This window comes from Vitis riparia, unplaced genomic scaffold (genome assembly GCF_004353265.1).
Source record: "Vitis riparia cultivar Riparia Gloire de Montpellier isolate 1030 unplaced genomic scaffold, EGFV_Vit.rip_1.0 scaffold622_pilon_pilon, whole genome shotgun sequence".
Taxonomy (NCBI): Eukaryota; Viridiplantae; Streptophyta; class Magnoliopsida; order Vitales; family Vitaceae; genus Vitis; species Vitis riparia.
The window spans coordinates 5,465-77,553 of record NW_023269714.1 but is presented as its reverse complement, the minus strand read 5'-3'; the positions used below and the strand labels follow the sequence as shown (position 1 = coordinate 77,553).

General features: G+C 37.1%; 1 protein-coding gene across 1 annotated transcript; it reads left to right on the top strand.

Moving 5' to 3' along the window:
• Positions 1-29,049: 29,049 nt before the first annotated feature.
• On the top strand, positions 29,050-49,719 carry LOC117910142. Its single transcript, XM_034824197.1, has 2 exons — positions 29,050-29,133; positions 49,126-49,719. The coding sequence occupies exons 1-2, from the start codon at positions 29,050-29,052 to the stop codon at positions 49,717-49,719; spliced, it is 678 nt and encodes a 225-aa protein (XP_034680088.1).
• The last annotated feature ends 22,370 nt before the right edge of the window (positions 49,720-72,089 follow it).

Below are 72,089 nucleotides of genomic sequence, written 5' to 3'. Positions count from 1 at the left end.
TTCCCTTTAATGGGTTCAAATACTAAATCCCTCTCACTGATGCAACTTGCAATGGCTCGTGCCTCTCACCTAGCATTTTCCATTCAAGGTGATCTTTAACCTTGGATTTCCCTTAAAAAACTCGCAAGAGATAACTAATGGATGTCTCCTTAGAGTCCAAAAGCTTACCAAGTGTTGGCCATTCTAGAAAATCCTACCTTTAAACCACCTCCCAAAGGCTCTCAAGAGATAAACTGGTGCATCTCAATGAATGGAGATCACTTGCCTTATCAAGTGTTGGCCCAGGTGAGTTAAAGGCGTTTTAAGTTAACTAAGAAGATAAAAACCATTAATAGGTCATACTTTCTCTTCATTAAAAACTAAAACAACAAAACTTCCAATTTATGCATGAAGAAACTTACCCGGCTTTCTTCACTCCAAGAGACGAAGAGCCTAGCCACTCATCCTCTGAGGAAAAATCCTCAGAGTTTGGTTGGCTAGAAATAAAAAGAACGAGAAAACAAAAATATGAAGGAAAAACAGAGCAAGTGCTTTGTAAAATATATTTCTTACTATTACAAAAGGTTGTCTCCAAGAACAAGCTCCCGAGATCTCTGATTGATGTCCTGTGTAAAGGAAATTACAAACTATATATAAGGGGTTATTCACCCTTTGTTCTTACTTAAAGACTAAGGAATCCTATAATAGGTGGATTACAAGGAGAGTTTGGGGATTTAGACATCAAATATCTAAAGCAAAATATCTCAAAATGTCGGTCACACATATCGGGAAGCTTCAGGAGAACACCGCGGCACTGTGCAAAATGGCTGCGAAACTCTCCGGGTGAGCGCTATCAGAGGATCCAGATATGTCTGAACGAGGAAGTTGAAACACCTCCTCTCCCATCCGGCGTCAGGTGTCGGATGTGAAATATCCGATCAGAGGATCCGGACATGTCTGACCGGACAGAATTCCGGGAGTGAGATATCCGCGCGTCACAAGGGGGACAGTCTGCGTGTACAAGGTGTAGGGACCCTTCCCCTTGATGACACGAAGCTCACATTGCTATCCGGCGCAACTCCATCCGGATTCCCCAAAAGGACACGCGCCGCAATGCTATCCGACGCAACTCCATCCAGATTCCCCAAGAGGACACGCTCCGCAATGCTATCCGGACTCCCTCAGGGAGAAGCACACGGCATTCACAATCATCACACCCCAGACGATAGCATATCCTATCCGGATATGTTGTCCGGATCATTGACTAACGTGAGCAAGCCTTGCTATAGTCCATGTTCCGCCGCCCTTCAATGGTGTGTCCGGACGCCTTGTCCGGACATCTTTGCCATGGATTCCAAAGAACTCTCCTCAATCTCGGATTGCTTTGGTGATCAAAAAGCTATCAAAACACCAAAACTTAACACAATTTGATTAGAATTGATTGCAAGGGTCCTTAATATGTTAATTGGGTTAAAAGGTGATAACTACTACTCAAAAGTGTTTAAAAGAGTTAATTACAAGCTATGAAATAGCACTTTTTGAGTAGTAATCACCTCTTCAAAGAGACGAGAGATATCAGAGATGTCTCTAAGATATTCGATTGTATCCGGGATAGTATTAGGATATATATTACACGGAGATATCTTAGGATATATAAAGAGAGATATTTTCAACCTCTTAATTAGATATCCTAAATATCTTAAAAGATCTTCAACTGATTACAAGGAGAGAATTGATAATTTACACCAAATATCTTAAGGTAAAAAAATCTAAAAGAGTCGGTGTAAAATATCTAACTATTATATTTTCACATTAGAGAAAAGTGGTGCGAAAAATTTCGCATCGGAGAAAGTCAGTGCGGAAATTTTCACATTGGGAAAGTGTTATGTGAAAATTTTCGCATTGGGAAATGTTAGTACAAAAATTTTCGCATCAGGGAATGTCAATGAGAAAATTTTCGCATCAGGAAATGTCAATGCGAAATTCCTCTTCAGCTTTGTGCAGTTGTCTTCAAACGGCCATAACTTCTTCTTTTCAGCTCCAAATTGCACACCGTTTGAAGGGTTGGACTCCTGACTTCCCGAGCTTCGAAATGATATATAGAATATAAAAAATGGACTTCAGAAAGTGCTCCAAATTTTCCTTGTAACTGCTATTCTTTGAATTTCACATAGCATGTGAAGATTTCGCATCACCATGCAAAATTGCTTCATGATGGATTTCTCTCTCTGATCCTCTTCCTTGCATCTCTTGATTGGCTTGGAAGCTCATTCCTAAGGGTTGCACAAAGTTCTCTCCCTCATTCTTGGCTTGCTTCAATGATAAAAAATCTACTAAAAACACCAAAACTAGCCAAAAATTGATTAAAAGCATTTGCAAGGGTCCTTAACGTGCCAATTGAGTTAAAAGGTATGAATTACTACTCAAAAGTGTTTAAAAGAGTTTAGAACAAGCTATAAAAGAGCACTTTTTGAGTAGTAATTACTCCCCCCAACTGACATATTGCTAGTCCCTTAGCAATGAAGGAGAGAAAAAAAAACAAAACAAAAATTAAGATAGTAATATAATTTACAAAATCATGCTGATCACTTCCAAAAAATCATAAGTGGCATGATTGCAAAACATACTCTCACGTGGAACATTAAAGAAGCAAAACTCATTCTTCAACAAGAGGGTATCAAAAATCTTACCTGATCATAATTCATAAAGAGTAAGCATTATGCAAATTTAAGTCATGATAGGATTTCCACATTCCTAGGCTCAATCAGTACTCTTCCACAAAAATCTAAGTGTTATTTATTAGCTTCCAAATATAGTACTTTGAACTAATCTCTTCCCCCCAACCTACTTCTTTCACAGACTTCAACAAACTGACCACTTTCAATAGGCTAAGAACGCACCTCTTTTATTTCACATTTTTTTTCTTGTAGGAGTGCAATGCTAAAGGTATTATTTTCTAAAGTGTCCATGTAATGAGGGTCATTCGATCACTCCCAACCAATCAAGGTTTAGGGCATCAAGCTTTAAGGATCTTTCGACCACTAACTCCTCGGATTTTACCCTGGACTTTTGAAATTGGAATTCAATACCTAAGCACCTACAATATGTTAAACTCCACCTATTCACACTTGTAACGAGCAGTGAGGTCGGTGACTCCCAACCAATAAAGGCTTAGGGCGCTAGGTTTAAAATATTTTCACCATATACCCCTCGGACATTGCTTAGGTTTCCAAGTAAGTAAAACACTTTGTTATTTTTCTCTTTTTCTCTCTTCTTTTTTTTCAAAGGCTCATTGGCCTTTTATAAGGTGTCCCAACACTATTAAAATGAGGTCAAAGGTACCAAGTCTAAATTTTCCTAAGTTCAAGAGGTGAGATAGTTTGTCATCTTATAATTGGAATCTAAAGTGCACAGTGTGTGGTAAGATTAAAGTGGAAGAAATAAGGTTGAAATCAATAGGAGTTTCAATAATTCATCAACCTCAATAAGCATAATACGACTCTACTATTCAAATAAAAAGGCAAGAATTCAATTTCTCTCATTTCATTTTGAGAATTTTTCCTTAATAACCATGGAGAATAGAGTAAAACTTTTAAAATTAGGAAAAATTTTAAAAATTTTAAAAATTAAGCGAAAAGTACTAAATTAACAAGATAACTTAGCATTATTAACAACTTCCTTCCGTTACTCTCCCCCCAACCAAGATCAACATTGTCCTCAATGTGTCAAGAACGATTATAAATAAAGGGAGGAAGTGGTACCTCCTAAGTGACATGGATTCTAAGTCGTATAGGAGAAACCACATGATTCAAAAAAAACAAAAGATTAATGAGTAAAGGAGATAGAAAAGAAAATGCCAAGTATAAACAAAAATCATATGTATATATTACTCTGAGAAAGTACAATGAAATGATCATGTAATACATCCAATCCCAGAATATATAATATCAACTAATATACTAAGTAAATAAAATATAAAGAAATGATCAAGGAGCGGGGTTCTCTGGTGGACATGATGGCTCTGGGGCTGTCTCGTGAGTGGCCTGAGGTGGGACATCAGCTGTGATGGTCTTCGCAGGTGGAATCATCTCCTCAGCTGGAGCTCTCGGCTCTAATGGCCCAGGAATATCAGTCTGAGGTGGTGCAAGACCCAAATGTTGCTGTATCTGACGAAGGATAGCAGTATACTAGTCAAGAATAATAGAATGCCAATCCTGCTGATCTCGAATGTCTCTCATCTTCCTAAATAGAGCGTCGTGCATGGCATTAAGTGTTCTAAATAATAATACCATGCCACGAAACTCTGAGCTAGAAATGGTGATAAAGTCCTGTGATGGAGGAGGTATAGTTGGTGAAACAGGCGGTGTAGCTGGAGGATCAGTAGAGGCGGCCTGAGGCATAGATTGTGCAGTAGGGGTGGATGGAATAGACTCTGTGGGATGCTCGTCCTACTGTGCCTGGTCAGGCTGTACTGGTACTGGAGGTACTGGCACTGGAGGTACTACTTCATGTGCTAATTCAGCTGAATTCCTCTCTACTAGTTGTGTCCATTGGTCGAGAGTGAAATGTTCTCGACAATGGTGGCGGCGCTCGAGATGGGGCTCAGTAGGGTAGCCCATATGCTCCAATATATGGCAGAGAAGCCTCGGAAATAGTAATGGAATCGTGTCAGCTCGTTGTAGCTTCTTCCTATGCACTTTCTCCTCGAAGTATAGGAGAGCGGCCATGATCAGATGGTGTGGACCAAAATAGAAACCCATAAATATCCTGTATAATGCATCCAAAATAGGTCCTCGCCTATGCACTGAATTCTGGAGAAGGAAAATGTTGGACCTCAATAATACATCTACTAGAAGCTCCTTACGTAGCAAGCATGTATCTCCAAAAGTCCCTCGTGATAGAATGCGAACCATGTTTATCTGAGATGTGGAGGTTCACTGTCTGAACTGCTCTGGATCCTCTAGCTGAAATGGAATATGGAGAGCCTCAACAATATGCCTAGCCTCTAAGATACCCTGACATCCGTCTATGCTGAAACGAATGGCTATGGAACCCTGGACGCCCTGAGTAGTCATGGACTGATAGAAATCCATCGCTACACTAGGGTAGAAAAACTCTCTGAGAGTCATCATACGCTCGAGATGGTACCTCTGGAGCAATCCAAACCAATCCCGAAGGTCTAGCTGCTGTCGCATAGCCTCCATGTTGAAGTAGAGCTCAGAGTGAAATGGCTTGGCTCTACAATCTAAATTGCCCGGAATGGGTGGCGCAGTAACCATTGGCCTTTTGATGATGGCTTCAGGAGCAATGCCTGGAGGTCTCTGAATATCTTATGGGGCTTAAGAATTGGTTGGAGCTTGACTAGATGTCTCTCTAGGGCCCGAGGTCCTGGCTCTTTTTGGTGGAACAAGGCGTACTGATGGCTCTGGGGGCGGAGAAATTGGCAGTCTCCGTGTCGAATACCAGTGCTGAGGAGGGTTAGAAGGCACTCTACTCTTAGAAGATGGCACGGTCAGGGCCTGAGAGGCCTAAGATGGATCCTAAGGGGCAGAGGCGTTTGGTCGAGCCTCTCGAGATGCGGACGGGTCTATATGGCCCCCTCTGGTGCACACCATAGCTGATATGAACGAGAGACGGATTGCTCTTCTTCTCCTTGGTGGCCGCGGGGCGTGGATTGGTGAGGATTTTGCTTCACAAGGCGATAGTGAACTCTTCACAACAGAGGACGCTTGTGTCAAATGGTGACCTGGAGGCCTCTAAATAGGAAATTCAAATGATTTTTGGCTTCCCTCTTGGCCGTTAAGTGACCGTTGGCATTTCGCACGTGTTTCGCATGGCTAGTGGCTGATGCGAAATTTTTTGCATTGACGTTTGGATGATGCGAAATGGTGATTGTTGATGTGAAAATTTTTGCATTGAGAGTTGGCGATGCGAAGCTGATGCAAAATTTTCCGCATTGAGTTCGCATTGAGAATGGGCAATGCGAAGCTGATGCGAAATTTTTCGCATTGAGTTCGCACTAAGAATGGGCGATGCGAAATTTTTCGCATTGAGTTCGCACTGAGAATGGCTAATGCGAATTTTTTAGCATTGAGTTCGCACTTAGAATGACCGATGCAAAATTTTTCGCATTAGCTTTTTGTCTTGCGAAGTGCTCTGTTTTCCTCTGTTTTTTACTTCCCCTGTTTTGATCATAAAAAATTTAATCTAAGTCATAATAAAATAAAATTAAAGCTAGAAATTCTAACTTAAAAACATATACCAAATCTATAAAACTTGAATTATAAGAATTTAAAACAAAACAACAAGCAAAAAAAAAAAAAATGGACTTAGTGTCTTCCGACATACTAAGCCCATCTAACCATTTTTTCTTCAGGCTTGATGTGGTTCAAGGAGGTTGATTTCCTCATTGTCTTTAGAAAATGGCTCAACTACTCCATTTGAATAAACTTCATGGATAGTAAACGAACCTATCCATCTTAATTTCAATTTTCCCGGGAAAATATGGAGCTTAAAGTCATAGAGCAAGTCTCTTTGTCTCTTTTAGAATTGTTTACGGGAGATTAACTGATCATGCCACCTTTTCAATCTTTGTTCTACAATGTTTGAATTGATATAGGCATCATTTCTCAATTCCCCCATCTCATTAAGGTCTAGAAATCTCTTCATGCCGGCTCTGTTCATGTTCATGTTGAGTGTCTTGATTGCCCACCAAGCTTTGTATTGCACTTCAACTAGGAGATGGCACGCTTTGCCATAGACTGGGCGATATGGAGACATTCCAAGAATGGTCTTGTAAGCTGTCCTGTAAGCCCATAGTGAATCATGAAGCCTAACAGACCAATCTCTTCTGCTCGTATTCACCACTTTCATCAATATGTTCTTTATCTCCCGGTTGGCTAACTCGACTTGCCCAGAAGTCTGAGGGTGGTATGGTGCAGCTACCTTATGCTTCACCCCATACTTGGCTAAGAAAATTTCAAACGGGTTGTTACAAAAATGAGTACCCCCATCACTCATTATGGCTTTGGGTACTCCAAATTTGGAGAAGATGTTCTCTTTGAGAAGCTTGAGAACAACTATATGGTCATTTCGCTTGCACGGGATTGCTTCAACCCATTTAGAAACATAATCCACTCCCACCAAGATGTAAGAATAGCCGAAGGACATAGGAAAAGGTCCTATGAAGTCAATGCCCCATACATAAAAAAGATCAACTATTAAAATGGGATTCAAAGGCATCATGTTCTTACGTGTTAATTTCCCAAGCCTCTGGCATCTATCACAGCTTCTACACATGGTGAGGGCGTCTTTGAAGAGTGATGGCCAGCAAAAACCCGATTGCAACACTTTCATAGCTGTCTTATGAGAAGCAAAGTGGCCTCCATATGGGCTTTCGCGGCAATGACTGAGGATCCCCTATTGCTCTTGCTCAGGGACACACTTCCGGATTATTTGATCCGCATAATATTTGAATAGGAATGGCTCTTCCCAACAGTAAGCATGAATTTTTGCGAAGAAGTGCTTCTTATCTTGTGCTTTCCACTCACTTGGAACTTCTCTGGTAACTAAATAGTTAGCAATATGAGCATACCAAGGAGCGACTTCTATCAACATGAGTGACTCCTTTGGAAAATTGATTCATGCCCAATTGGTGTCTCAGCTGATTCGTGTCCAGCTAGTGCTCCTTGATTGAGGGAGTAATCAACAAAATTTATAACCTATTACACCATATACTAGGGTAGCAAAGACAAAGCTACTATAGCATAGTGGCTCTAGGATCGTTCACTGGGATGGGTTTTCACTTCATAAATGATATTAATTCAAAGCTGAATTGATGCCTTTTCATTTCAAGGCTAGCTTTAAAAGAAAACATAAAGATGTTTGAATGAAAAAGGTTTGGTTTTAAACTAACCAAAAATAGTAACTGATTTTACTTAGAAAAGTGTTTCTTGGAGTTTCAGATCACTAGGCTCAGATTCCTCATACAAAAAGGAGAGTTCCGGTCACTTGTTTCTTTTCCTCGCATTAGAGAATTAACATATAGTTCCTTCTCCAACCGGTGTTGTACAGATGCTTCCCATTAATGGGTTCAAACACTAAATCCCTCTCACTGATGCACCTTGCAATGGCTCATACCTCTCACCTAGCACTTGCCATTCGAGGTGATCTTTAACCTTCGATTACCCGTCAAAAGCTCGCAAGAGATAACTAATGGATGTCTCCTTGGAGTCCAAAATCTTACCAAGTGTTGGCTATTCTAGAAAATCCTACCTTCAAGTCACCTCCCAGAGGCTCGCAAGAGGTAAACTAGTGCATCTCCATGGACGGAGATCACTTGCCTTACCAAGTGTTGGCCCAGGTGAGTTAAAGGCGTTTTAAGTTAACTAAAAAGAAAAAAACCATTAACGGGTCACACTTTCTCTTCATTAAAAACTAAAACAACAAAACTTCCAATTTATGCATGTGGAAACTTACCCGGCTTTTCTCACTCCAAGATACGAAGAGCCTATCCTCTCATCCTCTGAGGAAAAATCCTTAGAGTTTGATTGGCTAGAAAGAAAAAGAATGAGAAAACAAAAATATATATGAAAAGCAGAGCAAGTGCTCTGTATTTTACTTCCTTGCAAATTTGTACAAAGAATCCTTCTTTCTCCGTCTTCATTCTGAACCACAGTAATCCCTGACTTCTTTGGTACCACTTGAGTAGGACTCACCCAAGAGCTATCAGATATAGGGTAAATGATACCTGCTTGAAGTAGCTTCAGCACCTCAGCTCGCACAACCTCTTGTAAATGAGGATTCAATCTTCTTTGAAGTTGACGAATTGGCTTAGCTTCCTCCTCCATATATATATGATGCATGCAAACTAAAGGACTAATGCCTTTCAAATCAGATATTTGCCATCCTATTGCTTTCTTACACCTCTTGAGAACTTCCAATAAACACTTCTCTTGATGACTGGTTAGAGATGAAGATATTACGACAGGACATTGATTATTTTCTTCAAGGTATGTATATTTCAGCTCCACGGGTAGAGGCTTCAAATTGAGTTTTGGGGTCTCTTTTTCAGCAGCTGCTCCTTCTTCTTCATTGAATAAAGGTAGAATCTCTTCTATCTCCTCCAACTTTGTAGAGTAGCAAGCACATTAGGGGGTTCAGACAAACCTTCCTCACAATCCGCAAGGCTTTCATTCAGCTTGTCTTGCATATTCTGATTACAGTGCTCCTCTACTAGAGTGTCAATAATGCACATCTCTTCTGGACCCTCTTCTTCTTCTGGAGTGATTTGCTTTTTAGACATATAAAAAATGTTGAGATCAAGTGTCATGTTGCCAAAAGTGAGTTGCATGAGCCCATTCCTATAGTTGATAATTGCATTTGAGGTAGCAAGGAATGGCCTTCCTAAGATGATAGGAACTAAATTAGCTTCCTTTACAGTAGGATCCGTATCAAGAACAATAAAATCCACCGGATAGTAGAAATTATCAACTTGAACCAAGACATCCTCAATTACTCCTCTGGGAATTTTTACTGATCTATCTGCTAGAGATAGAGTGATTGCTGTTGGCTTCAACTCACCAAGTCCCAATTGCTTGTAGACAGTATATGGAAGCAAATTTACACTTGCTCCCAAGTCTAATAAAGCTTTCTCCACTACCTTTCCTCCAATCATGATGGAAATGGTAGGACTTCCCGGATCTTTGTACTTCAAAGGAGACTTACACTGTAAGATTGCACTTACTTGCTCAGTCAAGAAGGCTTTCTTATTTACAGTCAACCCTCTTTTGATAGTACATAAGTCCTTTAGGAATTTTGCATATGTTGGAACTTGTTTAATCATATCCAACAGTGGGATATTGACTTTAACTTGTCTCAATACTTCAAGAATTTCAGATGCATTTCTAATCCCCTTTTTCCCATGCAATGCTTGAGGAAAAGGTGGAGAAGTTGATTTCTTCAGCATTTCTTCCTTCAGAAGTTCCTTATCTGGATTTGCATTCATTGTTGAATCATAGTCCTCTTTCTTTTCACTGATCTCTCCCTTTTTATCTTCCATTTCCTCCCCTTTCAATGTCTTTCTTCTTCCTCAACATGTGGCTTAAGTGTTGGCTTCTCAATTTTTTTACCACTCCTTAGAGTGATCAAGGCTTTGACATCTTTCATCTGTGATGATTCTCCCTCATGGCTTTCCACTTCATGGACACCCTTGGGGTTTTGGTGGGTTGAGAAGGAAATCTTCCCTTTTCTTGCACTGTGTTCAAATTTGTGAGCCTTGATATTGAGTATTGGAGATTATCTATCTTTTGGGTTATATCATTTTGCATTCCATCCATCCTTTTGTTCAGAGTACTCACTACTCTGTCAATTCTTTGATTAAGTTGAGCATTGATGGCTTTTTGGTCTCCAACAAAATCTCCCACTACCTTGCTGAGATTCATATTGCTTGTTCAAGACTTGAAGATTGTTGAGATGGTTGATCTGGCTGTTGGTACTGAGGTGCTCTAGGCTTCCATGAAAAATTTGGATGATTCCTCCAGCTTGAGTTGTAAGTATTTCCATAGGGCGCATTGTTATTGGGCTTGAATTGTCCAACAACATTTGCTTGATCTCCAAACATTTCCCTTTTAGCTGAAATTGTAGGGCATTCCTCCACCAAATGTTCATATGATTGACAATTAGGACAAAGCTTCACTTGCACTGGTGCTTCATAACAGCTTGCACTTCATGCATCTTTTTCAGTTCCAGCTCCTCCAATCTTCTTGTCACAGCTGCAAACTTTGCTTTCACATCATCATCTTCTTTCAAGGTATACATCCCAGCCTTAGCATTGAAAGCACTCAGTTGAGACTTCATCTTTCCCACTTCTCCTTTGATCGGTTCATCCCATCCCCTTGAAACTTCAGCTACATGATTCAAGAAATCCATAGCTTCCTCAGGATTTTTGCTCATGAAATCTCCTCCACACATTGTCTCCAGGAGTTGCTTCATTGAGGACGACATCCCATCATAAAAATAGCTCACCAAAAGCCAAGTATCAAAACCATGGTGAGGACAAGCATTTATAGCTTCCATATATCTTTCCCAACACTCATAAAATTTCTCATTCTCTTTAGCTGAGAAGTTTGAAATTTGCCTTTTCAAGCCATTTGTTCTATGAGTGGGAAAAAATTTCTTAAGGAATTCAGCTTGTAAGTCAGTCCAAGTACGGATACTCCTCGGCCTTAAAGAATTAAGCCAAATTTTGGCTTTATCCTTTAAAGTAAAAGGAAATAACTTAAGCCTCATCAAATCAATTGAAGCTCCTCCCTCTTGGAATGTATTACAAACATCTTCAAATTCCTTGATATGTGCGTAGGGATTCTCACTTTCCATCCCATGGAAAGTTGGTAGAAGTGGAACAATATATGGTCTGATCACTAGCTGCTCTATAGGAGGCACTATACATGACGGTGCACTCATACGAGGTGGATGCATGCGGTCCCTCATTGATCTAAATTCATTGAGATTGTCTTGACGACCTTGGTGACTATGCTGATCTTCAGGTGTAGCTTCCATGATATCCAAGCTCAATTCCAATTCCTTATTATGAGGTATATCACGTTTAACAAGCCTTCCTCCACTGTCTCGTATCCACTTTGGCATACACAACTAGTATCTATCTGTAACTAAAATGAAAACAAAGGACAACAAAAGAAAACAGGGCTACAAAAACAAAATAAAACTAAGCTAAATTTAAAAGCTGAATTTAGATTATGAATAAGTAAAAAGAAAAAAATGAGAATTAATAAAGCGAAAGAAACGTTACCAAACTTGTGATGAAAATCACAAGTACACTGAAATAGTATCACTATAAACTTGACACCTTCCCCGGCAACGACGCCATTTGATTCATGCCCAATTGGTGTATCAGCTGATTCATGTCCAGCTGGTGCTCCTTGATGGAGGGAGTAATCAACAAAATTTATAACCTATTACACCATGAACTAGGGTAGCAAAGAAAAAGCTACTATAGCATAGTGGCTCTAGGATCGTTCACTGGGAAGGGTTTTCAAACTGAAAATGATACCAATTCAAAGTGAATTGGTGCTGTTTCATTTCAAGGTTAGCTTAAGAAATAAAACACAAACTTTGGTTGAAAAAGGTTTAGATTTAGACTAACGGCACAGCAAGTAATGGAAATTACTTATGAAGAAAAACATTCCTTGGAGATTTAGGTTCACAGGGAGGTTCCTCATGCAAAAACATAGCTCCGGCCAGTTGGTTCATTTCCTCGCATTAGAGAATTAACATAAAGTCAATTCTCTAACCGGTGTTGTACAAATGCACCCCTCAATTGGATTTCAGCTCTAATTCTCTCTCACTGATGCAACTTGCAATGGTTCGAGCCTCTCACCTAGCCTTTACCATTCAAGGTGATCTTTAACCTTGGACTTCCTTTCTCAAGCTCGCAAGAGATAACTAATGGATGTCTCCTTAGAGTCCAAAAGCTTACCAAGTGTTGGCAATTCTAGAAAATCCTACCTATAAGCCACCTCCCAGAGGCTCGCAAGGGGTAAACTAGTGCATCTCCATGAATAGAGATCACTTGCCTTACCAAGTGTTGGCCCAGATGACTCCAAGGTGTTTTAAGTTAGCTAAAAATATAGAAACCATTAACGGGACACACTTTCTCTTCATTCATAGCTGAAACCACAAAGCTACAAATCCTTGCACTTGGAACCTTTCCCAGCAACCTTAACTCCAAGGAACTAAAGGTTTAGTTACTCATTCTCTGGGGAAACCTCCTCAGAGAGTGCATAACTTAGTAAATGAAAAATACAATCAAAGTGAGAAGGTAAGGTAGAGCTCAAGCTCTGTATTTTACTTTCTTTCCAACTTTTACAAAAGGTTCCACACCCCCGAGAACAGGCTCTCCGGGCTCTATTTATATGAATATTACATTAATAGCTATTACATGGATATTTAGCCTTTTTCCTAACTTAAAAGCTAAGGAATCCTATAATTGGTGGCTTACAAGGAGAGTTTGGGGATTTAAACAACAAAAATCTAAAGAAAAATATCTCAAAGTGTCGGTTACAAATATCAGGAAGCACTAAGGACCATTTCGCAGGTGAAAACGTGGTCTGCGAAATTTCGCAGATGCACAAAAAGGGCTGCGAAATTACTTCGCAGCAAACGGCTGATTTCGCACCGCTGCGAAGTGGTCTTTCAGCTTGCAGTGATCGGCTTCCAACTTGTCGTGAAACTTCAGGGGAATTCCACAGCACTGTGCAAAAAGGCTGCGAAATCATTTCGCAACAAAAGGGTGATTTCGCAACGCTGTGCAAAATTCTTCCTTCGGCTTGGAGTGATTGGCTTCCAATGGCTGTAACTCCTTCATTTCAACTCCAAATTGCACACTGTTTGAAGTATTGGATTGTTGACTTCCTAAGCTTTAAAATGACATATAACATGCGTAAATTAGACTTCAGGAAATGCTCCAAAAGTGGCTAACATGACTATCATCAAGAATGCTTCATGACAGATTTCTCTTTGCTTCCCCTCCTTGCATTCCGGCTTTGCTTATGGAAAAGGGCTTCAAAGCTTTGGTTCTTCATGCTTCTGAGCTTTCCATTGCTTTGCCATGGATTCCAAATAACTCTCCTCAATCTCATATTGCTTTGGTGATCAAAAAGCTATCAAAACACCAAAACTTAACACAATTTTATTAGAATTGATTGCAAGGGTCCTTAACATGTTAATTGGGTTAAAATGCAATAACTACTACTCAAAAGTGTTTAAAAGGATTAATTACAAGCTATCAAATAGCCCTTTTTGAGTAGTAATAAAAAATCATCATTTATTGGCAAACTGTGGGAATTATGTGCTATGGCTAGCCTCGACAGATGGTCGGCTACCACATTTTCCACTCCCTTCTTGTCTTTAATCTGAATATTGAATTCTTGAAGCAAGAGAATCCATCTGATCAGCCTCGCTTTTGCATCTTGTTTAGTCAACAAATATTTCAAGGCCGAATGGTCAGTGAAAACCACAATGAAAGACCCTACCAAGTAAGCGCGAAATTTGTCTAAGGCAAAAACTATAGCCAACAATTCTTTCTTCGTGGTTGTGTAGTTTCTTTGTGCTTCATTCAATGTTTTGCTTGCATAATAGATCACATAGGGCTTTCCATCTTCTCTTTGCCCAAGAACAGCTCCTATAGCAAAGTCACTGGCATCACACATCACTTCAAATGGTAATTGCCAGTTGGGAGCTCTCACTATTAGAGCGGTTGTCAGCAATAACTTCAATTCTTCAAAACTCCGTTGACATCGATCATCCCATACAAATTTACCATCCTTCACCAATAGCTCACAAAGAGGTCTTGCAAGTTTAGAGAAATCTTTGATGAACCTCCTATAGAACCCAGCATGGCCAAGGAATTGCCTTACTCCTTTGGCAGTTGTTGGCGATGGCAACTTGACAATCAGTTCAACTTTTGCTTTGTCCACCTCAATGCCTTGCTTGGAGATAATATGCCCAAGGACAATCCCTTGGGGTAGCATGAAATGGCATTTCTCCCAGTTGAGCACCAAGTCTTTCTCAATGCATCGGTTCAGCACAGCTTCCAAATTGACTAAGCATTCGTCAAATGCACTTCCATATACGGTGATATCATCCATAAAGACTTCCATAATACGTTCTACCATATCACTGAAAATGCTTAACATGCATCTTTGGAATGTTGCTGGTGCATTGCATAAGCTGAAAGGCATTCGTCTGTATGCATAAGTTCCGAATGGATAAGTGAAAGTGGTCTTCTCCTAATCTTCAACAACAATTTCAATTTGAAAATACCTAGAATAGCCATCCAAGAAATAGTAGAATGAATGGCCTGAGACCCTCTCAAGCACTTGATCAATAAACGGCAATGAGAAGTGGTCCTTCCTTGTTACAACATTCAACTTTCTATAATCAATACAGACCCTCTAACTTGAAGTGAGGCGTGTAGAAACTACCTCTCCCTTATAATTTTGCATCACTGTGATCCCAGATTTCTTTGGCACGACTTGCGTAGGACTCACCCATGGGCTATCTAATATGGGGTAGATAATACCGGCCTGAAGTAGCTTAAGCACCTCAGCTCACACCACCTCTTGCATGTGAGGATTCAATCTTCGTTGGGGTTGACGAACTGGCTTAGCTTCTTCTTGCATGTATATATGATGAGTACAGACTAAAGGGCTGATCCCTTTCAAATCAGAAATTTTCCACCCTATCACCTTCTTATATCTCCTAAGGATTTCAATTAGAGAACCCTCCTGAGTAGTGGTAAGAGATGAAGAAATAACAACAGGGCTCTGCTTGTTCTCCTCCAGGTATGCATACTTCAACTCTGTAGGTAGTGGCTTTAGAATAAGCTTTGGGGGCTCCTCCTTAACGACTTCTTGTGTCTCCTCCTCATTGAATAAAGGGAGAATTTCTTCCCTCATCTTCAAATGAGGCAGAGTAGCAAGCAGATCTAAGGGTTTAGGTAACCCTTCATCAAGATCCCCAAAATTCTTGTTCAAGTCTTTTAGCATCTTTTGATCACAATGCTCCTCCACTAAGTTATCAATCAGACATACCTCTTCTAGTCTTTCTTCTTCTCCCGGATGGAATTGTTTATTGCACATATAAAAGATGTTGAGTTCCAACGTCATGTTGCCAAATCTAAGCTGCATGACTCCATTCCTACAATTGATGATAGCATTTGAAGTAGCTAGGAATGGTCTTCTAAGTATGATAGGAATATAGTTAGTTCTTTTGGCGATCGGATCTGTATCAAGAACAACAAAGTCCACTGGGTAGTAGAACTTGTCAACTTGAACTAGGACATCTTCAATCATATCTCTTGGAATTTTCACAGATCTATCTGCTAGAGATAGAGTGATTGATGTTGGATTTAACTCTCCCCATCCCAATTGCTTATAACAGAGTAGGGTAGCAAATTCACACTTGCTCCCAAGTCCAACAAAGCTTTCTTCACACATGTCTCTCCAATCATCACTGATATGGTAGGACAGCCCGGATCTTTGTATTTCACTGGGGACTTGCACTGTATAATGGAACTTACTTGCTCAGTTAAGAAGGCTTTCTTACTCACATTCAACCCTCTTTTGATAGTGCACAAATCCTTCAGGAATTTTGCATAAGTTGGAACTTGTTTGATCATGTCTAGCAAAGGGATATTAACTTTCACTTGCCTCAACACTTTAAGAATTTTTGGTGCGTTGTTGATTCCCCTCTTGCCATGCAAAGCTTTTGGGAAAGGTGGAGGCATGTACTTCTTTATCACTTCTTCTTGATTGATGGTCCTCTCCGGTTTTTCATTCACCTTAGCTTCAAGGTCCTCCTTCTTTGTACTGTTTCCTTTCTTTTTTCCTTTGTTTTCCTCTCTCTTCTTTTTCTCTGCTTCAGTCTCTGGTTCTTGCTCTGGCTCTTGCTCTGGCTTGGGTGTAGGCAGATCAACCTCTTTACCACTCCTTAGAGTGATCACTACTTTGACTTCCCTCATCTGAGAAGATTCTCCCTCCTGAACCTCCACTTCATGGATAGCCTTTGGATTCTGATGAGGTTGAGAAGGAAATTTTCCTTTCTCTTGCACTGTGTTGAGATTAGTAAGCCTTGAGATCTGGTACTGGAGATTATCTATCTTCTGAGATAGATCATTGTGCTTCCCATCCATCATTCTGTCTCTATTGGCCAGTTCTTGCATGATATGAGCATTTTCTTGCCTGATCTGAGCATTTACTTGCATGAATTGATCATTGATGGATTTCTAGTCTGCAACAAAGTCTCCCATGACCTTGTTAAGATTCAGAATGGCTTGTTCAAGTTTTGAAGCTTGTGGGGGTGCTTGGCCAGGTTGCGTGTACTGAGGTGCTCTTGGCTTCCAAGAGAAATTCGGATGGTTCCTCCAATTTGAATTGTAGGTGTTGCTATACGGAGCGTTATTATTGGGCTTGAATTGTCCAATAAAATTTGCTTGATCCCCAAACATTTCTCTCATAGCTGGCATCATAGGACACTCATCCACTAAGTGCTCAAAAGATTGACAAATTGAACACGGCTTAGCTTGGATTGGTGTGTCTGAAATAGCTTGCACTTCAAGTTCCTCCATTATTCTTCTTGCCATAGCTGCATAATTTGCTTTCGTATCAGTTCCTTCATTCAATGTATACATCCCAGCCTTAGCATTTGAAGCATTTGGTTGAGAATTCATTCTTCCCACTTCTCTGGCATTGGGCTCATCCCATCCTCTTGAAACTTCAGCTACATAACTCAAGAAATCCATGGCTTCCTCTGGATTCTTACTCATGAAGTCTCCTCCGCACATTGTTTCTAAGAGTTACTTCATTGAGGAAGACATACCATCATAAAAATAGCTCACCAATAGCCATGTATCAAAGCCATGGTGAGGACAAGCGTTGATAGCTTCCATGGATCTTTCCCAACATTCATAGAATTTCTCATTCTCCTTAGCTGAGAAGTTTGAGATTTGCCTTTTCAAGTCGTTTGTCCTGTGAGTCGGGAAAAATTTCTTGAGAAATTCAACTTGCAAATCAGTCCAAGATCGGATACTCCTTAGCCTTAAAGAATTAAGCCAGACTTTGGCCTTATCCTTTAAAGTGAAAGGAAATAGCTTAAACCTCATCAAGTCGATTAAAACTCCTTCCTCTTGAAAAGTGTTGCAAACTTCTTCAAATTCCTTGATATGCTGGTAGGGATTCTCATGGCCCATACCATGAAAAATAGGTAGAATTGGCACAATATGTGGTTGGATCACTAGTTGCTCTGTAGGTGGCACTATACATGACGATGCACTCATACGAGGTGGATGCATGAGGTCTCTCGTGGATCGGTATGTGTTGAGATTTTCAGTTGGAGCATGTTAACTATGCTGATCTTCAAGTATAGCTTCCATGACTTCCACTTCCAATTCCAACTCTATTTCGTGAGGATTTTTTATTTTCACAAGTCTTCCCTCACTGTCTCATATCCAATATGGCATACACAACTAGCAATATCTGAAACAAAAATAAAAACAAAGAAAACACAAGAAAAACAATTCTAGAAAGAAAGAAAATTATGGTTAAATAAAAACTAATTCAAAAGATAAACAAAAAAAAAAAAAAACAGAGATAAATAAAAAGAAATAAAAATAAAGAGTTAGTAAAAGAAAAGAAAATTCACCAAACTTGTGATGAAGATCACAAGTATTCTAAAAAGATAACATCACTGTGAAGTGGCACCATCCCCGGCAGCGGCGCCATTTGATTTCGTGCCCAACTGGTGTCTTCTAATTCAGTCCTCAAACGGGAGTAATCAACAAAATTTATAACCTATTTCACCATGGACTAGGATAGCCTCAGCTAACATAGCATAGTGGCTCTAGGATCGTTCATTGAGATAGGTTTTCATTTCACACCTGATATTAGTTTAAAGAATTGGATTGGTGCTTTTTCTTTTCTAAGTTAGCTTTAAAAGAAAACATAATCTTTGATTTGGAAAAGGTTGGTTGTAAACTAACCAAAAATAGTAACTGAGTTTTAATTACAAAGAAAAGGGTCTCTTGGATTTTCAGGTTACTAAGTTCAGGCCCCTTATACAAAAGTGGAGATTCTGGATCTTTCCTCGCATTGGGGATTTAACCTATAGTTATCCTCCCAACCGGTATGTTACAGTTGCTTCTCATTAATGGTTTCAACGCTAATTCCCTCTCACTGATGCATCTTGCAATGGCTCGTGCCTCTCACCTAGCATTTGCCATTCAAGGTGATCCTTAACCTTGGATTACCCTTCACAAGCTCGCAAGAAATAACTAATGGATGTCTCCTTAGAGTCCAAAAGCTTACTAAGTGTTGGCTATTCTAGAAAATCCTACCTTTAAACCACCTACCAGAGGCTCGTAAGAGATAAACTAGTGTAACTCAATGGACAGAGTCCACTTGCCTTACCAAGTGTTGGCCCAGGTGATTTTAAGGCGTTTTAAGTTAACTAAAAATATAAAAACCATTAATGGGTCACAACTTCCTCTTCATTAAAAACTGAAACAAGGAAAACTCCTGCCTTTGTATCCGGGTCCCTTACCTAGCTTCCTTCAATCCAAGAAACAAAAAGTCTAGCCACTCATCCTCTGAGAAAACATCTTCAGAGGTTGTTTGGCTAGAATGAAAAATACAATCAAAACGAGAAGGTAAGGTAGAGCAACGCTCTGTATATATATTTCTTACTATAAACATGTACAAGTGATCCCCTCTCTAATGTCTTCCCCTCTTCAGAGAGATGAGAGATATCAGAGATGTCTCTAAGATATTCGATTGTATCCGGGATAGTATCAGGGATAGATATTACATGAAGAAATCTTAGGATATATACAGAGAGATATTTTCAACCTCCTAATTAGATATCCTAAATATCTTAAAAGATCTTCAACTGATTACAAGGAGAGAATTGATAATTTACACCAAATATCTTAAGGTAAAAAAATCTAAAAGAGTCGGTGTAAAATATTTAACTATTACATTTTCGCATTGGAGAAAGGTGGTGTGAAAAATTTAGCATTGGAGAAAGTTAGTGTGAAAATTTTCACATTGGGAAATGTCAGTGCAAAAATTTTCGCATCAGGAAATGTCAATGAGAAAATTTTCGCATCAGGAAATGTCAATGCGAAATTCCTCTTTAGCTTTGCACAATTGTCTTCAAACGGTCATAACTTCTTCGTTTCAGCTCCAAATATCACACCGTTTGAAGAGTTGGACTCCTTACTTCCCAAGCTTCAAAATGATATACAGTATGTAAAAAATGGACTCTAGGAAGTGCTCCAAATTTTCCTTGCAACTGCTGTCCTTTGAATTTCACATAGCATGTGAAGATTTCGCATTACCATGCAAAATTGCTTCATGATGGATTTCTCTCTCTAATCCTCTTCATTGCATCTCTTGATTGGCTTGGAAGCTCATTCCCAAGGGTTGCACAAAGTTCTCCCTCATTCTTGGCTTGCTTCAATGATAAAAAAGCTACTAAAAACACCAAAATAGCCAAAAATTGATTAAAAGCATTTGTAAGGGTCCTTAACGTGCCAATTGAGTTAAAAGGTATGAATTACTACTCAAAAGTGTTTAAAAGAGTTTATAACAAGCTATAATAGAGCACTTTTTGAGTAGTAATCAAACATCATGGAAGCTACACTTGAAGATCAGCATAGTCACCATGGTCACCAAGACAATCCCAATGCATTCAGATCAATGAGAGACCGCATGCATCCACCTCGTATGAGTGCACCATCATGTATAGTGCCTCCTACAAAGCAGCTAGTAATTAGACCGCATATTGAACCGCTTCTACCTACTTTCCATGGGATGGAAAGTGAGAATCCCTATGCACATATCAAGGAATTTGAAGATGTTTGTAATACATTCCAAGAGGGAGGAGCTTCAATCGACTTGAAAAGGCTAAAGCTATTTCCTTTTACTTTGAAGGCTAAGGCTAAGATTTGACTTAATTCTTTAAGGCCAAGGAGTATCCGAAATTGGACTGATTTGCAAGCTGAATTTCTCAAGAAATGTTTCCCTACTCATAGGACCAATGGCTTGAAAAGGAAAATTTCAAACTTCTCAGCTAAAGAGAATGAGAAATTTTTATGAGTGTTGGGAGAGATACATGGAAGTTATCAATGCTTGTCCTCACCATGGTTTTGATACATGGCTATTGGTGAGTTACTTTTATGATGGTATGTCTTCCTCAATGAAGCAACTCCTCGAGACTATGTGTTGAGGAGATTTCATGAGTAAGAATCTAGAGGAAGCCATGGATTTCTTGAATTATGTTGCTGAAGTCTCAAGAGGATGGGATGAACTGAATAAAGGAGAAGTGGGGAAGACGAAGTCTCAACCAAATGCCTTTAATGCTAAGACTGGGATGTATACCTTGAATGAAGATATTGACATGAAAGCTAAAGTTGCAGCTATGACAAGAAGATTGGAGGAGCTAGAACTAAAAAAGATACTTGAAGTGAAAGCCGTTGCTGAAACACCAATTCAAGTTATGCCTTGTTCTATTTGTCAATCTTATGAGCACTTGGTGGAGGAGTGTCCTACAATTCTAGCTGTTAGAGAAATGTTTGGAGATCAAGCGAATGCCTTTGGACAATTCAAGCCTAACAACAATGCTTCATATGGAAATACCTACAATTCAAATTGGAGGAACCATCCAAATTTCTCCTAGAAGCCAAGAGCACTTCAGTACACACAACCAGGCCAAGCATCTCAACAAGCTTCAAATCTTGAGCAAGCAATAGTGAATCTAAGCAAGGTCATGGGAGATTTTGTTGGAGATCAATAATCCATCAATGCTCAACTCAGTTAAAGAATTGACAGTGTAGAGAATACATTGAATAAAAGGATGGATGGAATGCAAAATGATCTATCTCAGAAGATAGATAATCTCTAATACTCAATCTCAAGGCTCACTAACCTTAACACAGTGCAAGAGAAGGGGAGATTTCCTTCTCAACCTCACCAAAAGCCCAAGGGTATCCATGAAGTGGAAGCTTATGAGGGAGAATCTTCACAGATGAGGGACATCAAAGCCTTGATCACTCTAAGGAGTGGTAAAGAGGTTGAGCTGCCAACACCCAAGCCACATGTTGAAAAAGAAGAAGAGGAAAAAGAAGAAGAGACAGAGAAGATGGAGGAAATCAAAGGAAATAAGAAAGGTAGCAGTGAAAGAAAAGAGGACCATGATTCAACAATGAATGAAAATCCGGAGAAAATAGCTACCAAGGGAGATGTGATGAAGAAACACATACCTCCACCTTTTCCTCAAGCTTTGCATGGGAAAAAAGGATTAAAAAATTGCATCAGAAATTCTTGAAGTATTGAGACAGGTGAAGGTCAACATCCCATTGCTAGATATGATCAAACAAGTGCCGACTTATGTAAAATTCCTAAAGGACTTGTGTACTATCAAAAAAGGGTTGAATGTGAATAAGAAAGCCTTCTTGACTGAGCAAGTAAGCGCCATCATACAGTGCAAATCTCCAGTGAAGTACAAAAATCAGTAGAGAATGTGTACCTCTGGATTTAGGAATTGATCTATTAGCTAGTCCGAACCTATTAGTAGGTCTTATTTTCATTCGGGCTGAAGATAAAGAAAATTATGAGAAAAAATCAAGTACCCCAGCACTCTCAGGACACTTTCCCAAGATAATAGGCTACGGAGCGGGCAGCCTCAAACTCCGATTCATTACTGGGACTGCATTTATATACTTTTACAGTATAATAAAAGTGTTTGGGCTAAGCAGCTTAAATATCTTTTTATCAAGGGTAAGGTTTGGAACTTGTTGATTCTGCACTCGCTACATCATTTACTAGGGGTGATGGTGAAGTATTGCTAAGAGTTAATAGCTTTCTAAGAAGGGCTTTGCTTGCCCCCTTTAGTATAGTAGTAGTAGTCTAGGAGATGGAAGATATGGAAGCGATCATGCCAGCTCTAGTGCGCCTAATACCATATGAGCTACATTGTTGAGTATGGTCAGTACATAGATGGGTGGAGCCAGCTTTGCATACTCTATTTTAGGAAAAAAGCAGTAGCACTGATCTACGACCACTTCTGATCAAAGATCAGCCCTCTCGTAGACCACTTCTGATCTACGACAACGTTCTGCCAAATCTGGCTGGATCGAATAGAACTTCTGTCTTTAGACACTCCTTCTGCGACGAGGGAGGGACAGGAGGCCCCATCCGAGAAAAGAGGAGGGAGGTCTGGGTCTCCGGCCTGTAAAGCTCATGAATCAAGCACTTTTAGGCAAGTGGTTATGGAGATTTTGAGAGGAGAGGGATAGCTCGAGTCTTCGAATCCATCAGGTAGAAGTTTCGCACCTCTATACTTCTCCGCCTCATCTTACTAATAATAATGAAGGGCTTATCGGTCGACCTAGACTCAAAATATCTTTGATCAAAGGAAGCGAAGAAAGCTACAGGGCGCTCCTGCGTATGCGGAGGACATGTCAACAGCCAGATGCTCGCTCAAAAGATCATTCGAAAAAGGATATGACAGATCCAGATTATAAGAAATTCGTCAGGGGATGCATGAAGTGTCAAATTCACGCCGATCTGATTCATGCGCCGTCATCATCACTCCATCCTATGTCGTCTCTGATAGCTATAGCTTGAAGAGAAAGGTTTTGGGAGAATAAGCATTTTCATTAACTGGAAAAGAGGGGCTTAATTCCGGGTTGCCCTACCATCTCAGTGATGATTAGAGGAACTATAGTGGAGAAAGCTTTGTTAGACTTGGGGGCAAGTGTGAATTTGCTACCATACTCTGTCTACAAGCAATTGGGACTAGGTGAATTAAAGCCAACATCAATCACTCTATCTCTAGCAGATAGATCAGTGAAAATTCCAAGAGGGATAATTGAAGATGTCTTAGTTCAAGTTGACAATTTCTACTATCCAGTGGATTTTGTTGTTCTTGATACAGACCCAATTGTCAAGGAAACTAATTATGTTCCTATCATACTTGGAAGACCATTCTTAGCTACATCAAATGCAATAATAAAATATAGGAATGGACTCATGCAACTCATGTTTGGCAAAATGACATTGAAACTCAATATCTTCTATATGTCCAAAAAATCCAATCAATCCAGAAGAAGATGAAGGTCCAAAAGAGGTGTGCATCATTGACACTCTAGTAGAGGAGCATTGTAATCAGAAAATGCAAGAGAAATTGAATGAAAGTCTTGGGGATCTTGATGAAGGGTTGCTTGAACCCTCAGATTTGCTTGCTACTCTACCAGGTTGGAGGAGGATAGAAGAAATTCTACCTTTATTCAATAAAGAGGAGGCACAAGAAGCTGTTAAAGAGGAGCCCCCAAAACTTAATCTGAAGCCCCTACCCACGGAGTTGAAGTATACATACCTAGAAGAGAATAAGAAGTGCCCTGTTGTTATATCTTCATCTCTTACTACTCCTTAGGAAGTGTGTTTACTTGAAGTTCTCAGGAGATGTAACAAAGCAATAGGATGGAAAATATCTAACTTGAAAGGCATCAGTCCTTTAGTCTGTACACATCATATATACATGGAAGAAGAAGCTAAGCCAATTCGTCAACCTCAAAGAAGATTGAATCCTCATATGCAAGAGGTGGTGCGAGCTGAGGTTCTTAAGCTACTTCAAGCCGGTATTATCTATCCCATATCAGATAGCCCATGGGTGAGTCCTACTCAAGTAGTACCAAAGAAATCAGGGATCATGTGGTGCAAAATGAAAAGGGAGAAGAAGTTGCTACACGCCTCACTTCAGGTTGGAGGGTGTGTATTGATAATAGAAAATTGAATGTTGTGACAAGGAAGGATCATTTTCCATTGCCATTTATTGATCAAGTGTTGGAGAGAGTCTCAGGCCATCCTTTCTATTGTTTCTTGGACAGCTGCTCCGGATATTTTCAAATAGAAATCGATGTTGAAGACTAGGAGAAGACCACTTTCACATGTCCATTTGGAACATAAGCCTACAGAAGAATGCCTTTTGGTTTATACAATGCACCTGCAACATTCCAACGATGTATGTTAAGCATTTTCAGTGATATGGTGGAGCGTATTATGGAGGTTTTTATGGATGATATCACCATATGTGGAAGTACATTTGAGGAATGCTTAGTCAACTTGGAAGTAGTTCTGAACCAATGCATTGAAAAGGACTTAGTGCTTAACTGGGAGAAATGCCATTTTATGGTACAACAAGGAATTGTCCTTGGCCACATCATCTCCAAGAAATGCATTGAAGTTGATAAAGCAAAGGTGGAACTTATTATCAAATTGCCATCCCTAACAACTGTAAAAGGAGTAAGGCAATTCCTTGGCCATGCTGGGTTCTACAGGAGGTTTATTAAAGTTTTCTCTAAACTTTCAAAGCCTCTTTGTGAACTATTGGTTAAGGATGCTAAATTTGTATGGGATGAGAGATGTCAAAAGAGTTTTGAGTAACTAAAGCAGTTCTTGACAATCGCTCCAATAGTGAGGGCTCCTAACTGGCAACTACCTTTTGAAGTGATGTGTGATGCCATTGACTTTGCTATAGGAGCTGTTCTTGGTCAAAAAGAGGATGGAAAGCCCTATGTGATCTACTATGCAAGAAAAACATTGAACAAAGTGCAAAGAAACTACACAACCACAGAGAAAGAATTGTTAGCTGTAGATTTTGCCTTAGACAAATTCTGTGCTTATCTAGTAGCGTCTTTCATTATGGTTTTCACTAACCACTCAACTTTGAAGTACTTATTGACAAAGCAAGATGCAAAAGCAAGGTTGATTAGATGGATTCTCTTACTGCAAGAGTTCAATCTCCAAATCAAAGATAAGAAAGGAGTGGAGAATGTGGTAGCTGACCACCTTTCAAGGTTGGCTATACCACATAATTCCCATGTTTTACCTATTAATGATGATTTTCCGGAGGAGTCACTCATGTTGTTAGAAGATGCTCCTTGGTATGCTCATATTGCTAACTATCTAGTTACTAGTGAAGTTCCAAGTGAGTGGAAAGCACAAGATAGGAAGCACTTCTTTGCAAAAATTCATGCCTACTATTGGGAAGAACCTTTTCTTTTCAAGTATTGTGCAGATCAAATAATAAGGAAGTGTGTCCCTGAACAAGAGCAACAGGGAATCCTCAGTCATTGCCATGAAAGAGCATGTGGAGGCCACTTTACCTCTCAAAAAACAGCCATGAAGGTGTTGCAATTAGGTTTCCGTTGGCTATCACTTTTCAAATATGCTCACACCATGTGTAGGAGCTGTGATAGATGCCAAAGGCTTGAGAAGCTAACATGTAGAAATCAAATGCCTATGAACCCCATGTTAATAGTTGATATCTTCGATGTTTGGGGCATTAACTTCATGGGACCTTTCCCAATGTCTTTTGGTAACTCTTACATTTTGGTGGGGGTAGACTATGTTTCTAAATGGGTTGAGGCAATCCTATGTAAACACAATGATCAAAAAGTTGTTCTCAAGTTTCTCAAAGAGAACATCTTCTCAAGATTTGGGGTGCCCAAGGCTATAATAAGTGATGGGGGTACTCATTTTTGCAACAAGCCTTTTGAAACCCTTTTAGCCAAGTATGGGGTGAAGCACAAGGTAGCTACACCTTACCACCCTCAAACTTCCAAACAAGTTGAGTTAGAAAACAGGGAAATCAAGAATATATTGATGAAGGTGGTAGACACGACCAGAAGAGATTGGTCTGTTAAGCTCCATGATTCAATATGGGCATATAGAACAGTTTACAAGACTATTCTTGGCATGTCTCCTTATCGCCTAGTCTATGGAAAAGCATGCCATCTCCCTGTGGAAGTTGAATACAAGGCTTGGTGGGCAATTAAGAAGGTAAACATGGACTTGAACAGAGCCGGGATGAAGAGGTGCTTAGACCTTAATGAGATGGAGGAATTGAGAAATGATGCCTACATCAATTCCAAAATTGCAAAACAGATGATGAAGAGGTGGCACGATCAGTTAATCTCCAACAAAGAATTTCAAAAGGGACAAAGAATCTTACTCTATGACTCTAGGCTCCATATCTTTCCAGGAAAGCTAAAGTCAAGGTGGATAGGCCCTTTCATTATTCACCAAGTGCATCTCAATGGAGTAGTGGAACTACTCAATTCCAATAGCACAGACACTTTCAAAGTCAATGGCCACCGTTTCAAACCATTCATGGAGCCATTCAATCAAGACAAAGAGGAAGTCAATCTCCTTGAGCCATAGAAATCTTAACCAAAAGTCCATGTTTTTGTTTTAATTTTGTTGATTTAAAAGCTTTATTAATTGTTTTAATTTTAATTTTAGCTTTGATTTATTTTATTTTGATATAACTTAGGCTTTTTGAATGATCAAAATCAGGAGGAATTTCAAAGGAATTGGAGGGAAGCCATAAAGAAAAAATAGAACAATTTTTTTCAACATGCGAAAATGAGACCAACTTGTGAAATCCCCAAAGCCAAATTTTGCAAGTTCACTATTCAAGTTGCAAAAATTTTCGCAGCTGCGAAACACCTCCTAAGCACACGTGTGCCATTTCGCTTCTTCAAAAGCCAATTTCGCAGTTGCGAACTAACTTGCGAAATCCTCAAAGCCAAATTTCGCAAGTTCACTAACCAACTTGCGAAAATTTTTGTAGCTACGAAACACCTCCTAGGCACACCTGTGCCATTTCACAACTTCAAATTCCAATTTCGTAGCTACGAACCAAGTTGCGAAATCACCTCCAAGTTGTGAAATCACCTCTAACCTGCAAAAATACCAACCGTCATTTAAATGTCTATTTAAACCTCTGATTTTCTCATTTTTCATTTCGCACAACCATTTCAACTTGCGAAAAAGCCCTCCATGTTGTGAAGCCGAAAAATCTAAGAAGATTCCCTCCAAAGGAAGCCCAGAAGTCATGCGTCTGAAGAGGACCATTCCGCGCACCTCCGTGTACCCTCTGGAACATGATCCTCTCCATTTCAACCATGGCCTAGACGAGAGGAGCCCAAACCCCGTGTCCATCAACTCGCAACACCAGACCGAGAGCTTCACCTGCACGAGATTCCATGTCTGAGGCTCTACAGGCCTTTACCATTCCACCTTCTGAGGGTGGAGTGCCACCTAGTCCTCCTCAGCACAGGTACCAGACGAGGAGACCACCCACTACACCTGGGGCAAGAAATTCGCACCCCAAGAAATCAATTCATCGCCCTCCTACAAAGAAAGCCAGAGGTTCAGGCCTAGGAGAGTCATCAACACCTCCACAGCCTCAGCCGCCTACTATAGAGTCTCAGATTCCTATTGGGATGACTCTGGAAGGGATTATTAGGTGACCTATGGTTACACAGCCACCTATAAAGGGAAATTTGGGTTGTCGAACTAGGTCATTCCACTCCGAGCTATGCTTTGATAGAGAGACTTTCAGACACCAACCGGAGCTTAGAGATTCATTCCACTTACTGCAGAGATACCATTTCGAGCACCTGATGACTCCAAGGGATTTCTTCTATCCCCGAGTAGCATTAGACTTTTATTAGTCTATGACTACACATTGCGTTTGGGATCCTACTATCATCCACTTCACCATTGATGGACGACATGGTATCTTAGGAGCCAGACACATTGCAGAGGCCCTGCACATTCCATGAGCTTGTGAGTCCAGCAGATTACAAAGAGTGGGCTCATTTTTCTCATAGCGACATGGTCCGTATATTGTCCAGGAGGACATCTACACGCTCATTTCTTTTTAGAAAGGAGCTTCCGCTTGGGATGTTTCTTCTAGATGTGGTGCTGCGCTCCAACATATTTCCACTTTAGCATATGGTGCAGAGGAGATGAGCTATACTAGAGGCCTTATTCAGGATATCAGAGGGTTTTTACTTTGGACCTCATCATTTGATTATGACCTATCTTCTTTACTTTGAAGAGAATGTCCACAGGAAGAAGCTATAGAGAGAATATGCCATTCCACTACTTTTTTCTAGGTTGCTCTGTCAAATATTAGAGCATTTGGGCTATCCTTCTGAGCCTCAGCTTGAGCATCGATGCATTTGCTGAGAGATATTCACTCTCGACAAATGGAATCATATGACGGATTATGTTGCACCTCCAGAAGCCCCAACTAGGCCAGCACATCCAGAGATACCACAGCAGCCACAACAGGCTGAGATACATGCAGAGATCATATCACCTACCCCTGCAGCACCTTCTACAATGACCACTCCAGAGGCTACATCTTTTGTTCCTCCTACCACTCTTGAGACTCCACCAGTCGTATCAGCTACATCAACGCCTCCTCCATTTGAGTCTACTTTCACCATATCCGCTTCAGAGTTCAGAGGCCTATGTCATACATTTCAGACATTGACTACTACTCAAAGCATTCTTGCCCAGCAGATAGCAGTCATACGTGCACATCAGGATCAGCTTATTGCCACGCAGACCCATCATATTGCCATCCTTAGGCAAATACACCAGCATTTGGGTATTTTTGTCGCCACCTAAGCATGATATGCCTGCTCCATCAAAGCCTACAGATCCATCTCAGGAGGCTCCTCCAGCAAAGCAGATTATGCCCCATGAGGAGACTACTACAGTAGATATCGAGACTCTGATCCAGAACACTCAAACTACCACACCCGAGCCATCGTCTCCACACGATCCTCCCACCACTACCTAGTCATCTATCTACTTTTTTGTATTTACTTATTATAATATAAATCTTAATCCCATGTTTTTTATGTTTTATATATTGGGATTGGATGTATTACTTGTTCATAGTTCATATTGTACTTTCTTAAAGTAATACATATCCATCATTTTTTAATATACTTGGCATACTATTATTTTATTTCCTCTACTCTTTTTTTTTTTTTTTTTTTGAATCATGTTGTTTCTCCTAGACGACTCAGACTCCATGTGACTCAGGAGGCACCACTTCCTCCCTGTATTTTCAATCTTTCTTGCTACATTGAGGGCAATATTCAGCTTGGTTGGGGGGGAAGAGAGTTGAGGAAGGAATTTTTGCTATTAATGCTAAGTTATTTTGGTAATTTAGTTGCTTTTTGCTTAATTTTTAAAATTTTTTAAGTTTTTATTCTACTCTTCATGGTTATTAAGGAAAAAATCTCAAAATGAAATGGGAGAAATTGAATTTTTGTCTTTTTACTTGACTTAGAATTTGTATTATGCTTATTAAAGTTGATGAATTGTTGAAAGTTCTATTAAATTCAACCTTATTTCTTCCACTTTAAGTTTACCACACACTGTGCACACTAGGTTCCGATTATAAGATGAAAAACTATTTCACCCCCTTGATTTAGGAAAATTTAGACTTGGTACTTTTGACCTCATTTTAATAGTGTTGGGACACCTTATAAAAGGCCAATGAGCCTTTGAAAAAAAAATGTTTTACTTGCCTTGAAACCCGAGCAAGGTCTAAGGGGTATATGGTGAAAATCTTTAAAACCTGGTGCCCTAAGCCTTCATTGGTTGGGAGTCACCAACCTCAATGCTCATTACAAGGGTGAATAGGTGGAGTTTAACATACTGTAGGTGCTTGGGTATTAAAATTCATTCTCAAAAGTCCAGGGTAAAATCCAAGGAGTTAGTGGTTGAAAGATCCTTAAAGCTTGATGCCTTAAACCTTAATTGGTTGGGAGTCATCAATGGACCCCCATTACATGGACAATTTAGAAAACAATACCTTTAGCTTTGTACCCCTACAATGAAAAAAAAAAATTGTGAACTAAGAGGTGCGTTCTTAGCCTATTGAAGGTTGTCAATTTGCTAACATTTGAAAAAGAACTAGGTTGGGGGGAGAGATTAGTTCAACGTACTATATTCAGAAACTAATAAGTAACACATAGATTTTTGTGGAAGAGTTAGGATTGACCCTTTGGGAGTGGAAATTATTTTGAAGCTTAAATTTGCATAATGCCTTCTCTTCATGAATTATGATTAGACAAGTTATTTGATAACTCTTGTTGAGGTTTGAGTTTTATATCTTTAATGTTCCATGAGAGAGTTTGATCATCATGCCACTTGAAATTTTTTTTTTTTTTTTAAAGTGATCAGCATGATATTGTAAATTATAATACTATTTATTTTTCTTTTTCTCTCCTTCATTGCTAAGGGACTAGCAATATTTCGGTTGGGGAGAGTGATTGCTACTCAAAAAGTTCTATTTTATAGTTTTAATTAACTCTTTTAAACGCTTTTGAGTAGTAGTTATTACCTTTTAACTCAATTGACATGTTAAGGACCCTTGCAAGTGTTTCTAATCAAATTGTGGCAAGTTTTGGTGTTTTTGATAGCTTTTTTATCACCAAAGCAATCCAAGAATGAGGGAGAGCTCTGTATAGTCCATGGTAAAGAAAATGGAAGCTCATTTACATGAAGAATCCAAGCTTTGGAGCTTCGTAGTCCTTTGCCAAAGCCAATCAAGAATGCAAGGAGGAAAAACAGAGAGAGGAATCTAACATGAAGAAATTCAAGAGGAGAGTATCTTTAGGACACATTTTGAGCAATTTCTGGAGTCTATTTTATACATACTATATATCATTTCGAAGCTTGGGAAGTCAAAAGTCCAACGCTTCAAACAGTGTTCAAATCAGATCTGAAATGAAGAAGTTATGGCCATTGGAAAACAACCGCACCAAGCTGAAAGACAATTTCGTAAGTTGCAAAATCACAAATTCAACTTGCGAAATCAAAGTTCAACTTGCGAAATTTTCGCAAGTTATGTTTCAACTTGTGCAATCCACCTGTGTAATCCTAGATATTTGTGACCGACTCTTTTAGATTTTTCTTCAGATATTTTTTGTTTAAATCCCTATTTTCTCATTGTAATCCACCAATCATAGGATTCCTTAGTTAGGAAGTAAGAAGGAAGGGTGAATAACCCTTCTATATAATCTATTGTAATTTTATTTTAAATGTCTCTCAGGAGTTTTTCTCAAAGACCAAATTTTGTATAGTTTTCAAGAAAGTAATACACAGAGCTTTGCTCAGCCTTACCTACTCATTTTGATTGTATTTTTCTCACTAGCCAAACAAACTCTGAGGATGTTTTCCCAGAGGATGAGTGGCTAAGCTTTTTGTTTCTTGGAGTGAAGGAAGCTGGGTAAGGTTCTGAATGCAAAAATTGGAAGTTTTGTTGTTTCAGTTTTTAATGAAGAGAAAGTGTGACCCGTTAATGGTTTTTATCTTTTTAGTTAACTTAAAATGCCTTAAAATCACCTGGGCTAACACTAGTGATTACTACTCAAAAAGTGTTATTTGATAGCTTGTAATTAACTCTTTTAAACACTTTTGAGTAGTAGTTATCACCTTTTAACCCAATTAACATATTAAGGACCCTTGCAATCAATTCTAATCAAATTGTGTTAAGTTTTGGTGTTTTGATAGCTTTTTTATCACCAAAGCAATCCGAGATTGAGGAGAGTTCTTTGGAATCCATTGCAAATATGTCCGAACAGGGCGTCCAGACACACCATTGGAGGGCGGCGAAACGTGGGCTGTGGCAGGCTTTCGGAATGAAGTAGCAAGGCTTGCTCACTTTAGTTAATGATCCGGACAACATATCTGGATAGGATATGCTATCGTCCGGGGTGTGATGTTCACGAGTGCCGTGTGCTTCTCCCTGAGGGAGTCTGGATAGGGGAGCGCACCATGTGTCCTCTTAAGGAATCCGAATGGAGTTGATCCGGATAGCGATGCACGCTCCATGTCATCAGGGGGAGGGGTCCCCCTTGAGACGCACGGCATAGCTCATTCCACCCGGGAGAGAATTCTGTCCGACCAACATTCCACCTTCTTCGGATATCTCACATCTGGAATTCTGTCGCCGACATTTCACCTTCTCCGGATATCTCACATCCGGAATTCTGTCCGGACAGACATGTCCAGATCCTCTTATCAGATATCTCACATCCTGCGCCTGATGCCCAGATGAGAGAGGAGGGAGTTTCAACTTCCCCAGTCAGACATGTCCGGATCCTCTGATAGCGCTTACCCGGTTAGACATGTACAGTTGCGGTGTTCTCCTGAAGCTTCCTGATATTTTCGACTGACTTTTTGAGATATTTTGTTTTAGATATTTTATGTCTAAATCCCTAAACTCTCCTTGTAACCCACCTATCATAGGATTCCTTAGTCTTTAAGTAAGTAAAAGGGTGAATAACCTCATATATATAGTTTGTAATTTTCTTTAAGAAAATGGAGAGAAGGAGCTTGTTCACAGATCATCCTTTGTACAATTTTGCAAGAAATATATTTTACAGAGCACTTGCTCTATTTTTCCTTTATATTTTTGTTTTCTCATTCTTTTTCTTACTAGCCAAACAAGCTCTGAGGAAGTTTCCTTAGAGAATGAGTGGCTAGACTTTTAGTTCCTTGGAGCTAAGGTTGCCGGGAAAGGTTCCAAGTGCAAGAATTAGTAGCTTTGTGGTTTCAGCCATTAAAGAAGAGAAAGTGTGATCCTTTAATGATTTCTATGTTTTTAGTTAACTTAAAACACCTTCAATTCACTTGAGTGAACACTTGGTAAGGCAAGTGATCTCCGTCCATGGAGATACACTAGTTTACCTCTTGCGAGCTTTTGGGAAGTGACTTGAAGGTAGGATTTTCTAGAATTGCCAACACTTGGTAAGCTTTTTGACTCCAAGGAGACATCCATTAGTTATCTCTTGCGAGCTTGAGAAGGGAAGTCCAAAGTTAAAGATTACCTTGAATGGCAAATGTTAGGTGAGAGGCACGAGCCATTACAAGTTGCATCAGTGAGAGGGAATTAGAGCTGAAATCCATTTAAAGGAATCATCTGTACAGCACCGGTTAGAGAATTGACTATATGTTAATTCTCTAATGCGAGGAAATGAACCAAATGACTGGAGCTCTGTTTTTGCATAAGGAACCTCCCCTGTGAACCCAAACCTCCAAGGAATGTTTTTCTTCATAAGTAATTTCCATTACTTTCTTTTTAGTTAGCTTGAAACAAAACCTCGTTCAACCAAAATTTGTGTTTTATTTCTTAAGCTGACCTTGAAATGAAAAAGCACCAATTTAACTTTGAATTGGTATCAGTTGTGAATTGAAAACCCTTCCCAGAGAACGATCCTAGAGCCATTATGCTATATTAGCTAAAGCTATCCTAATGCATGGTGATATAGGTTATAAATTTTGTTGATTACTCTCTCAATCAAAGAGCACCAGCTAGACATGAATCAGCTGAGACACCAATTGGGAATGAATCAAATGGCGCCGTTGCCGAGGAAGGTGCCAACTTCATAGTGATATTATTTCAGTATACTTGTAGTTTTCATCACAAGTTTGGTGAGTTTTCTGTCATTTTACTAACTCTTTTAGTTGTTTCTTTTACTCGTTTATATTCTAGCATAGCTTTTAATTTAGTTTTAGTTTTAGTTAAGCAAACTCTTTTTGGTATTTTTGTTTTTTTTGTTTTCCTCTGTTTTCGTTCTGTTTTGTTATAGTTGATACTAGTTGTGTATGCCAAAGTGGATACGAGATAGTGGAGGAAGGCTTGTTAAACTTGAAACACCTCATAACAAAGAGTTGGAATTGAGCTTGAACATCATGGAAACTACACCTGAGGATCAGCATAGTCACCATGATCATCAGGACAATCCCAATGAATTTAGATTAATAAGGGACCGCATGCATCCACCTCGTATGAGTGCACCATCATGTATAGTGCCCCCTACAGAGCAGCTAGTGATCAGACCCCATATTGTGCCACTTCTACCAACTTTCCATGGAATGGAAAGTGAGAATCCCTATGCCCATATCAAGGAATTTGAAGATGTTTATAATACATTCCGAGATGGAGGAGCTTCTATCAACCTGATGAGGCTTAAATTATTTCCTTTTACTTTAAAGGATAAGACCAAGATTTGGCTTAATTCTTTAAGGCCAAGGAGTATCCGTACTTGGACTGATTTACAAGCTGAATTCCTCAAGAAGGTTTTTCCTACTCACAGAATAAATGGCTTGAAAAGGCAAATTTCAAACTTCTCAGCTAAAGAGAATGAGAAATTTTATGAGTGTTGGGAAAGATACATGGAAGCCATTAATGCTTGTCCTCACCATGGCTTTAATACATGGCTGTTGGTGAGTTATTTCTATGATGGGATGTCTTCCTCAATGAAGCAACTCCTCGAAACAATGTGTGGAGGGGATTTCATGAGTAAGAATCCTAAGGAAGCTATGGATTTCTTGAGTTATGTAGCTGAAGTCTCAAGGGGATGGGATGAACTGCATAAAGGAGAAGTGGGAAAGATGAAGTCTCAACCAAATGCTCTTCATGCTAAGGCTGGGATGTACACCTTGAATGAAGATGTTGATATGAAAGCAAAATTGGCAGCTATGACAAGAAGAGTGAAGGAGCTAGAACTGAAAAAGATACATGAAGTGCAAGTTGTTGCTGAAACACCAGTGCAAGTAAAGCCATGTTCTATTTGTCAATCTTATGAACACTTGGTGGAGGAGTGCCCTACAATTCCAGTTGCTAGAGAAATGTTTGGAGAACAAGCAAATGTCACTGGACAATTCAAGCCCAATAGCAATGCTTTGTATGGCAATACTTACAACTCAAGTTGGAGGAATCATCCAAATTTTTCATGGAAGCCAAGAGCACCTTAGTACCAACAGCCGGCTCAACCATCTCAACCATCTCAACCATCCCAACAAGCTTCAAGTCTTGAACAAGCAATAGTGAATCTCAGCAAGGTTGTGGGAGATTTTGTTGGAGACCAAAAATCCATCAATTCTCAACTCAGTCAAAGAATTGACAGTGTAGAGAATACTTTGAATAAAAGGATAGATGGGATGCAAAATGACTTATCTCAGAAGATAGATAATCTCCAATACTCAATCTCAAGGCTCACTAATTTGAACACAATGCAAGAGAAGGGTAGATTTCCTTCTCAACCTCACCAAAACCCCAAGGGTATCCACAAAGTGGAAACTCATGAGGGAGAATCTTCACAGGTAAGAGATGTTAAAGCCTTGATCACTCTAAGGAGTGGTAAAAAGGTTGAGTCACCAACACCCAAGCTATATGTTGAAGAGAAGGCAGAAGAAGAGACAAAGAAGATGGAGGAAATGAAAGGAAAGAAGAAAGATATCAGTGAAGGGAAGGAGGACCGTGATTCAACAGTGAATGTAAATCCGGAGAAAGAACTTATTGAGGAAGAATTGATGAAGAAACGCACATCTCCACCTTTTCCTCAAGCTTTGCATGGGAAAAAGGGGATAAAAAATGCGTCAAAAATCCTTGAAGTATTGAGGCAAGTGAAGGTCAACATTCCATTGCTGGACATGATTAAGCAAGTTCCATCATATGCAAAGTTCCTAAAGGACCTGTGTACTATCAAAAGAGGGTTGAATGTGAATAAGAAACCCTTCTTGACTGAGCAAGTGAGTGCCATCATACAATGCAAATCTCCTTTGAAGTACAAAGATCCGGGATGTCTTATGCAAAACAAGCTGCAGGTCTCCATGCAGCCAACTAGGAGGTGGCAGGTCACATGGCTGCCACCAACCCCAACTTTCCATAATTGCACTTTAGTCCTCTAGATTAACCAATATTAAACTTACTTGCCCATTAGTCTTTTAGGTTTTCAAAACTCTAATCAACCTCTAAGAACCCAATAAGCATGCTTAAGTCATTAACTAATCCCATATAACCTTAATCAAAGTTTAATTCATAATTAAACAAGATTAGCACTAAACCAGCTTTAACATCTAATTAAACACGTTTAAAGTTAAGTACTAAGATAATCATTATTGCCTATTTAATTCATTCGTTCTAGGTATTATAGAATCCATCCAAAGTTCGATCTATTCTTATTCATTTCTTTCTTTTGTTTCTAATCTTTAGGACACCACCTTATGTTCATTCTTAGTTCCATTGGTTTCCCACCGTTAGGATGCCGTCTTAGGTTATATCTATGCTTATTTGATTGCTCATCATTGGAACCCCATTCTTATTTCCTTTGGTTTCTCATCATCATTAGGACACCATTCATGGATCCATCTATCTTCGTCCTTAACTTCTTCGGTTTTCCATCATTGTAATGTAATTGTTTTTTCCTTTGGTTTGCCATAATGGGGACAACTTTCTAGATTCTATCTATGTTCAAAGTTAGTTCCTTTAGTTTCTGATCGTGGAGATGCAATCTTAGGTTTCTACCTCAGCTTAGCTGGTTGTTTCTTTGGGTTCTCATTATTGAAACACCACCCTAGTTTCTATCTATATTTGTTCTTAGTTCCTTTCGTTTTCCAACATTTGGATTTCGTCCTAGGTTCTGGCTATGTTTATTGTTAGTTCCTTTAGTTTCAATTCATTGGGAAGCCATCCAAGGATCTATCTAAGGTTATACCTAAGATTAGTCTGTTGTTTCTTTGGCTTCTCATCGTTGTGGCACCATCAATGGGATGCCATCCTAGTTTCTATCCAAGGTTTTTTTCTATGTTCTATGTTATTTCCTTTGGTTTCGATCTAAAGCTTATTTCTTTGTTCCTTTTTTTTATCATCACCGGAACGCCATCCTAGGTTCTAACTATATTGAATTTTTGTTCATTTGGTTTCCAATCATTAGAATGTGATCCTATGTTCTACCAAGGATTAGTCGATTGTTTCTTTCGTTTCTCATCATTGTGACGCCATCGTAGTTTCTGTTTATGTTCATTCTTAGTTCCTTTGGTTTCCAAACATTTGGATTCCATCCTACATTCTATATAGGTTCATTGTTGGTTCCTCTGATTTTCAATCATTGGGAAGTCATCCTAAGCTCTATATAGGGTTGTTCATTTGTTCCCTTGATTTCTCATCATTGGGATCCCGTCCTCGGCTCTATCTATGCTCATTGTAAGTTCCTTTGGTTTCCAATCATTGAGAAGCTTTCCTAGGTTCTATCCATGCTTTATCTATGTTCGTTTTGTTTCTCATCATTAGCATGCCATCCTAGGGTTTATCTATGTTCATTCTTGCCTCCTAAGGTTTCTCATCATTAGGATGCCATCCTAATTTCCATCTAAAGGTTATTTCTCTGGTCCTTTCGGTTCTCATCATTGAGACTCATCCTATGTTCATTCGGAGTTCATCCTAGGTTTTATCTAAGCTTATTCGTTTATTCCTTTGCTTTCTCATCACAAGGACGTCATCCTAGGTTCTATGTATGTTCAATTTTAGTTCCTTTGGTTTCTGATAGTTGGGATGGCATCCTAGATTCTACCTAAGGTTAGTTGATTATTTCTTTGGTTTCTCATCGTTGTGACAGCATCCTATGTTCGTTCCTAGTTCCTTTGATTTCCAAACATTTGGATACTATCCTTGGTTTTTGTCTATGTTTAATGTTATTTCCTATGATTTCCATTCATTGGGAAGTCATTGTAGTTTCTATCTACGATTATTCGTTTATTCTTTTGGTTTCTGAACATTGGGATGTAATCATAGGTTCAATCTATGCACATTATCAGTTCCTTTTGTTCATCTAAGCCATCAAAGGTTCAATCTAAGCTTATTCGTTTCTTCCTTCCATCTCTCATCTTTAGGACACCACCTTATGTTCTATCTATGTACATTTCTCTTCTAGGTTCTAATTTCTATCTAAAGCTTATTTATTTGTTCCTTTTGTTTTTCATCACTAGGACGCCATCCTAGGTTTCTATCTATGTTGAATTTTCATTCATTTGGTTTCCAATCATTGGAATGTCATCCTATGTTCTACCTAGGATTAGTCGATTGTTTCTTCGTTTCTCATCATTGTGACGCCATCGTAGCTTGTATCTATGTTTGTTCTTAGTTCCTTTGGTTTCCAAACATTGGGATGCCATCACATGGACTGTATAGGTTCATTGTTAGTTCCTTTGATTTCCAATCATTGGGAAGTCATCCTAAGTGATTACTACCCAAAAAGTGCTAATTTACACCTTTAAGTCATTATGTTTTAAGCACTTTTGTGTAGTAGTTCTCCATCTTTATTCCAATTGGCATGTTAAGGACCTAGCAATGACTTCTAATCATATTTGTGGCTAGTTTTAGTGTTTTGACAGCTCTTTGGATCATTAAGACAAGCCAAGCAAAGGAGAGAAGCAAAGAGAAGCAAAGAGGAAACCAGAGTGAAGAGAACAGAGGACAGCAGCTGCAGTCTTCCTTCGTACTTTTTGAGCAATTCCCGAAGTCCATTTTCTATATACTATATACCATTTCAAAGCTCAGGAAGTCAAGAATCCAACGCTTCAAACCGTGTACGATTTGGAGCTGAAATGAGGAAGATATGGCCTTTGGAAGACAACTGCTCCAGGCTTGTGCGAAATTCGCACAACACCTTGAAAATTCGCACAGCAGCCCATGCGTGATTACTACTCAAAAAGTGCTATTTTGTAGCTTTTAATTAACTCTTTTAAACACTTTTGAGTAGTAGTTATTGCCTTTTAACTCAATTGGCATGTTAAGGACCTTTGCAATCGTTTCTAATCAAATTGTGTAAGTTTTGGTGTTTTTGTTAGTAATTTGATCACCAAAGCAATCCAAGATTGAGGAGAGTTATTTGGAATCCATGGAAAAGCAATGAAGAGCTCAAATTCATGAAGAACCAAGATTTGGAGCTCCATAGCCCTTTGCCAAAGTCGTTCAAAGTATGCAAGGAAAGAACAACGGAGAGAGGAAAAACAGAGTGAAGAAAACAGAGGACGGTAGCTGCAGTCTTCTTTTGCACTTTTAGAGCATTTCCTGAAGTCCATTTTCTATATTCTATATACCATTTCAAATCTCAGGAAGTCAACAATCGAATGCTTCAAACGGTTCACAATTCGGAGTTGAAATGAAGGAGTTACAGCCATTGGAAGCCAATCACTCCAAACTGAAGGAAGAATTTTGCACGGCTGCGAAATCACCCTTTTGCTGCGAAATGATTTCGCAGCCATTTTAAACAGTTGCACGCACGGCTGTGGAATTTCTCCTGAAGCTTCTCGACCGACATTTTGAGATATTTTTCTTTAGATATTTGATTTCTAAATCCCCAAACTTTCCTTGTAACCCACCTATCATAGGATTCCTTAGTTATTAAGTTTGGAAAAGGGGTGAATAACCTCAGATATTTTGTTTTGTAATTTTCTTTATATATATCTCTCGAGAGCTTGTTCTTGGAGACAAACCTTTTGATATAAGGAAGGAATATATTTTACAGAGCACTTGCTCTGCTTTTCATATATATATATATTTTTGTTTTCTCGTTCTTTTTCTTTCTAGCCAATCAAACTCTGAGGATTTTTCCTCAAAGGATGAGAGGTTAGGCTCTTCGTCTCTTGGAGCTAAGGTAACCGGGTAAGTTTCCTCATGCATAAATTGGAAGTTTTGTTGTTTTAGTTTTTAATGAAGAGAAAGTGTGACCCGTTAATGGTTTTTATCTTTTTAGTTAACTTAAAACGCCTTTAAATCACCTGGGCCAACACATGGTAAGGCAAGTGATCTCTGTCCATGGAAATTCACTAGTTTACCCCTTGCGAGCCTCTGGGAGGTGACTTAAAGGTAGGATTTTCTAGAATTGCCAACAGCTGGTAAGCTTTTGGACTCCAAGGAGACATCCATTAGTTATCTCTTGTGAGCTTTTGATGGGTAATCTAAGGTTAAAGATCACCTTGAATGGCAAGTGCTAGGTGAGAGGTATGAGCCATTGCAAGATGCATCAGTGAGAGGGATTTAGTGTTTGAACCCATTAATGGGAAGCATCTGTACAACACTGGTTCGGGAAATAACTATAGGTTAAATTCCGAATGCGAGGAAAAGAAACAAGTGACCGGAACTCCCTTTTTGTATGAGGAATCTGAGCCTAGTGATCTGAAACTCCAAGAAACACTTTTCTTTGTAAGTAAAATCAGTTACTATTTTTGGTTAGTTTAAAACCGAACCTTTTTCATTCAAACATCTTTATGTTTTCTTTTAAAGCTAACCTTGAAATGAAAAGGCACCAATTCAGCTTTGAATTAGTATCATTTGTGAAGTGAAAACCCATCCCAGTGAACGATCCTAGAGCCACTATGCTATAGTAGCTTTGTCTTTGCTACCCTAGTATATGGTGTAATAGGTTATAAATTTTGTTGATTACTCCCTCAATCAAGGAGCACCAGCTGGACACGAATCAGCTGAGTCACCAATTAGGCATGAATTAATGCGTGGTGCGAATTCTCCTCTGTTCTGCCAACTCCACTTTAGATCTTTTCTTTTAGATATTTTTGTATAAATTTCCATTCTTCTCCTTGTAATCAACCAATCATAAGATTTCTTAGCTAGGAAGGTTGGAAAAACTTCTCTATATATATTCCCGTGCATCCATTGTAAAATATATAGATATTGAATTATATAGAATCGACGTACAGAGCCTTGCTCTGTTTTTCCTTCTCTTTCATTTTCATTTTCTTGCTAGCCAAACATTCTCTGAGATGTTTTCTCAGAGGATGAGTGGCTAGGCTTTTTGTTTCTTGAGTGAAGGAAGCTAAGTAAGGTTCCGGCTACATAAGTGTGAGATTTTGTTGTTTCCGTTTTTAAAGAAGAGAAAGTGTGACCCGTAATGATTTCTATGTTTTTAGTTAACTTAAAACGCCCTCAATTCAACTGAGCCAACACTTGGTAAGGCAAGTGATCTCCGTCCATGGAGATGCACTAGTTTACCTCTTGCAAGCTTTTGGGAGGTAACTTGAAGGTAGGATTTTCTAGAATTGCCAACACTTGGTAAGCTTTTGGACTCGAAAGAGACATCTATTAGTTATCTCTTGCAAGCTTGAGAAGGGAAGTCCAAGGTTAATGATCACCTTGAATGGCAAATACTAGGTGAGAGGTACGAGCCATTGCAAGGTGTATCAGTGAGAGGGATTTAGCGTTGAAACCATTAATGGCAAGCATCTGTATCACACCGGTTCGGGAAATAACTATAGGTTAAATTCCGAATGCGAGGAAAAGATTCAAGTGACCGAAATCTCCCTCTTTGTAGTTGGCACCTGATCCTAGTAACCTGAAATCCCAAGAAACACCTTTCTTTCTATTTTCTTTCTAGTTAATTTTAGTTACTTTATGTTAGGTTAGCTTAATACCATCCGTTTTCATTCAAACTTATGTCTTCTTTTAAAGCTAACAAAGAAAAGAAAAAGCACCAATTCAGTTTTTGAACTAATATCAATTGCGAAGTGAAAACCCATCTCTGTGGACAAGCCTAGAGCCACTATACTATGCTAGCTAAATGCTACCCCGGTATATGGTGAAATAGGTTTATAAATTTTGTTGATTACTCCCATCTGAGGATTGAGATCAAAGCACATCAATTGAGTGGAATCAATTGGAACACCAATCGGGCATGAATCAAATGGCGCCGTTGCCGGGGATGGTGCCACTTTACAGTGATATGACTTTTTCAGAGTACTTGTGATCTTCATCACAAGATTGGTGAATTTTCTTTTCCTTTTACTAACTCTTTCTATTTTATTTTTCTTTGTTCATGTTTTAGTATATCTTTTATTTAGTTTTTAGTTAAACTTAATAATTTTTTTTTTCTTTTATTTTCTTTTGTTTTCCCTGTTTTTTAATTCACAAATTGCTAGTTGTGCATGCCATGTTGAATACGAGATAGCAGAGGAAGCCATGAACTTCATGAGTTATGTGGCTGAAGTTTCAAGAAGATGGGATGAACCAAATGCTCGACATTTGGGAAGAATGACGTCTCAACCTAATGCTAAGGGTGAGATGTATATTTTGAATGACGGCATAGACATGAGGACAAAGATTGTAGCTATGGCAAGGAGATTGGAAGAACTAGAAATGAAGGAGATGCAAGAAGTGCAAGCCATCTCTCAGACACCATTGCAAGCTATGCCTTGTGCCATTTGTCTATCTTATGAGCACTTGGTGGATGAGTGCCCTACCATTCCAGCCGTGAGGGAAATGTTTGGTGATTGCAACACCTACAATTCCAATTGGAGGGACCATCCAAATTTCTCTTGGAAACCACAGCCGCCTCAATACAAGCAACATGTTCAAGCACTTCCGCAAGCCTCGAACCTTGAACAAGCTATGGTGAATCTTAGCAAGGTCATGGGAGATTTTGTTGGAGCTCAAAAATCCATCAATGCTCAGCTCAGTCAAAGAATTGATAGTGTAGAGAGTTCATTGAACATAAGGATGGATGAAGTGCAAAATGATCTATCTCAGAAGATAGATAATCTCCAAGATTCAATCTCAAGGTTTGCCAATCTCAACACAGTGCAAGAGAAAGAAAACTCTCCTTCTCAACCTCATCAAAATCAAAAGGGTATCCATGAAATAGAGGCTAAGGAGAGAGATAAAGGGGTTGATCTGCCCACATCCAAGCTAGAGCATGAGGTAGAGAGTGAAACAAAGAAAGAAAAGAGGGAGGAAATCAAAGGAAAGAAAAAGGGGAAAAGCATAGAGAAAGATGACTATATAGACGAAGAACCTCAGAAGATAGTCATCAAGGAAGAAATAATGAAGAAAAAGATGCATCCACTTTTCCCCCAAGCTTTGTATGGCAAGATCATACAAAGCAAGTCTCAAGTGAGGAATGCAAACTTCATATGGGATCCGGGCAAGCTGAACCAGGATCAAATTTTTTGATGGACTTAGTCTTTCTAAAGACTAGCTAGTCCATATCTTTTTGTTTTTATTTTTAAATTTGTTTTGATTTTGATTTCTTGCTTTAATTTTATTTTGGTTTGATTTAACTTGGGTTTTTTTATGATCAACACAAGGGAAGCCAAAAACAGAGGAAAACAGAGCAATTCGCACCACCCATTCTCTTGTGCGAATTTCGCACCACCCTACCCCTTTGTGCGAAATCACTTTTGTGAGCATTTTCCAAAAAGCATGCTCTCGGTCCCTACCCAAAATCTCAGTGCGAAAATCACAGGAATGCGAACATTGTGCGAAATTCGCACCACCCTATTTCGGAAACTGTTGGGCACATTTCGATCACTTCCCAAAGTTCATTTCATGCGTACTATATCTCGTTTCAAAGCTTGGGAAGTCAGGAGTCCATAGCTTCAAACGGTGCTCGATTTGGAGTTGAAAGGAAGAAGTTATGGCCATTTGAAGATGACTGTGCAAAGTTTAAACGGAAATGTTGCAGCCGCACCCATTTCACTATTGTTGGACACGTTTTTGGAGCACTTTCTAGAGCTCAAATTATGCATACCATATGTCATTTTTAAGCTTAGGAAGTCAAGAGTCCAGTGCTTCAAACGGTGCTCGATTTGGATTTGAAACGAAGAAGTTATGGCCATTTGAAAGAATCCAATTTCGCATTTGCACGAGTGAATAGTGCCTTGTGCGAAATTTTCACACAACACATCCCCTTATGCGAAATTTTCGCACCACCCTTCCCTTGTGCGAATTTTTGAGCTTCTTCACCCCTACCCTCCCCAATCCCAAGCCTCTGAGCCTCATTTCTTTGCTCCATTATGCCTAAGACCCGAGGAGGCTATGCCTCAGCTCCCTAGAGCAGTCAAAGAGCCCCGCGCACCCTGGGATCACACACATGAAGCCTCTCACTCCATTTCTGACCTCCTTAAACCATCAAAGCCCATAGCTCCAACTGAGAGCTCCAGTTGAGGAGACTATGCCATCCAAGGAGAATACCAGAACAGAGGCCAAAGTCCTGATCCAACCCACTCAGAAGGCCACCATAGATGCATCAGCTCCACAGGACCTTACCATTATTTGATCATCTCTTTACTTTTTGTCTTTATATATTATACATAGCTCCATATTTTGATGTCTTATATTTTGGGATTGGATGTATTACTGATGATACATCATATATAGACATTATTTTTGTTTAAACTTGGCATTTATCTATTTCCTCTACTCACTAACTCTTCTATTTTTTTTTTAAACATGTGGTTTCTCCTATACGACTCAGACTCCATGTCACTCAGGAGATACCACTTCCTCCCTATTTTTCAATCGCTTTTGTCACATTGAGGACAACAATGTTCAGCTTGGTTGGGGGGAGAGTTGAGGAAGGAAGTATTGTTAATCATGCTAAGTTATTTTGGTAATTTAGTTGCTTTTTGCTTAATTTTAAAAATTTTTAAAGCTTTTATTCTACTCTCCATGGCTATTAAGGAAAAATTTTCAAAATGAAATGGGAGAAATTGAATTTTTTGTTCTTTTTACTTGACTTAGAGTTTGTATTATGTTTATTAAAGTTGATGAATTATTGAACTCCTATTGATTTCAACCTTATTTCCTCCACTTTAAGCTTATCGCACACCGTGCACACTAGGTTCCGTTTATAAGATGAAAAACTATTTTTCCTCTTGACTTAGGAAAATTTTAGACTTGGTACCTTTGACCTCAATTAATAGTGTTGGGACACCTTGTAAAAGGCCAATGAGCCTTTGGAAAAAGAAAGAAAAATGTTTTACTTGCCTTGAAACCCGAGCAAGGTCTGAGGGGTATATGGTGAAAATCTTTAAAACCTGGTGCCCTAAGCCTTCATTGGTTGGGAGTCACCGACCTCAATGCTCATTACATGGGTGAATAGGTGGAGTTTAGCATACTGTAGGTGCTTGGGTATTTAAAAATTCATTCTCAAAAGTCCGAGGTGAAATCCGAGGAGTTAGTGGTTGAAAAATCCTTAAAGCTTGATGCCCTTAACCTTGATTGGTTGGGAGTCATCGATGGACCCCCGTTACATGGACAATTTAGAAAAGAATGTCTTTAAGCTTTGCACTCCTACAAGAAAAAATTGTGAAAGAAAAGAGGTGCGTTCTTAGCCTATTGGAGGTTGATTAGTTTGCTAAGCTTTGAAAAGAACTAGGTTGAGGGGAGAGATTAGTTTGACATACTATATCCGGAAACTAATAAATAACACATAGATTTTTGTGGAAGATTAAGAGTTGGTCCTTTGGGAGTGGAAATTATTTTGATACTCAAATTTGCATAATGCCCGCTCTTTGTATGTTGTGATAGGTAAGTTATTTGATGACTCTTGTTGGTGATTGAGTTTTATATCCCTGACTTGCCATGTGAGAGTTTGATCCAATCATGCCACTTGATTATTTTTTGGAGTGATCAGCATGATTTTGTAAATTATTATATTATCTATTTTCTTTATTTTTCTCTCCTTCATTGCTCAGGGACTAGCAATGTGTTAGTTGGGGGGAGTGATTACTACCCAAAAAGTGCTATTTTACACCTTTAAGTCATTATGTTTTAAGCACTTTTGTGTAGTAGTTCTCCATCTTTATTCCAATTGGCATGTTAAGGACCTAGCAATGACTTCTAATCATATTTGTGGCTAGTTTTAGTGTTTTGACAGCTTTTTGGATCATTAAGACAAGCTAAGCAAAGGAGAGAAGCAAAGAGGAAAACAGAGTGAAGAGAACAGAGGACAGTAGCTGCAGTCTTCCTTCATACTTTTGGAGCACTTCCCGAAGTTCATTTTCTACATGCTATATACCATTTCAAAGCTCAGGAAGTCAAGAATCCAACGCTTCAAACCATGTACGATTTGAAGCTGAAATGAGGAAGATATGGCCTTCGGAAGACAACTGCTCCAGGCTTGTGCGAAATTCGCACAACACCTTCAGGTTGTGCGAAATTCGCACAACACCTTGAAAATTCACACAGCAGCCCATGCATGGTGCGAATTCTCCTCTGTTCTACCGACTCCACTTTAGATCTTTTCTTTTAGATATTTTTGTATAAATTTCCATTCTTCTCCTTGTAATCCACCAATCATAAGATTTCTTAGCTAGGAAGGTTGGAAAAACTTCTCTATATATATTCCCGTGCATCCATTGTAAAATATATAGATATTGAATTATATAGAATCGACGTACAGAGCCTTGCTCTGTTTTTCCTTCTCTTTCATTTTCATTTTCTTGCTAGCCAAACATTCTCTGAGATGTTTTCTCAGAGGATGAGTGGCTAGGCTTTTTGTTTCTTGGGTGAAGGAAGCTAAGTAAGGTTCCGGCTACATAAGTGTGAGATTTTGTTGTTTCCGTTTTTAAAGAAGAGAAAGTGTGACCCGTAAATGATTTCTATGTTTTTAGTTAACTTAAAACACCCTCAATTCACCTAAGCCAACACTTGGTAAGGCAAGTGATCTCCGTCCATGGAGATGCACTAGTTTACCTCTTGCGAGCTTTTGGGAGGTGACTTGAAGGTAGGATTTTCTAGAATTGCCAACACTTGGTAAGCTTTTGGACTCGAAAGAGACATCCATTAGTTATCTCTTGCAAGCTTGAGAAGGGAAGTCCAAGGTTAATGATCACCTTGAATGGCAAATACTAGGTGAGAGGTACGAGCCATTGCAAGGTGTATCAGTGAGAGGGATTTAGCGTTGAAACCATTAATGGCAAGCATCTGTATCACACCGGTTCGGGAAATAACTATAGGTTAAATTCCGAATGCGAGGAAAAGATTCAAGTGACCGAAATCTCCCTCTTTGTAGTTGGCACCTGATCCTAGTAACCTGAAATCCCAATAAACACCTTTCTTTCTATTTTCTTTCTAGTTAATTTTAGTTACTTTATGTTAGGTTAGCTTAATACCATCCGTTTTCATTCAAACTTATGTCTTCTTTTAAAGCTAACAAAGAAAAGAAAAAGCACCAATTCAGTTTTTGAACTAACATCAATTGCGAAGTGAAAACCCATCTCTGTGGACGATCCTAGAGCCACTATATTATGCTAGCTAAATGCTACCCCGGTATATGGTGAAATAGGTTTATAAATTTTGTTGATTACTCCCGTCTAAGGATTGAGATCAAAGCACATCAATTGAGTGGAATCAATTGGAACACCAATCGGGCATGAATCACTAAGCTCTATCTATGGTTGTTCATTTGTTCCTTTGATTTCTCATCATTGAGACCCCATCCTAGGCTCTATCTATGCTCTTTGTAACTTCCTTCGATTTCCAATCATTGAGAAGCTATCCTAGGTTCTATCCATGCTTATTTGTTTGTTCCTTTCAATTCTCATAATTAGCACGTCATCGTAGGCTTTATCTATGTTCATTTTTGCCTCCTAAGGTTTCCCATCATTAGGATGCCATCCTAGTTTCCATCTTAAGCTTGTTTCTTTGCTCCTTTTGGTTCTCATCATTGAGTATGTTCTATCTATGTTCATTCTTAGTTCATCTAAAGCATATTCATTTGTTCCTTTGATTGCTCATCATTGGAATGCCATTATGTTTTCTATCTATTTTCATTCTATCCAAGCTTATTCGTTTGTTCCCTTCCTTTCTCATCACTGGGACATCATCCAAGGTTCTATGTATGTTCAATTTGGTCTCCGATAGTTGGGATGCCATCCTAGGTTCTACCTAAGATTAGTCAGTTGTTTCTATCTATGTTCGTTCTTCATTCCCTTGGTTTCCAAACATTTTGATGCTATCCGAGGCTTTTGTGTATGTTCAATGTTATTTCCTTTGGTTTTCATTCATTCGGAAGTCATCCTATCTAAGCTTATTCGTTTCTCACCTTTAGGACACCGCCTTATGTTCTATCTATGTTAATTCTTAGTTCCATTGGTTTCCCATCATTGGGATGTCATCGTAGGTTCTATCTAAGCTTATTCGATTGCACATCATTGGAACCCTATTCTTGGTTCTATCTATTTTCATTCTTAGTTCCCTTCGTTTCCCATCATTGGGATGCCATCTTAGGTTTTATCTAAGCTTATTCATTTGTTCTTTTGACTCATCATCATTGGGACACCATTCTTGGATTTATATATCATCGTCCTTAGGTTCTTTAGTTTTCCATGAATGTGATGTCAGCCTAGTTTCTTTTTAAAGCTTATTTATTTATTTTTCCTTTTGTTTTTCATCACTGGGATGCCATCCTAGGTTCATTTGGTTTCCAATCATTGGAATGTCATCCTATGTTATACCTAGGATTAGTTGATTGTTTCTTTTGTTTCTCATCGTTGTGACACCATTGTGGTTTCTATCTATGTACCTTCTTAGTTCCTTTCGTATCCAAACATTGGGATTCCATCCTATGTTCTATATAGGTTTTTAGTTCCTTCGATTTCCAATCATTGGGAAGTCATCCTAAGCTCTATCTATGGTTGTTCATTTGTTCCATTGGTTTCTCATCATTGGGACCCCATCCTAGGTTCTATCTATTGCTCATTGTAAGTTCCTTCGGTTTCCAATCATTAGGAAGCAATCCTAGGTTTTACCCACACTTATTCATTTATTCCTTTGGTTTCAAACATTTCATGCCATCGTAGGCTTTATCTATGTTCATTCTTGCCTCCTAAGGTTTCCCATCATTACGATGCCATCCTACATTCCATCTAAAGCTTATTTCTTTGTTCCTTTTTTTTTTCCGCATCATTGAGATTCCATCCTATGTTCTATCTATGTTCATTCTTAGTTCATTTAAAGCATATTAGTTTGTTCCTTTGATTGCTCATCATTTGAGATCCATTCTTGGTTCTATCTATTTTCATTCTTAGTTCATTTAGTTTCCCATGTTGGAGATGTCATCCTAGTTTTTATCAAAACTTATTCGTTTGTTCCTTTCCTTCCCTTCACTAGGACGTCATCATCAATGTTACCATCACCGTCGTCGTTACCATCGTCGTTACCGTCACCATTATCACCACTGTTACCGACATCATTACTGTCACCGTCACCGTTATCATCATTGTTATTGCAACAATTACTGTCACCATCACCGTTACTGTTACCATTACTGTTACCGTTACTGTTATCGTAACCATTACTATCACCATTATCGTCACCATCACCATTACTATCACCGTTATCGTCACCATTGCTGTCACCATCACCGTTACTGTTATTGTGACTGTGACCGTTACCAACATTGTTACCATCTTCGTTACAATCACCGTTACCATTACTATTACCGTCACCATTACCATTATTGTTACCCTTACCATCACCATTATTGTTATCGATACCGTCACCGTTACTATTAACGTTACCGTCACCATTACCGTTATCGTCACCGTTACCGTTATCGTCACTGTCACCGTTATCGTTACGGTTACCGTTCGCGATACCGTTACTATCACCGTTACCATCATTGTCATTGTCACCATCACTGTTACCGTCACCGTTATCGTCATCGTTACCATTACCGTTACTGTTATTGTTACCATCATATAATTGTAACCGTCACCGTGACTGTCATTTTTACTATCACTGTTACCGTTACCATTACCGTTACTATTACATCACTGTTACCATGGAAGTTACCGTTACTGTTACTGTTACCGTCACCGTTACGATTATCGTTACCATTAACATTACCTTTACCATTATCGTTATCGTCACCATAACTGTTACAGTGCTAGTTACTGTTACCGTTATCGTCATTGTTACCGTTGTCATCGTCGTTACCGTCACCATCACAGTCATCGGGACCATTACCATCACCGTTACCATCATCGTGACCATTACTGTCACTATCACCATTACCTTTACTGTCCCCATTATCGATATCATAATCGTTACCGTCACCGTCACCATCACCTTTATTGTAACACTTAGTACTAATGAATTAAATAGGCAATAATGATTATTTTAGTACTTAACTTTAAGCTTGCTTAATTAGATGTTAAAACTAGTTTAGTGCTAATCATGTTTAATTATGAATTAAACTTTGATTAAGGTTAAGTGGGATTAGTTAATGACTTAACCATGCTGATTAGGTTCTTAGGGACTGATTAGGGATAATTGAAAACCTAAAGGACTAATGGGCAATTATGGGTTCTATTTTTGATAACTTGAAGGACTAGAGTGCAAAGTTGGGAAATTGAAGTTAGTGGAATGCCACCTCCTACTTGGGTGGATTGGTGGCAGCCATGTGGCTTGCCACCTCATGCTTGGCTGCATAGAGACCCTTTATAAGGGGACTGTAGCTCGTTTTCCATCGTTTCACCTGCAGCAACTAGGGTTAGAGAGAGAAAGTGTAGATTTGAGGTAAGCAAGTTGTTTAATTTTTTAATTTTCATTTATTTTGGTTCCTAATGGTATGCTGAAAAGAATTAATAGTAAAATTTGTGTAAAAGTTGAGTGTAATTAGTTATAAACCTATTTTAGTTAAAAATCACAATTAATTTAAGATTAAAGTATTTTAGCTATAGTATTTTATTAATGGTAAGATCAACACGAATCTTTGTTTAATTTGGTTTGATTGAAAAAAATAGATTAGTAAACATGTGATTAATTAGGTTATTTGGACACTTGGGATTTGTTAATAGGTTAGGCTTTAAGAAAATCAAAAGAATTAGTGTTTGGTAATTAATTGGGGAATATGAGAATTGAAAAAAAATTAACAACAGAAAGTTGTTAAAAATTAGTAAGAAAGGAAAATTTCACAAGTTTTAATTGAATAAATTTTAATGGTTAAGAAACATAAATTATGTTGTTTCATTTCAGTTCCACGTAATAGGCAAAGATCGCCTACATAGAAGAAACACAAAAAGGAAACTGGCGTAAGGTAGGGAATTTTATGCTATTCTATGATGTATCTGATTTCTTTCCTTGAATAATTTGTTGGAATTTCACGTTATTTCTATGATTTCATAAAATGTTTTAATGTGTCATTGCATCTCGGTTTATTGCATTGAAATGTTACCATGATATTGGAACATATATTGGTATGAAGATTCATGGTTTTGTGTTGTCAAAATGGTTCATGGTGTGGTTGCATTGCAAGAAGGATATGGAATTATCATAGATGATAATCAGAAAATTGATTGGTGGGAAGTGTTTATGTGATGCTACAGGCATTATCATTTGATGTATTGTTTATGTGGGACCGTGGGTCCTTGGATGAAAGTCCCTAAAGCCCTCGAGGAAGACACTCTGATGTGGGTGTATGGGGTTGGTCCTACCCCTAGGTTTTAGTCCCTAAAGACACGGGGTTGGTCCTACCCTTGAGTATGAGTCCCAAAAGACACGGGGTATGACTTGCCCTTGGGTGATGTCCTAGAATAGTCATTATTATATTGATCGTGTATCTTGTGGAGCTTTGATATCTGATGTGTAGATTGTTGGGGGTCAGCAGTTTATCAGTTATGAAAGGATGGATGGGGAAAAGCAAGCATGAAACTAGCAAACACATGCATACATGTTTGACATGATTATTGTAACACCTAGTACTAATGAATTAAATAGGCAATAATGATTATCTTTGTACTTAACTTTAAGCATGCTTAATTAGATGTTGAAACTAGTTTAGTGCTAATCTTGTTTAATTATGAATTAAACTTTGATTAAGGTTAAGTGGGATTAGTTAATGACTTAAGCATGCTTATTAGGTTCTTAGGGGCTGATTAGGGTTATGAAAACCTAAAGGACTAATGAGCAATTATGGGTTTTATTTTTGATAACTTGAAGGACTAAAGTGCAAAATATGGAAATTGGAGTTAGTGGAATGCCACCTTCTACTTGAGTACATGGCTGCCACCTCATGCTTAGCTACATGAAGACCCCTTTATAAGGGGGTTGTAGCTCGTTTTCCACCATTTCACCTACAACAACTTGGGTTAGAGAGAGAATCTACAGATAGAAAGTGTAGATTTGAGTTCCTCGTAATAGGCAAAGATCGCCTACTTAGAAGAAACACAAAAAGGAAGTCAGTGTAAGGTAGGGAATTTTATGCCATTCTATGGTGTATCTGATTTCTTTCCTTGAATCATTTGTTGGAATTTCATGTTATTTTTATGATTTCATAAAATGTTTTAATGTGTCATTGCATCTCGGTTTATTGCATTAAAATGTTACCATGATATTGATACGTATATTGGTATGAAGATTCATGGTTCTATGTTGTTGAAATGGTTCATGGTGTGGTTGCATTGCAAGAAGGAGATGAAATTATCACAGATGATATTCAAAAAATTGGTTGGTGAGAAGTGTCTATGTGGTGCTACAAGCATTATCTTTTGATATATTGTTTATGTGGACTGTGGGTCTGTGGACCCGCATTTTTCACGTGCGTCCCCACTCGATCGGCGAGACTCGCTTTTTATTTGTGAAAAATTATTTAGTTTTGGAAAAGTTAGAGCCGCCACTTATTTTATTTTTATTTTAAAAGGAAAATAAAACAAGAAAGAAAAACCCTAAAATGTGACTCCATAATTTTTGGAAAAAGCATGTCTTTGAAAAACCGGAGTCTAGGTTCGGCGATCAGGTTACTTATTGGGAAGGTACCTCTAGGAGATAGCACCCCTCTAAGTCCTAAAGAGGTCTTTACTGACTAAATTGGGGAAATGGGGCAATTAATTGATTAATTGTAGTACCTAAGTAAGCTAGGTGATTTCAGAGAGTAGCATGCTAAATAAGGAGATCAATCACAATAAAGGAGAGTTAGAGTGCGTACCTGAACCATTTCTTAAGCGCTATCATAAAACATCAATGGTTAATTCAGAAGTATGACACACGACATGCATTTTATCAAGGATGATCAAACAAGCATCGAGACAATCAAGTATGGCATCAAACATGGACATGGCTCATGATAACATACACATTCATAGAATTTTAGAGTTTGAGGGCAGGAAAAGCGTACCTGGATAGCAAGCTAATACTCCTCTATGAGAAACAAGTTTGCTTAGTAACAAGTGCGAATAAATCTCAACGCCACAAAGAGGAAACACAATCAATCAAATATCAAGCAAACAATATTGATGAGAATATCATGAATGTCGGGCCCCCACCAAAGCCCTAATTAATTTTGCATGAATTGATTCTACGAATTCCATTATTTGGAATCATGAAGTTTATTCATGCTTGTTGAAAATCAAGAAAACCATGAAAATAGTTGAAAATAAAATAAAATAGTGAAAATGCATGCCTGAAGGAAAGTGGCAGCAAAAGATTATTGAAATCTAAATTTTATGCCTAGAAATCCCTAAGGATGGAATTTGAAGAAAACTGAAATTGTTTTAATGAAAAAAAGATTTTGAAATCCAAATTTAAAATGTATAAGATCACAAAAAGAAGAAAAAGAAACATTGGGAGTATGATGTGTGGCAAGGTGGCCAAGAGGGAGTGGAGCCTCAGAATTCGGGATAGAAGGACCCAATTCGTCGTCAGGATATTCAGTGGTCAGAAGCATTTCCATGTATAAGGTAACTTGGTATGTAAGCTCAAATGGATTCTCCCCAACATTGATCAAACACTGAACATAAAATTCAAAATCCCCAATTTTTTTGTATTGACAGATTTCCTGCATTCTGTGTTAATTTCCCACCACCAAGATTTGATTCAATGATTCTACTAGAATATGTACCCTTGTCATTGCCATCACCAAGCAGACTCCTCATTGTTATTTTTCATCCATAATCGGACCGAATCTGTAAATGAATGATTTCCTTCACTTTGCGAAATTCCTTCACGCTGTCGCTGCTCTGTTCCTGCTGCATCCATGAGTCCTTGTTGGTTGTTTCTATTCCGACTATTCTCTCCAATCTCTATAGCCAATGGTGCAATCCACTGGTCATCAGATATTCCGTTTGAAGCTGGGGATTTTTCTTGTTCAAACCATCAGACTTGAAAACTGGATCACTTAAGAATGCTAGTTAGGCGCCCAACCATTCCTCCATCTATCATGCTTTTTTGCCTTTTTTATATAGCAATAAAAAAAATGCTCTTCGAAGGATTGCACTCCAGGTTTGAAAATGAAGATAATGCTTTAACGAGTTTATTGATTACTCGCATGTGCCTTTCAGTAGAACAGCTGCATAGAACAATCAGAAACCATGATCGAATTGAAGGGTGGAATCTGAATATTACCCTTATCCTCCATATTTTGAACCTCAATTTGACATATCCTGATTCTTTATGATTCTTGGGTTGGAAACATTTTCTAGGATCTGACTCGACAAAGAGTTGTCTGATAAGTCCAGTACCATCAATCTCCCCGTCTTTTCCAAGGTAAGAAGCTGACTCTCAAGATAATTATATGATAAATTCAGGTATTCCAAACCCAACAGTCCAGAAAATCCTGTAGGTATCTCTCTATGTAGCAGATTTCTGGATAAATCAATTCCTATTGTTGAAGATAGATCAAAATTGAAGCTTAGTTCATTACTAACAGTAATAGTCGTGAAGCTTTGATGTATAAATATAGACTTCAAGGTTCCCATTGGATTAATAGATTTCTCTGTTGAAAATGCTGAACTTTCATGGTAATTTCAAGTACCAGGTCATATGCCACTGTTTCGGCTATAGAGCTGCATTTAAGGTTACTTTCATCCAAACTTGTTGAATGATTTACGTAGAGTTGTATTTTTCCCAACAAGTTCGTGCTCTGACTCATGATAAATAGACCACCAAGTCATTTGTCACCTGATTCTTCAATAATAATGGCCATCTGGGCAAGGGCACGACCGAAATGATTCCCCTTGGAGTTTGTCATATCTCCAATTCCATAGCGGTTTGAAGTGTCTGCAGATCTTCAAGAAGATGCTCCATTTTCAGGGAACTCCAAGGTTAGAGGATGTGCTTTTATTAGGCGAACACACAGTTGTAGACCAGCCTGCATGACCACTACAGTAACTTGCTATTTTAACAATTCGTAGGTAACTAATAATACCCTACGACTCTTCAAACATCAAGTAACCAGTAGATTTGTCTAATATTTTCTCAAGAGTGGAATCAGGTCCCTTCTTCATGGGCATCAAAATTTTCAATCTTTTTCCACTTTTTCTTCAGAGAGTCCTCTGCTTCTTTTCTGACTGCAAATTTTAAATCTGGGAGTCTCTTCCCCATGCATCAACAACTATATTCCTAATTTCAAAAAAAGGAAACTTCTGAGAAACAGATTCAATTAGCTTTGATGAAGATATGATATCATCCTTGCTGCCAGAGTGTTTCTTGAAGCTCCTGTAGCTGAATTTTCTCTCCAACTGATCAGGATTACCATTGTGTTGACCTGCACCCAAAAGAAACTCGTGTTGCTTCAGACCATCCAACAGAATTGCTAGTACACCAACTCCTCGCAGCACTTTATTGTACTATTGACCAAAGGATAGGAGCTTTACATAAAATGAAAGAATGGTGTGCGTTAATTCAAATGTGATTATGGGAATATCACCAGGCTGAACCATGGTACCAGTTTCGCTGTCTTGTCAGACTGAATGCAGTAAAATTGGTTCCTAGATATGTTCTCTTCTCTCTTCTATGCTTATTTTAGGAGGACATGGCATTTTAGATTCTTCGATGTGGCACAAAGCAAAGGAGGGAGATATAATGGTTCGAATTTTGACTGATTCAATCCATTGTGTTTCTGGAACCCTGTTAGAGGAACTAAAGGTTATCATGTCTTGTCCTTCTTTCAGATTCAAGGATGAAATCTTTACTGCCAGCACCAGATACAACAGTAGCAACCACAACTACAGGTTCTGTTTGAACTATTTCAGGTATTGTATCATCTGAGATTAATAGATCTTTTGGAACTAGACAATTTTAATTATTAGATGGAGTATCATCTTCACCATTAGCACCACTAGCATTGTCACGGATCTGCTGATGGGTTAATGCATAACCAGAATTTGCCAAAAGTTGATTTAGGACCCTCATCTGGTGAGGAACTCGAAGATAATCAGCATGGTTGGTAACTTCTCGATGAGGATGCACATAAGGCTGCAAATAAGCTGTGGTTGCTGGAATATTCATCCGACATTGCTACTGTTTCAAAGACTCTTTAAAGCTTATATGAACGCTGCAAATCTTACCAGTATTGATGGCAATCAACCAAGCTAGTGAGTGCAACACTTCGTCTTTGACGACCAAATCAACTCTGTGCCATGATGGTTCAGAAGACTGTTATTGGAAAACAACCTTCATAAAGTCCTGGATTATATTGAGGCTACTCAATGAACTATTCGCTCGTAGGTAGGGATAGATGTAGCTTGGAGAATTGATCTGCTATCGATTTTCTCGAGTCCATCTATTCTTTGACCCGAGCCTTGTATCAGTAATTCCTCCGGCACTAGGGATTGAAAAGCCTCTTCAAATATCCCAACATCTAGGTGACCCATTAATTTTCCATAGCCAGCTAGAAGACTATAAACCCGTGGAATTCCATCATTTCCATCATTCGAACACCACAGATCATTAACGACAGAAACGATTAATGTTACTCGAAGTGTTCTTTTTCTTTCCACAAATTGTTGGTCTGTCTTCTTCCAGAATCTGAGTATATGGAATTGTTGGCAATAATGAATGCCATGTAGACGTGGAGATGGGAGAGGTGGCAGAAAGTCCCGACAAGTTCACCAACAAGTGATAAGCCAAATGTCTTGGTGACAAGACTTCTGATATCTGTTCTGTTTTAACATCAGTAGCACATCTCAATCATCTTCTTGTGGAGGTCAATGGCAGAATTCACAACTTTTAAAGGATCACCCATCTTCTAGTGCAATCTATCTGTCATAAGAGGAATAAATTGTCTTGCCCACAATTCAATCAAATAATTTAGAATATGCAAATTTGGCCAGACTTCTCCACTAACAGCTGCAAAGTCTGGACCAAGCCGTTTCGAAAACCAGATACCTCTTAGTCATTAATTAAACCATGCCTCCTTCTGCTTCAAATTGAGACCTTCCTCTTATATGGAGCAGGGAGTCCTCGTTATAAGACCATATTAACTATCTTCAACAGGGCCATTGCCAAAATTGAGGAAACACCTTCTGATTCACCATCTGAAGAAGTGCCTGGATCTGAATCACTTGATGAAGAGCCCGAATCACCATTGGAGGTACTGAGACTACTACGTCCATCTACTATTGAAACTGAGACCAAAATGATCGCCTTGCATGGTGCACGCATGAGCTAAAAGTAGATATTCCACAACATCGTTTCTCAGTTCAGAAAGTAAGGTTCGGAATTCAACATCAGAAGCTTTAAAGTCCAGAATGATTGAATGAACATGAGGTTGGATCAAACGGATGGCTTAAGAGAACCATCTCATTCCAGGAATAATTGTCCCAACAACTCAACCAAAAGAGCAGCAGATGTCACCGCCAGATTTAAACACAAGGCAGCAAAGCAATTGTAAAATCTAAATGACTTTCTTGGATTTCGATACGCAGGGCATAGTATTCCCATCAATAAACAATTTTGTATCAATATTCCCTTTTGTGGCATTCATTTCCTAGACCACCTGGCCGTGATGTCCTCCCCAGATTCCTCAATAATATAGAGCACCACAGAATCTAACTTAGCTAAATGCTTCAAACCTTCAATAGGTTTAAGAAGGTCAAGTGCAACCCTGCCACTGTAGCATGAACAACAGGGGAGACAGAGAGCTCCATACTATGACTGGATGGACATCAACTTCCTTCTCATTGATGGCTTCTTTGAACTTCTTCTGACACAGGGCCTCTCTATCTTTATCCTCCCAAAAATTATAACTCTTATGAAATGTTTGTAAATAGTCACCAGAAAACTAGGAGGAAGGATAAAAAAAAACATGTATAGTGGAGAACAGAGAAAATAAGAAGATAACAAACCGCATAATAGAAATCAAATAAAGCCACATCTCATGATCTTTCAATGGGCTCAAGCTAGTGGAAAAGATCACAAACAGATTCTGGGCAAACAAGTAAGCAACCAATCTCAATAAAACAATCTGTGACCCTTTCTGTCCACACCAATCAACAAGATAATACCGGGATTTGCAAAAAAAAGAAAAAGAATGTAGAATCAAATAGAGATGAGAAGATGTGAGTTTCATGTAACTGTACCTGGAAGAACCTGCTTTTGAGAAGTATTGCTCGGCTTCAAGTGAGATCAGTTTCCTTTCTCCAAAACCCCCCAAAGACCGGTGGACACCAATTCTTTTTCTTCCCATCGAAAGCCATGAAAAATCTTTCCTTTCTCCCCCTATACTCAGTGCGTGCTGCCAGTCCCCCCACCTCCTATCTCTCTCTTCTCAATGTATATATATCAGCCTTCCAAAAGAGACCCTCCAAATTTGCTGGAGGAAAATCCCCTCCTTTCTTCTTTTTTTAAATCTTCCAATTCAAAGGCAATCTTTCCAATTTCAAATTCCCCTCCAAAACCTTCCAAGGAGAGTCCCACTTTCCTTAAACTCCAATGGTAAGTTTCCTTGCAAAAAGCATGAAATTTTAGAAGTTAAATAATTGAATGAATAGATAAATAAGTAAAAAAAAATCAGAAAATGGTAAAAATAATAAATAAATAAATAAGCTAAGGAAAATAATATAAAGAGGAAGATAACCAATAAAAAGTGAATGATAATCATAAAACTAAAACTAAAAATAAAATAAAAAATAAATAAATAAAAATAAATAAAAATAAACAAATTAACAAAAATTGGGCCCCACGAGCCATGCAAACACGCAAGTCATATAAGTCACGCTAAAAAAATCTTAATAGACCCAGTGTACCTAAACGGGCCTAAGGTGAGACTAAGTGGGCCTAGGGTGGTGCCTAATGGGCCAAGTGTATCTAAAAGTTATCCTAAAAAAAACAAGAAAAGCCTAAGTCTAAATCAAGACTACCAAGGGTAATAATAAGGGATCAAATAATCCCTCAACCAAAGTCTCCAAGGTGACAGAAAAGGTAAGTAGTATGAGTAGCAATGGGCCACCAAGGAACTACTGTGGAGCACTGAAAACGAATTTAAAGACATGTGCTAAAGGGACAAAATTGAGGGTCTACAGGGTCCTTGGGTGAAAGTCCATAAAGCCCTCGAGGAAGACACTCTGATGTGGGTGTATGGGGTTGGTCCTACCCCTGGGTTTTAGTCCTTAAAGACACAGGGTTGGTCTTGCCTTTGGGTATGAGTCCCAAAAGACATGGGATATGACTTGCCCTTGGGTGCTGTCCCAAAATAATCATTATTATATTGATTATCTTGTGAAGCATTGATATCTAATGTGTAGATTGTTGGGGGTTAACAGTGTATCAGTTATGAAAGGATGGATGAGCAAAAGCAAAGATGAAACCAACAAGCACATGCATACATGTTTGAGATGATTACACATTTGTTAATGGTTATAAAATGTTTATCATGCATGCTATGAAACGTTTAATTCCAGGTTTTAAGGGTATGCTTAAGATGGTTATAAACTTTCCTACTGAGTTGTGAACTCACCCTATCCCTTCCACTTCTAGATGTAGGTCAGAAGACCTATGCATGAAATAATGCTTGAGCAATGCTTTATTGTGATTGGATGTTGTTTGCTCGCATTGAAAGTCTTTTGAGGCCTTGCCTTTTGTATCAAAGACCGAATCTTTTTGTAGGAAAGATGTAATATATATTTGTCAAGTACACTTGTAGCCGTAGTGAACAATGGGGTTTTGGTATATGTAAATTAATGTAGTACAAGTTTCTTTTAAGAAACGAACCATATTTTGTTAACTACAAGTTACAAAGTTTAATACAGGATGTACTCCTTATAACAAGTTTTGCATATCCTCTTTTGCACAAAATCAAGCAGGAACTCAACATTTAAATTTTTGAGAGCACTTATATTGTATTTGAGTATCAATTGTTTACTTTGAAGAATAACAAAAAAATCGGGGTGTGACAATTACACATTTGTTAATGGTTATAAAATGTTTATCATCCATGCTTTTGAACATTTAATTCAAGGTTTTTAAGGGTATGCTTTGGATTGTTATAAACTTTCCTACTGAGTTGTGAACTCACCCTATCCCTTCCACCTTTAGATGTAGGTCGTAAGACCTATGCAGTAAATAATGCTTGAGCAATGCTTTATTGTGATTGGATTTGTTTGCTCAATTGAAAGTCTTTTGAGGCTTTGCCTTTGTATTAAAGACTAAATCTTTTTGTAGGAATAATGTAATATATAAAATTGTTAGGCACACTTGTAGTAAGGGCTACCCGTAGTGAACAATGGGGTTTTGGTATATGTAAATTAACGTAGTATAAGTTTCTTTTAAGAAACGAACCATATTTTGTTAACTACAAGTTACAAAGTTTAATACAGGATGTACTCCTTATAACATGTTTTTCATATCCTCTTTTTGCACAAAATCAAGCAGGAACTCAACATTTAAATTTTTGAGAGCACTTATACTATATTTGAGTATCAATTCTTTAGTTTGAAGAATAACAAAAACTGAGGTGTGACAGTACCTTAAGGTAGTGGTACTCTAAACCCTTAAAAAGGTCTCTACTGACAAAATTGAGGGAAGTACGACAATTAAGTGATTAATAGAGGGAATCAAGGAAGATTAATGGTGATTACTTGAATTCCAATAACATATTAAGCAGGCTAAACAAATAATTCAAGTCAAACCATAAAAGAAGAGTAAGATGTGTACCTGGACTGCAATTTAAAGCGCTATTACAAGATACTAAAGTTAGTTCAAACAACAAAATATCAAACATGGTATGGTTCACACAAAACATTTCATATGTAACTAAAAAGAAGTGAATGGTGGAGAGTGTACCTGAAGAGCATATCTTTAATGCAACACACTTTCAATACAACTGGAGAAGCTAGGATAAAAGATGATGACAAATAATTTCGAAAGCATAATATCTGCATGGCATGAACTTACGAAGACATCAGCCATACAAGCTATATAACCAACTAAATAAATCAACTTTGGGAAAAGCTTTTTTGATGCAAATAACATTCTAGAATCAATTTCAAGAAGTGAGTAACATCACACAATTGTGGAAAAAAATTTAATACACTCCAAAAATAATTAAAACAAATTTTAAAACTAAATGGTCATTAGCTAAGTTGAAATTGGTAGCAAGGATAAGTTTTAAAATATCTTTTATGTAGGGTTTTGTCAAATCTTCATTCAATATTCCATAACCCATACATCCTCAACCTCAAGTGAAAATATTACCAAGGCCAAGGACATTCCCATTAGTTTGGTGGCAAAAGTTTTATGCGAATAAAAACAAAATTTTTGGAAAACCAAAAAGAGAATGCAACTTGTACGAAATGAGTTGCATGTTTTTAAAAGAAAGTGAGATCTTTGCCCTAAATCTAAAACAAATTTTCTTTTAAAGTCCTTAAATGATTCAAATCTTGTTGAGAATAATTTAAATTATTTTTTTAAAAAAATGATTTTAGGAGGAGCAAAAAAGGAACAAAGAAAATTAAGAAATTCCAAACAAAAGACCTAAAAGTTGAGATTTTTATTCATAACTTAAAATTTTTGAAAAGAAAGGAAAAATCAACTTAGACCTTCTTTTTGGCTACCTTTTCATTCATGATGGAGAAAATATCTTTTTTTGTAAAAGAAATTTTGACTCAAAAATCAATTAAGTTTTTTTTTAAAAAGAAGAACAAGCTCTCAAAGGTAAATAATAAAACATCATGAATTTTTAACTAAGGTAGCATTCAAAGAACTTTAGAAAATAACTTAAGATGAATTTTTAACTAAACTAGCATTCAAGGAACTTTAAAAAAGAATGTAACATGAATATTTAACCAAATTAGCATACAAAGAACTTTAAAAAACTAATACATAAATTCAAACTCCAAAACTTATATACTGCCTAAGGGAAAATCTAACAAGTTCATCACCATCATGAAAGGGAAATAGAGATTACTTGTCTTAAGGGGTAGAAAGAAATGCCAATCTCACATAAGTACCAAATAGGTTGTTAAAAACAACATTGATTAAACCAATTGCTCTAACAACAAAAGCATAAGTTGATTTACATATTAAGGCAGAGAAGAAAAAAACACACTTCTTGTCATTGTCGTAGCTCCAAACTTACTAAACCCCACATTCCACATTACATTATTTCTTAAGAAAACCACAAAAATAATAAAAAACAAACAACTTTTGTAGTGGATTACAAAAATAGAGTTGGCTCTACCACTATGATTTAGTGCTTCCTTTTTTCCTCTTCTTTTGTTAATAATCGATTTAAATATTAATTAAAGCATGCAATTTACATAAAGGAAATCCTAGTGGGACCCTTGTTCCCCTTTTCTATTCCTTATTGAGTAAGACACCAAGCTACAGTTGGAAATTGACCTAAATTGTCAATAACTAACATGGGTTTCAAGTCAACAAACCAAAGCAAACTTGAAGCAAAATAAAGATGCAATCACATTTTAAGACTTCCAACACCCTTATTGAACCCAACCACATAGTGTAACTCATTATTGTGTGAATCACAACAACTATCAACAAAAAAATATAAACGCATCATTTCTTTCCTGTTGCACAAGGTCAATAATGATTGCATAGGGATGAAAAATTGTGGAAAGTGACAAATCTACCATCAAAGACAAAGCAATTCTACAACACAAACTACTTAAAATACAATGGCATAAGCGAAGAGTTTTTTTTACCATATAAATGATGCAATAAGACGACTTTCAATGATTTCTTAACCACAATCTACCACATAAACAAGCTTTTGTTCATTTATTTATTTAAGAACCTCTCATACATGATTTTCACAACTCAAACCTGGGTACAAAGTCAAGTAAAAGAAAACATGAAATCCATAGTCATGCCCACAAAGCAATAAAAATATATAAGCATCACTAGATAACAATGAAATCAAGCCAATCTATGAGAAAAAAAAAAAGAAAAAAAAATTCCAAACAACCCAAATACATTATCTAGTAAGATAAGAATGCAATTGAGCAAAGTAACGTAAAAGAGGAAAAATAAGAGAAAAAAGAACATTATGAAAAGAGGATGACTCCTAGAACATTTGACCGACAACCCTATCATTGGTCTAGTTGGGATTGACGAGGCTTGAACCTGCAACTTGCACCTTGCAAAGGCATTGCACCGACCAATTGAACTACAATCCCACATAAATAAGGTCACAATTGTCAATATAGGTAACTAAACAAGTTGTACAAATAACACTTAACAACTCAAATGTTTATAATAACAAATACTTAAGTTTAATTTTATTATATTGAATGACATACAATTCTTTTATAGAAATACTTATAAATCAAGTATCTTCAAATCAAACAAAATATGCTCATATCCATGCACCAAGAAAAAATGATTCATATTAAGGCAGAAAAGTAAAAAGAAATATCAGTTACTATTAGATGTCAACCCCACATCCCACATCCTATTATTTCAAGTAGAAACCAAAAGAATGATAAGCTCAAAACCATAATGAATCCAAAATCATGAAAACATGACTTGGCATGGAATAAATAGTCTCTTTCAAAAAACCTAAAAATATAAGTAAATCTCAAGGCTATGCCCCACACTATAATGACAACAATTACAAATTGAAGGGATTGCACTATTACAAATTTAAGCGATTTCCATAGTGCATCCAGCTTATACTACTTAAGAAATAGCAAAAACCAAAAGAATTATTAGCCCAAAACCATAATGAATTCAAAATCATGAAAATGTTATCATGACTTGGCCTGGAACAAATAATCCCTATTCAAAACCTACAAATATAAGTAAATCTCAAGGCTATGGCCCACACCATAACAATAACAATTATAAATTGAAGGGATTTTCACTATTACAAATCGAAGCGATATCCATAGTGCATCCATCTTATACTACTTAATAAGAAATTGCATAAACCAAAAGAATTATCAACCCAAAACCATAATGAATTCAAAATCATCAAAATGCTTCCATGACTTGGCATGAAACAAATAGCCCCTATGCATATATAGTGTCAGGAGCCTCTTCCCCAAATTGATATAGGATATCACAACATCTCTCTAGCTTGGTTTTCCATTTTAGTTAATGGAACTAAAAATGTTGGTGGTTACACAATTTACCAATGGCTAAATCTTCTGTAGAGATTGTTTTTCTCCACTGGCCTCTTACCATAATTAAATGACAAATTCCTTTAATATTGACACATCTCGAAGGTCTGGTGAACATTCCTGCTTGTAGAGTAACATGAAAGAGGATTGTAGTTTGAGGTTCTAGATTCATGGGAACTGGCCATGGATTTCTTGCTAAGTAAAAATTCCCCACAGGGATCTCTATAGGCTAATTGCTTGGTGTGTGGCATTTTGAAGGACATACTGAGATAGGTGATGACAACTTCCAAGGGTTCATGGGATTATGAGAAGTGGATGTTAAAAAGGATGCAGCACCAAATTCATGAAGTACATTGTTTTTCTGGCTTATCATTTTAACCAAAAGAATTAGCTCTCTTGTGCCATGAACTTAAGATGACTAAATGGAAGATGGTTCTTTATTATCCAATTTATAAAATGAGTGAGATTTATCATTCAAATGAGGGCATGATCTCAACCTCCATTACAATATATGGAATGATTTATCATTCAAATGAAAAAATACTGGGACACATCATAGGTGCTTTAAGTACGCATAATTAATTTTCTAAAAAAAATGAAAAATCTAAAGAAATTATAATTCCTCATGGAAACCATTCTCAGGACCACTTCTTTGAAGGAAATACTAGCAACCTATAATCAAACATTTGAATTTTGGCTATGTCAAGCTGCCCCACAAGCTAGTCTGCATGTTGTTTGTTGTCTACTTGAGTGGCAACCAAGCCTTCACATGATCTCTCATCAAACCTTGGTCCATCAGCTTGCATGTTTAATAGGCACTTGTGGGTGCAAAGCGTCATCCAATGTGCCCTTGGTACCACATCATCCAAGTCAAGATGCTGACACACAACCCTATCCCTACCCCCCCAATCCAATCCAAAGGAAAGGGGAAAAAGAAAAAATAGCAAGCTACTCCCATACGCACCCCTCCTTTGTGCTTCCAAGAGCTCAGATCATAGACCATTGCTCCAATTAATTCAATACTCCTTTCCATAACCCTACCCTTTCCAACCTAGAGGAAGGGAGGAAAGAAGCAGCCATTGACTGCTTCCATACCCAATTCAATACAAATCGTCCTGCATAAATTAAGTTCAACCACAAATTTTGTATTGCCTAACAAGAGGAATGTGTAGCTATGGAAATAGAAAAAGAATTATACACATGTGTACACATATAATACATGGGTGCACACAATAAATGTAATGCATGTCATGTGTAACTACAAAATGGAAGAAGAATATATTGATGTGTTAGCTAAACTTCTATTGTGGCATTTCATAAAAGCAAAATTTCCACCATTGCATTTCATAAAAAGAAAAATTTCCACTATTGTAGTTCATAGAAGCAAAATTTTGATTGTGCATTTTATAAAAAAAAAAAAAAACACATTGCTTCTTCATGTTGTTGCCTGGATCTGAGGGCCTTTTTCTTAGCAGGGGATTTCTTGTCATTAGGGATTTTTTGTTGTGACCGGCAGAGTTGGATGGTAGAGAATTGGTTGCAGCATTAAAAGATTTTGTTTCCATTGTCAGCATCTTCAAAGATATTTTTCGTAGGTAATCAGACTAAATTAGAAGTAAATATAAAAATATATCAATTCATCAAATTATTAATGACAAAGTAAGATAAGATAATATCAAGTTCTGCACTTTAATATTTTACACTAAGGATAGATACAAAAAATGCTCATAGGTCTTGAGGAATGGTTGAGTAAATACTAGCATGATGGATATACCTGGCTTGTGGTAGCAGAATAAATCTTTTCCTCAAACCTTTCAGCAATTTTCCTTAGCTCATGCAGTCTCTCTGGTCCAAAAATAGGAAGATGTCTCTTCAACATGTCCATGCTAGACATAAAAAAAAGGTTAAATCGTAATGGGTTATTCTTATGCAATCATTGGTTTTTTTTAAAAAAAATCTTAAATAGAAAATCATGTTAGTTGTGCACTGACCATGTCACATAAATTTCCAACCAGAAAACAATATTGCATGAAACAGGAATTTAGAGTAAATAGAAAATTTTTATTAAGGAAAGGAAAGGAAATAACATCCCATAATAAGAGGGGGTTTGAAGGTAAGACAACCAGAAAGTTGGTATATTTATAGGATTCCATGCTTACATCCCTTCCTTTGAACAAGTCAAACACAAAAGATTGTCTCTTGCAATTTACTACACATTCTAATGCCTTTTTTCTAGTTCCTTTTTTTTAATGATCATATTTGAACTTCCTCATGTATTGATTTTTAATGTACCTAACATGCTCACAAAAACTTATTGTGTCTTGCCTGGCTTGAACTCCCAAATACAAGAATCAGTGAAATTCAAATTATATTCCCCCAAACAATTCATGGAATGCCAACTTACATTTCAATTAGACCAAAGATTATAGCAAGTTCTTTGGTCACTATACTTATTTCTTGCCAATAGGAGAAACTGGTTTGGAGGTCATAGGCTAAGAATATTTTTAGACCACCTATGTAGACTAGCCTAACCTAGACTAATATTGCTTTTGTTAGAACATGATATACAAAATATGGGTCCAATTCTTAATAACTTAAAACTCTGAGGAAAATTGATTACTTAACAGAATCAGATTGTAGGTTATTTAGAGGTCTCGAGTTGAAATCACTCCCCCATTTATTTATTTGTCTAATTATGTGTAATAAAAAATGCATGATTTATCTACCACTACTATGATTTGGAAGGATTGAGATTTGTCTACTACTACCATGATTTATGCCTCTCATGGTAGGTATAGGGCCACATGCATGCAATAGCAAATGTGTGATTTGTCAATCATGGGTATAGGGCCATAGGTGCGTGATAAAAATGTGTGATTTATCTGTCACTAATACTATAGTTTGTCTCTCACACCCAAGGTGGGCACAGGAACATGTTTGACGGGGGTGTGAACATGATATACGTTTGTCTATCACTATTGCAATTTAAGAGGATGATCACAAATGTATGGTTTCTTTGTCACTATTGTCACTACTAGGCTTGTTTTTTTACTCGAAGTGTTTTTAGTGGAAGCATTTCTGAAAGTGTCTTTAGGAGAATTACCAATCTAATGTTACTTTAAAAAAAAAAATACAATAATGATTTTTCAAAATTTTAAAAGTATTTTTTAATTTTGTTAAACATCTAATTTTTTTTCTAAATATATTTTAGGTTAAAAATAATTTTTAAAATTACTATCAAATGCACTATTATTGAGCCTTTTTTAAAAAAAAAAAAAATTATCAAGTGTTAAAATCTATTACAATATATAAATTTTGAAACTAACTTGAAAATATTTTTTAAAACGTTTTTTTTTTTTTGTTATTTACAACAAAAATTGTTTTCAATTATGATTTTTTTTTTTAAAAAAAAAATCTAACTTGAAAAACATGTTTAACAAACTTTCGAAAAATATAAATTTTTGAAAATTTGTTTTAAAAATAAATTGTTATTTTAAGAACAAATCTTAGGTGTTTTTAATTATTTTTAATATTAAATAATAATTTAAAATATAAATAATTTTTTGAAAACTTTAATATGGGACACAAATTGGATTTCTTTTTTTTTTTTTTCCTTCAATTTGTTTAAGTTAAAGTATTGTAATTGATATTTAAGTTAAAAATTTAATCACCATGTACCCAAAGATTGGGTTGTGCCAAATTTATTTTTAACTTGAATTCTGCCAATGTGGCTTGCCCAACTTGAATTTTGGGCCTCACCTCAAATAAAAGTGAAGCTTGAACCTGAACCCTTTAAAAATTTTTGGGCCAGTTTGGACTAAGAAAGAAATTCCACAAAATAGGCATCCAACCAAACGAATGAAAGTACCCAATAGGCTTGCATTTTAGTTGGGCCTTTTCAATCTTTTGTTTGTTGGAATGAAAGGACCCAATGGGCTTGTATTTTTAGTTGGACCCTCCGATTATTTTTTTAACCTCATCCTAAACAGCCCAAGGACCCAAAAAAAAAAAAAAATTGTTTTCTTTGAGAAGTATATCCCAACGCCTCCTAAATAAATTGTTTATATTTTACTATAAACTTTTATAAATAGAAATTTCAATATTATAATAAATAAATATTACAACCAATTTTTTTTTTTTTTTTTTTAGAAAATTGCTTTTAAATAGTTAAAGGTAAATTTAATTAGAAAGTAGTTTAAGGAATATGGTTAATTATGATTTAAAATTACCGTAAGTTTGAAAAAAAATATCTAAGTATTTATCATTGTAACATATTGACCAGAATAAGAACATTAAAATTTTAAATAATTTTTTACTTTGAAAGAAAATTTAACCTATAGTTAAATAAATCATTATATTATTTAAAAACCATATTTTAATATTTTTCATCTTTTATAGAAGAACCCTAATTAAGCAATCTTATGACCCGTTTGGCATATTTTCTGGAAATTGCTTTTAAAAACTATATTTTATTTTTAACTTAAAAAAAAAGTTTTGAAAAACATAATCAAACATACCCATATTTTAATTTTAATTTTTTTTTTTAAAAAAAGGTGAAAACAATTCCTACTTGTGTTTCTAAAATTTATTTTTTATTTCATTTTAATTTTAAAAATTGTTTAAAAAAAGAAAAATTATTTTGAAAAATAAATTATTATTTTTAGAACAAATCTTAGGTGTTTTTAATGATTTTTTATATTAAATAATAATTTAAAATATAAATAATTTTTTGAAAACTTTAATATGGGACACAAATTGTTTTTATTTTTTATTTTTCCTTCAATTTGTTTTAGTTAAAGTATTGTAATTGATATTTAAGCTAAAAATTTAATCACCATGTACCCAAAAATTGTGTTGTGCCAAATTTATTTTTAACTTGAATTCAGCTAATGTGGCTTACCCAACTTGAATTTTGGATCTCACCTCAAATAAAAGCAAAGCTTGAACCTAAACCCCTTAAAAACATCTGGGCCAAGTTGGGTTAAGAATGAAATTCCTCAAAATAGGCATCCAACCAAGGGAATAAAAGTACCCCAATGGGCTTGCATTTTAGTTGGGCCTTTTCAGTCTTTTGTTTGTTGGAATGAAAGGACCCAGTGGGCTTGTATTTTTAGCTGGACCCTCCAGTTATTTTTTTTAACCTCATCCTAAACAGCCCAAGGACCCAAAAGAAAAAAAAAATTATTTTCTTTGAGAAGTATATCCCAACGCCTCCTAAATAAATTGTTTATATCTTACCTTAAACTTTTATAAATAGAAATTTAATCATTATAATAAATAAATATTATAGCCAATTTTTTTTTTTTTTTGAGAAAATTGTTTTTAATTAGTTAAAGGGAAATTTAATTAGAAAGTAGTTTAAGGAATTTTGTTAACTATGATCTTAAATTACCGTAAGTTTGAAAAAGAAAATCCAAGTATTTATCATTGTAACATATTGACCAGAATAAGAATATTAAAATTTTAAATAATTTTTTATTTTGAAAGAAATTTAATCTATAGTTAAATAAATAATTATATTATTTGAAAACCAAATTTTAATATTTTTCATCTTTTATAGAAGAACCCTAATTAAGCAATCTTAGGGCCCGTTTGGCATATTTTCTAAAAATTGCTTTTAAAAACTATTTTTTTATTCTTTTACTTAAAAACAAGTTTTAAAAATCATAATCAAACATACCCATATTTTAATTTTAATTTTTTTTAAAAAAAAGGTGAAAACAATTCCTACTTGTGTTTCGAAAAATTATTTTTTATTTCATTTTAATTTTAAAAATTCTTTAAAAAAAGATTTTAATTATTATTTTTAAAAATAAATTATTATTTTAGAACAAATCTTAGGTGTTTTAATGATTTTTTTATATTAAATAATAATTTAAAATATAAATAATTTTTTGAAAACTTTAATATGGGACACAAATTGGATTTTCTTTTTTCTTTTTTTTCCTTCAATTTGTTTAAGTTAAAGTATTGTAATTGATATTTAAGTTAAAAATTTAATGACCATGTACCCAAAGATTAGGTTGCGCCAAATTTATTTTTAATCTGAATTCGGCCAATGTGGTTTGCCCAACTTGAATTTTGGGTCTCACCTCAAATAAAAGCGAAGCTTGAACGTGAACCCCTTAAAAATATTTGGGCGAGGTTGGGTTAAGAATGAAATTCCTCAGAATAGGCATCCAACCAAGGGAATGAATGTACCCAATGGGCTTGCATTTTAGTTGGGCATTTTCAGTCTTTTGTTTGTTGGAATGAAATGACCCGATGGGCTTGTATTTTTAGTTGGGCCCTCCAATTATTTTTTTAACCTCATCCTAAACAGCCCAAGGACCCAAAAGAAAAAAAAAATTGTTTTCTTTGAGAAGTATCCCAACGCCTCCTATAAATAGAAATTTCAATATTATAATAAATAATTTGAGAAAATCGCTTTTAATTAGTTAAAGGGAAATTTAATTAGAAACTAGTTTAAGGAATAATGATAATTATCATTTAAAATTACCAGAAGTTTGAAAAATAATATCTAAGTATTTATCATTGTAACATATTGACCGGAATAAGAATATTAAAATTTTAAATAATTTTTTATTTTGAGAGAAAATTTAACCTATAGTTAAATAAATCATTATATTATTTAAAAACCAAATTTTAATCATTTTCATGTTTTATAGAAGAACCCTAATTAAGCAATCTTAAGACCCTTTTGGCATATTTTCTAGAAATTGCTTTGAAAAACTATTTTTATTTTTAACTTAAAAACAAGTTTTAAAAAACATAATCAAACAAACCCATATTTTTATTTTTATTTTTTAAAAAATAGGTGAAAACAATTCCTACTTGTGTTACTAAAAATTATTTTTTATTTTATTTTAATTTTAAAAATTGTGTAAAAAAAGTTTTAAATTATTATTTTTAATATTTTTTTTTAAATTTTGTTTTATAAACAAATCTTAGGTGTTTTTAATGATTTTTTTATATTAAATAATAATTTAAAATATAAATAATTTTTTGAAACTTTAATATGGGACACAAATTGGTTTTGTTTTGTTTTTTTTTTTTCCTTCAATTTGTTTGAGTTAAAGTATTGTAACTGATATTTAAGCTAAAAATTTAATCACCAAGTACCCAAAGATTGTGTTGTGTCAAATTTATTTTTAACGTGAATTCAGCCAATGTGGCTTGCCCAACTTGAATTTTTGGCCTCACCTCAAATAAAAGCGAAGCTTGAACCTGAACCCCTTAAAAATATTTGGGTTAGGTTAGGCTAAGAATGAAATTCCTCATAATAGGCATCCAACCAAGGGAATGAAAGTACCCAATGGACTTGCATTTTAGTTATCTTGTTTGTTGGAATGAAAGAACCTAGTGGGCTTGTATTTTTAGTTGGGCCTCCAATTATTTTTTTTAACCTCATCCTAAACAGCCCAAGGACCCAAAAGAGAAAAAAAATTGTTTTCTTTGAGAAGTATATCCCAACACCAATAAATTGTTTATATTTTACTATAAACTTTTATAAATAGAAATTCCAATATTATAATAAATAAATATTACAACCATCTTTTTTTTTTTTGAGACAATTGCTTTTAATTAGTTAAAGGGAAATTTAATTAGAAAGTAGTTTAAGAAATTTGGATCATTATGATTTAAAATTACCATAAGTTTGAAAAATAATATCTAAGTATTTATCATTGTGACATATTGACTGGAATAAGAATATTAAAAAATTAAACAATTTTTTTATTTTGAAAGAAAATTTAACCTATAGTTAAATAAATCATTATA

Bases quoted from the DNA above. Each gene is read 5' to 3' on its own strand.
- LOC117910142 (XM_034824197.1), top strand. From the start codon at position 29,050: ATGCCTGCTCCATCAAAGCCTACAGATCCATCTCAGGAGGCTCCTCCA. The intron at 29,134-49,125 runs GTAGATATCGAG...TCCCTTCACTAG, and splicing joins CCCATGAGGAGACTACTACA to GACGTCATCATCAATGTTAC.